Source organism: Diprion similis, chromosome 8, assembly GCF_021155765.1.
Source record: "Diprion similis isolate iyDipSimi1 chromosome 8, iyDipSimi1.1, whole genome shotgun sequence".
Taxonomy (NCBI): domain Eukaryota; kingdom Metazoa; phylum Arthropoda; class Insecta; order Hymenoptera; family Diprionidae; genus Diprion; species Diprion similis.
Genome location: NC_060112.1, coordinates 5,067,906 through 5,139,994, shown reverse-complemented (window position 1 = coordinate 5,139,994; position 72,089 = coordinate 5,067,906). Strand labels below are relative to the sequence as shown.

At 38.8% G+C, this 72,089-nt stretch overlaps 2 protein-coding genes across 2 annotated transcripts; one reads left to right on the top strand and one right to left on the bottom strand.

Moving 5' to 3' along the window:
- Positions 1 to 19,435: 19,435 nt before the first annotated feature.
- On the bottom strand, positions 19,436 to 21,351 carry LOC124409042. Its single transcript, XM_046886435.1, has 3 exons — positions 21,344 to 21,351; positions 20,944 to 21,174; positions 19,436 to 19,922 (listed from the first exon to the last, which is right to left on the bottom strand). The coding sequence occupies exons 1-3, from the start codon at positions 21,349 to 21,351 to the stop codon at positions 19,820 to 19,822; spliced, it is 342 nt and encodes a 113-aa protein (XP_046742391.1). The 3' UTR covers positions 19,436 to 19,819.
- A 24,048-nt stretch (positions 21,352 to 45,399) lies between these two features.
- LOC124409231 (homeotic protein empty spiracles-like) lies at positions 45,400 to 67,079 on the top strand. Its single transcript, XM_046886726.1, has 4 exons — positions 45,400 to 46,759; positions 55,838 to 56,010; positions 65,710 to 65,981; positions 66,018 to 67,079. The coding sequence occupies exons 1-3, from the start codon at positions 45,910 to 45,912 to the stop codon at positions 65,929 to 65,931; spliced, it is 1,245 nt and encodes a 414-aa protein (XP_046742682.1). The 5' UTR covers positions 45,400 to 45,909; the 3' UTR covers positions 65,932 to 65,981; positions 66,018 to 67,079.
- Positions 67,080 to 72,089: the final 5,010 nt, after the last annotated feature.

Genomic DNA, 72,089 nt, shown 5'->3' with positions numbered 1-72,089 from the left:
AATGTGTTTTTCGAGTTCCTGGCGTCCCAATTAGACAAGAAACGGTCATACAAATTGATTCGGAGATCAGAAATTTTTGGCTCCAAAAATCACAAAAAAAGTAAGGTTAACCCCTTTGGATTTTTGGTGAAAATTTCGACGACTTTGAAAAGTGCTGCAATTAATTCTTTAGGACACTATTCCGACGTAATTTTGCGAGAGAAATCGATTGAGCGCAGTCTCAATACGCTGCGAGCAACAAATAAAAAGTTACAGCCCAAAAACTGCAGATTTTTATCGTCATTTCTCTGCTGTTGGTCCTACGCTGTTTCGAATGTGTTTTTCGAGTTCCTGGGGTTCCAATTAGCCTAGAAACGGTCATACAAATCAATTCGGAGATCAGAAATTTTCGACTCCAAAAATCGCAAAAAAAGGAAGGTTAACCCCTTTGGATTTTTGGTGAAAATTTCGACGACTTTGAAAAGTGCTGCAATTAATTCTTTAGGACACTATTCTGACGTAATTTTGCGAGAGAAATCGATTGAGCGCAGTCGCAATACGCTGCGACCAACAGATAAAAAGTTACAGCCGAAAAACTGCGGATTTTCGGCGGCATTTCTCTGCTGTTGGTCCTACGCTGTTTCAAATGTGTTTTTCGAGTTCCTGGCGTCCCAATTAGACAAGCAACGGTCATACAAATTGATTCGGAGATCAGAAATTTTTGCCTCCAAAAATCACAAAAAAAGTAAGGTTAACCCCTTTGGATTTTTGGTGAAAATTTCGACGACTTTGAAAAGTGCTGCAATTGTTTCTTTAGGGCACTATTTCGACGTTATTTTGCGAGAGAAATCGATTGAGCGCAGTCTCAATACGCTGCGAGCAACTGATAAAAAGTTACAGCCGAAAAACTGCAGATTTTCGGCGGCATTTCTTTGCTGTTGGTCCTACGCTGTTTTGAATGTGTTTTTCGAGTTCCTGGCGTCCCAATCAGACAAGAAACGGTCATACAAATCAATTCGGAGATCAGAAATTTTCGACTCCAAAAATCGCAAAAAAAGTAAGGTTAACCACTTTTGATTTTTGGTGAAAATTTGGACGACTTTGAAAAGTGCTGCAATTGTTTCTTCAGGGCACTATTCCGACGTAATTTTGCGAGAGAAATCGATTGAGCGCAGTCTCAATACGCTGCGAATGACGGATCGAAAGTTACAGCCGAAAAACTGCAGATTTTCGGCGGCATTTCTTTGCTGTTGGTCCTACGCTGTTTCAAATGTGTTTTTCGAGTTTCTGGCGTCCCAATTAGACAAGAAACGGTCATACTAATCGATTCAAAGATCAGAAAGTTTTGGCTCCAAAAATCGCAAAAAAAGTAAGGTTAACCCCTTTGGATTTTTGGTGAAAATTTCGACGACTTTGAAAAGTGCTGCAATTGATTCTTTACGGCACTATTTCGACGTAATTTTGCGAGAGAAATCGATTGAGCGCAGTCCCAATACGCTGCGAATAACGGATCAAAAGTTACAGCCGAAAAACTGCAGATTTTTGGCGGCATTCCTCTGCTGTTGGTCCTACGCTGTTTTAAATGTGTTTTTCGAGTTCCTGGCGTCCCAATTAGACAAGAAACGGTCATACAAATTGATTCGGAGATCAGAAATTTTTGGCTCCAAAAATCACAAAAAAAGTAAGGTTAACCCCTTTGGATTTTTGGTGAAAATTTCGACGACTTTGAAAAGTGCTGCAATTAATTCTTTAGGACACTATTCCGACGTAATTTTGCGAGAGAAATCGATTGAGCGCAGTCTCAATACGCTGCGAGCAACAAATAAAAAGTTACAGCCCAAAAACTGCAGATTTTTATCGTCATTTCTCTGCTGTTGGTCCTACGCTGTTTCGAATGTGTTTTTCGAGTTCCTGGGGTTCCAATTAGCCTAGAAACGGTCATACAAATCAATTCGGAGATCAGAAATTTTCGACTCCAAAAATCGCAAAAAAAGGAAGGTTAACCCCTTTGGATTTTTGGTGAAAATTTCGACGACTTTGAAAAGTGCTGCAATTAATTCTTTAGGACACTATTCTGACGTAATTTTGCGAGAGAAATCGATTGAGCGCAGTCGCAATACGCTGCGACCAACAGATAAAAAGTTACAGCCGAAAAACTGCGGATTTTCGGCGGCATTTCTCTGCTGTTGGTCCTACGCTGTTTCAAATGTGTTTTTCGAGTTCCTGGCGTCCCAATTAGACAAGCAACGGTCATACAAATAGATTCGGAGATCAGAAATTTTTGCCTCCAAAAATCACAAAAAAAGTAAGGTTAACCCCTTTGGATTTTTGGTGAAAATTTCGACGACTTTGAAAAGTGCTGCAATTGTTTCTTTAGGGCACTATTTCGACGTTATTTTGCGAGAGAAATCGATTGAGCGCAGTCTCAATACGCTGCGAGCAACTGATAAAAAGTTACAGCCGAAAAACTGCAGATTTTCGGCGGCATTTCTTTGCTGTTGGTCCTACGCTGTTTTGAATGTGTTTTTCGAGTTCCTGGCGTCCCAATCAGACAAGAAACGGTCATACAAATCAATTCGGAGATCAGAAATTTTCGACTCCAAAAATCGCAAAAAAAGTAAGGTTAACCACTTTTGATTTTTGGTGAAAATTTGGACGACTTTGAAAAGTGCTGCAATTGTTTCTTCAGGGCACTATTCCGACGTAATTTTGCGAGAGAAATCGATTGAGCGCAGTCTCAATACGCTGCGAATGACGGATCGAAAGTTACAGCCGAAAAACTGCAGATTTTCGGCGGCATTTCTTTGCTGTTGGTCCTACGCTGTTTCAAATGTGTTTTTCGAGTTTCTGGCGTCCCAATTAGACAAGAAACGGTCATACTAATCGATTCAAAGATCAGAAAGTTTTGGCTCCAAAAATCGCAAAAAAAGTAAGGTTAACCCCTTTGGATTTTTGGTGAAAATTTCGACGACTTTGAAAAGTGCTGCAATTGTTTCTTTAGGGCACTATTCCGACGTAATTTTGCGAGAGAAATCGATTGAGCGCAGTCCCAATACGCTGCGAATAACGGATCAGAAGTTACAGCCGAAAAACTGCAGATTTTCGGCGGCAATTCTCTGCTGTTGGTCCTACGCTGTTTTAAATGTGTTTTTCGAGTTCCTGGCGTCCCAATTAGACGACAAACGAACATACAAATCGATTCGGAGATCAGAAATTTTTGGCTCGAAAAATCGCAAAAAAAGTAAGGTTAATCCCTTTGGATTTTTGGTGAAAATTTCGACGACTTCGAAAAGTGCTTCAAATAATTCTTTAGGACACTATTTCGACGTAATTTTGTGAGAGAAATCGATTGAGCGCAGTCTAAATACGCTGCGAGCAACAGATGAAAAGTTACAGCCCAAAAACTGCAGATTTTTATCGTCATTTCTCTGCTGTTGGTCCTACGCTGTTTTAAATGTGTTTTTCGAGTTCCTGGCGTCCCAATTAGACAAGAAACGGTCATACAAATCGATTCGGAGATCAGAAATTTTTAGCTTCAAAAATCGCAAAAAAAGTAAGGTTAACCCCTTTGGATTTTTGGTGAAAATTTCGACGACTCTGAAAAGTGCTGCAATTGTTTCTTTAGGGCACTATTCCGACGTAATTTTGCGAGAGAAATCGATTGAGCGCAGTCTCAACACGCTGCGAATAACGGATCAAAAGTTACAGCCGAAAAACTGCTGATTTTCGGCAGCATTTTTCTGCTGTTGGTCCTACGCTGTTTTAAATGTGTTTTTCGAGTTCCTGGCGTCCCAATTAGACGAAAAACGAACATACAAATCGATTCGGAGATCAGAAATTTTTGGCTCGAAAAATCGCAAAAAAAGTAAGGTTAACCCCTTTGGATTTTTGGTGAAAATTTCAACGACTTTGAAAAGTGCTGCAATTGATTCTTTACGGCACTATTTCGACGTAATTTTGCAAGAGAAATCGATTGAGCGCAGTCCCAATACGCTGCGAATAACGGATCAAAAGTTACAGCCGAAAAACTGCAGATTTTTGGCGGCATTCCTCTGCTGTTGGTCCTACGCTGTTTTAAATGTGTTTTTCGAGTTCCTGGCGTCCCAATTAGACAAGAAACGGTCATACAAATTGATTCGGAGATCAGAAATTTTTGGCTCCAAAAATCACAAAAAAAGTAAGGTTAACCCCTTTGGATTTTTGGTGAAAATTTCGACGACTTTGAAAAGTGCTGCAATTAATTCTTTAGGACACTATTCCGACGTAATTTTGCGAGAGAAATCGATTGAGCGCAGTCGCAATACGCTGCGACCAACAGATAAAAAGTTACAGCCGAAAAACTGCGGATTTTCGGCGGCATTTCTCTGCTGTTGGTCCTACGCTGTTTTAAATGTGTTTTTCGAGTTCCTGGCGTCCCAATTAGACAAGAAACGGTCATACAAATCGATTCGGAGATCAGAAATTTTTGGCTTCAAAAATCGCAAAAAAAGTAAGGTTAACCCCTTTGGATTTTTGGTGAAAATTTCGACGACTTTGAAAAGTGCTGCAATTGTTTCTTTAGGGCACTATTTCGACGTTATTTTGCGAGAGAAATCGATTGAGCGCAGTCTCAATACGCTGCGAGCAAGTGATAAAAAGTTACAGCCGAAAAACTGCAGATTTTTGGCGGCATTCCTCTGCTGTTGGTCCTACGCTGTTTTGAATGTGTTTTTCGAGTTCCTGGCGTCCCAATTAGACAAGAAACGGTCATACAAATCGATTCGGAGATCAGAAATTTTTGGCTCTAAAAATCGCAAAAAAAGTAAGGTTAACCCCTTTGGATTTTTGGTGAAAATTTCGACGACTTTGAAAAGTGCTGCAATTGTTTCTTTAGGGCACTATTCCGACGTAATTTTGCGAGAGAAATCGATTGAGCGCAGTCTCAATACGCTGCGAATGACGGATCAAAAGTTACAGCCGAAAAACTGCAGATTTTCGGCGGCATTTCTTTGCTGTTGGTCCTACGCTGTTTTAAATGTGTTTTTCGAGTTCCTGGCGTCCCAATTGGACAAGAAACGGTCATACTAATCGATTCAAAGATCAGAAAGTTTTGTCTCCAAAAATCGCAAAAAAAGTAAGGTTAACCCCTTTGGATTTTTGGTGAAAATTTCGACGACTTTGAAAAGTGCTGCAATTGTTACTTCAGGGCACTATTCCGACGTAATTTTGCGAGAGAAATCGATTGAGCGCAGTCCCAATACGCTGCGAATAACGGATCAGAAGTTACAGCCGAAAAACTGCAGATTTTCGGCGGCATTTCTCTGCTGTTGGTCCTACGCTGTTTTAAATGTGTTTTTCGAGTTCCTGGCGTCCCAATTAGACGACAAACGAACATACAAATCGATTCGGAGATCAGAAATTTTTGGCTCGAAAAATCGCAAAAAAAGTAAGGTTAACCCCTTTGGATTTTTGGTGAAAATTCCGACGACTTCGAAAAGTGCTTCAATTAATTCTTTAGGACACTATTTCGACGTAATTTTGCGAGAGAAATCGATTGAGCGCAGTCTCAATACGCTGCGAGCAACAGATAAAAAGTTACAGCCCGAAAACTGCAGATTTTTATCGTCATTTCTCTGCTGTTGGCCCTACGCTGTTTTAAATGTGTTTTTCGAGTTCCTGGCGTCCCAATCAGACAAGAAACGGTCATACAAATCGATTCGGAGATCAGAAATTTTTGGCTTCAAAAATCGCAAAAAAAGTAAGGTTAACCCCTTTGGATTTTTGGTGAAAATTTCGACGACTCTGAAAAGTGCTGCAATTGTTTCTTTAGGGCACTATTCCCACGTAATTTTGCGAGAGAAATCGATTGAGCGCAGTCTCAACACGCTGCGAATAACGGATCAAAAGTTACAGCCGAAAAACTGCAGATTTTCGGCGGCATTTCTCTGCTGTTGGTTCTACGCTGTTTTCAATGTGTTTTTCGAGTTCCTGGGGTTCCAATTAGCCTAGAAACGGTCATACAAATCGATTCGGAGTTCAGAAATTTTGGGCTCCAAAAATCGCAAAAAAAGTAATGTTAACCCCTTTGGATTTTTGGTGAAAATTTCGACGACTTTGAAAAGTGCTGCAATTGATTCTTCACGGCACCATTCCGACGTAATTTTGCGAGAGAAATCGATTGAGCGCAGTCCCAATACGCTGCGAATAACGGATCAAAAGTTACAGCCGAAAAACTGCAGATTTTCGGCGGCATTTCTCTGCTGTTGGTCCTACGCTGTTTTAAATGTGTTTTTCGAGTTCCTGGCGTCCCAATTAGACAAGAAACGGTCATACAAATTGATTCGGAGATCAGAAATTTTTGGCTCCAAAAATCACAAAAAAAGTAAGGTTAACCCCTTTGGATTTTTGGTGAAAATTTCGACGACTTTGAAAAGTGCTGCAATTAATTCTTTAGGACACTATTCCGACGTAATTTTGCGAGAGAAATCGATTGAGCGCAGTCTCAATACGCTGCGAGCAACAAATAAAAAGTTACAGCCCAAAAACTGCAGATTTTTATCGTCATTTCTCTGCTGTTGGTCCTACGCTGTTTCGAATGTGTTTTTCGAGTTCCTGGGGTTCCAATTAGCCTAGAAACGGTCATACAAATCAATTCGGAGATCAGAAATTTTCGACTCCAAAAATCGCAAAAAAAGGAAGGTTAACCCCTTTGGATTTTTGGTGAAAATTTCGACGACTTTGAAAAGTGCTGCAATTAATTCTTTAGGACACTATTCTGACGTAATTTTGCGAGAGAAATCGATTGAGCGCAGTCGCAATACGCTGCGACCAACAGATAAAAAGTTACAGCCGAAAAACTGCGGATTTTCGGCGGCATTTCTCTGCTGTTGGTCCTACGCTGTTTCAAATGTGTTTTTCGAGTTCCTGGCGTCCCAATTAGACAAGCAACGGTCATACAAATTGATTCGGAGATCAGAAATTTTTGCCTCCAAAAATCACAAAAAAAGTAAGGTTAACCCCTTTGGATTTTTGGTGAAAATTTCGACGACTTTGAAAAGTGCTGCAATTGTTTCTTTAGGGCACTATTTCGACGTTATTTTGCGAGAGAAATCGATTGAGCGCAGTCTCAATACGCTGCGAGCAACTGATAAAAAGTTACAGCCGAAAAACTGCAGATTTTCGGCGGCATTTCTTTGCTGTTGGTCCTACGCTGTTTTGAATGTGTTTTTCGAGTTCCTGGCGTCCCAATCAGACAAGAAACGGTCATACAAATCAATTCGGAGATCAGAAATTTTCGACTCCAAAAATCGCAAAAAAAGTAAGGTTAACCACTTTTGATTTTTGGTGAAAATTTGGACGACTTTGAAAAGTGCTGCAATTGTTTCTTTAGGGCACTATTCCGACGTAATTTTGCGAGAGAAATCGATTGAGCGCAGTCTCAATACGCTGCGAATGACGGATCGAAAGTTACAGCCGAAAAACTGCAGATTTTCGGCGGCATTTCTTTGCTGTTGGTCCTACGCTGTTTCAAATGTGTTTTTCGAGTTTCTGGCGTCCCAATTAGACAAGAAACGGTCATACTAATCGATTCAAAGATCAGAAAGTTTTGGCTCCGAAATCGCAAAAAAAGTAAGGTTAACCCCTTTGGATTTTTGGTGAAAATTTCGACGACTTTGAAAAGTGCTGCAATTGTTTCTTTAGGGCACTATTCCGACGTAATTTTGCGAGAGAAATCGATTGAGCGCAGTCCCAATACGCTGCGAATAACGGATCAGAAGTTACAGCCGAAAAACTGCAGATTTTCGGCGGCAATTCTCTGCTGTTGGTCCTACGCTGTTTTAAATGTGTTTTTCGAGTTCCTGGCGTCCCAATTAGACGACAAACGAACATACAAATCGATTCGGAGATCAGAAATTTTTGGCTCGAAAAATCGCAAAAAAAGTAAGGTTAATCCCTTTGGATTTTTGGTGAAAATTTCGACGACTTTGAAAAGTGCTGCAATTGATTCTTTACGGCACTATTTCGACGTAATTTTGCGAGAGAAATCGATTGAGCGCAGTCCCAATACGCTGCGAATAACGGATCAAAAGTTACAGCCGAAAAACTGCAGATTTTTGGCGGCATTCCTCTGCTGTTGGTCCTACGCTGTTTTAAATGTGTTTTTCGAGTTCCTGGCGTCCCAATTAGACAAGAAACGGTCATACAAATTGATTCGGAGATCAGAAATTTTTGGCTCCAAAAATCACAAAAAAAGTAAGGTTAACCCCTTTGGATTTTTGGTGAAAATTTCGACGACTTTGAAAAGTGCTGCAATTAATTCTTTAGGACACTATTCCGACGTAATTTTGCGAGAGAAATCGATTGAGCGCAGTCTCAATACGCTGCGAGCAACAAATAAAAAGTTACAGCCCAAAAACTGCAGAGTTTTATCGTCATTTCTCTGCTGTTGGTCCTACGCTGTTTTGAATGTGTTTTTCGAGTTCCTGGGGTTCCAATTAGCCTAGAAACGGTCATACAAATCGATTCGGAGTTCAGAAATTTTTGGCTCCAAAAATCGCAAAAAAAGTAAGGTTAAACCCTTTGGATTTTTGGTGAAAATTTCGACGACTTTGAAAAGTGCTGCAATTGATTCTTCACGGCACTATTCCGACGTAATTTCGCGAGAGAAATCGATTGAGCGCAGTCCCAATACGCTGCGAATAACGGATCAAAAGTTACAGCCGAAAAACTGCAGATTTTCGGCGGCATTTCTCTGCTGTTGGTCCTACGATGTTTTAAATGTGTTTTTCGAGTTCCTGGCGTCCCAATTAGACAAGAAACGGTCATACAAATCGATTCGGAGATCAGAAATTTTTGGCTCCAAACATCGCAAAAAAAGTAAGGTTAACCCCTTTGGATTTTTGGTGAAAATTTCGACGACTTCGAAAAGTGCTTCAATTAATTCTTTAGGACACTATTTCGACGTAATTTTGCGAGAGAAATCGATTAAGCGCAGTCTCAATACGCTGCGAATAACGGATCAAAAGTTACAGCCGAAAAACTGCAGATTTTCGGCGGCATTTCTGTGCTGTTGGTTCTACGCTGTTTTCAATGTGTTTTTCGAGTTCGTGGGGTTCCAATTAGCCTAGAAACGGTCATACAAATCGATTCGGAGTTCAGAAATTTTTGGCTCCAAAAATCGCAAAAAAAGTAAGGTTAACCCCTTTGGATTTTTGGTGAAAATTTCGACGACTTTGAAAAGTGCTGCAATTGATTCTTCACGGCACCATTCCGACGTAATTTTGCGAGAGAAATCGATTGAGCGCAGTCCCAATACGCTGCGAATAACGGATCAGAAGTTACAGCCGAAAAACTGCAGATTTTCGGCGGCAATTCTCTGCTGTTGGTCCTACGCTGTTTTAAATGTGTTTTTCGAGTTCCTGGCGTCCCAATTAGACGACAAACGAACATACAAATCGATTCGGAGATCAGAAATTTTTGGCTCGAAAAATCGCAAAAAAAGTAAGGTTAATCCCTTTGGATTTTTGGTGAAAATTTCGACGACTTTGAAAAGTGCTGCAATTGATTCTTTACGGCACTATTTCGACGTAATTTTGCGAGAGAAATCGATTGAGCGCAGTCCCAATACGCTGCGAATAACGGATCAAAAGTTACAGCCGAAAAACTGCAGATTTTTGGCGGCATTCCTCTGCTGTTGGTCCTACGCTGTTTTAAATGTGTTTTTCGAGTTCCTGGCGTCCCAATTAGACAAGAAACGGTCATACAAATTGATTCGGAGATCAGAAATTTTTGGCTCCAAAAATCACAAAAAAAGTAAGGTTAACCCCTTTGGATTTTTGGTGAAAATTTCGACGACTTTGAAAAGTGCTGCAATTAATTCTTTAGGACACTATTCCGACGTAATTTTGCGAGAGAAATCGATTGAGCGCAGTCTCAATACGCTGCGAGCAACAAATAAAAAGTTACAGCCCAAAAACTGCAGAGTTTTATCGTCATTTCTCTGCTGTTGGTCCTACGCTGTTTTGAATGTGTTTTTCGAGTTCCTGGGGTTCCAATTAGCCTAGAAACGGTCATACAAATCGATTCGGAGTTCAGAAATTTTTGGCTCCAAAAATCGCAAAAAAAGTAAGGTTAAACCCTTTGGATTTTTGGTGAAAATTTCGACGACTTTGAAAAGTGCTGCAATTGATTCTTCACGGCACTATTCCGACGTAATTTCGCGAGAGAAATCGATTGAGCGCAGTCCCAATACGCTGCGAATAACGGATCAAAAGTTACAGCCGAAAAACTGCAGATTTTCGGCGGCATTTCTCTGCTGTTGGTCCTACGATGTTTTAAATGTGTTTTTCGAGTTCCTGGCGTCCCAATTAGACAAGAAACGGTCATACAAATCGATTCGGAGATCAGAAATTTTTGGCTCCAAACATCGCAAAAAAAGTAAGGTTAACCCCTTTGGATTTTTGGTGAAAATTTCGACGACTTCGAAAAGTGCTTCAATTAATTCTTCAGGACACTATTTCGACGTAATTTTGCGAGAGAAATCGATTAAGCGCAGTCTCAATACGCTGCGAATAACGGATCAAAAGTTACAGCCGAAAAACTGCAGATTTTCGGCGGCATTTCTGTGCTGTTGGTTCTACGCTGTTTTCAATGTGTTTTTCGAGTTCGTGGGGTTCCAATTAGCCTAGAAACGGTCATACAAATCGATTCGGAGTTCAGAAATTTTTGGCTCCAAAAATCGCAAAAAAAGTAAGGTTAACCCCTTTGGATTTTTGGTGAAAATTTCGACGACTTTGAAAAGTGCTGCAATTGATTCTTCACGGCACCATTCCGACGTAATTTTGCGAGAGAAATCGATTGAGCGCAGTCCCAATACGCTGCGAATAACGGATCAAAAGTTACAGCCGAAAAACTGCAGATTTTCGGCGGCATTTCTCCGCTGTTGGTCCTACGCTGTTTTAAATGTGTTTTTCGAGTTCCTGGCGTCCCAATTAGACAAGAAACGGTCATACAAATCGATTCGGAGATCAGAAATTTTTGGCTCCAAAAATCGCAAAAAAAGTAAGGTTAACCCCTTTGGATTTTTGGTGAAAATTTCGACGACTCTGAAAAGTGCTGCAATTGTTTCTTTAGGGCACTATTCCGACGTAATTTTGCGAGAGAAATCGATTGAGCGCAGTCTCAATACGCTGCGAATAACGGATCAAAAGTTACAGCCGAAAAACTGCAGATTTTCGGCGGCATTTTTCTGCTGTTGGTTCTACGCTGTTTTCAATGTGTTTTTCGAGTTCCTGGGGTTCCAATTAGCCTAGAAACGGTCATACAAATCGATTCGGAGTTCAGAAATTTTTGGCTCCAAAAATCGCAAAAAAAGTAAGGTTAACCCCTTTGGATTTTTGGTGAAAATTTCGACGACTTTGAAAAGTGCTGCAATTGATTCTTTACGGCACTATTCCGATGTAATTTCGCGAGAGAAATCGATTGAGCGCAGTCCCAATACGCTGCGAATAACGGATCAAAAGTTACAGCCGAAAAACTGCAGATTTTCGGCGGCATTTCTCTGCTGTTGGTCCTACGATGTTTTAAATGTGTTTTTCGAGTTCCTGGCGTCCCAATTAGACAAGAAACGGTCATACAAATCGATTCGGAGATCAGAAATTTTTGGCTCCAAAAATCGCAAAAAAAGTAAGGTTAACCCCTTTGGATTTTTGGTGAAAATTTCGACGACTTCGAAAAGTGCTTCAATTAATTCTTTAGGACACTATTTCGACGTAATTTTGCGAGAGAAATCGATTAAGCGCAGTCTCAATACGCTGCGAGCGACAGATAAAAAGGTACAGCCCAAAAACTGCGGATTTTTGGCGGCATTTCTCTGCTGTTGGTCCTACGCTGTTTTAAATGTGTTTTTCGAGTTCCTGGCGTCCCAATTAGACAAGAAACGGTCATACAAATCGATTCGGAGATCAGAAATTTTTGGCTTCAAAAATCGCAAAAAAAGTAAGGTTAACCCCTTTGGATTTTTGGTGAAAATTTCGACGACTTTGAAAAGTGCTGCAATTAATTCTTTAGGACACTATTCCGACGTAATTTCGCGAGAGAAATCGATTGAGCGCAGTCGCAATACGCTGCGACCAACAGATAAAAAGTTACAGCCGAAAAACTGCGGATTTTCGGCGGCATTTCTCTGCTGTTGGTCCTACGCTGTTTTAAATGTGTTTTTCGAGTTCCTGGCGTCCCAATTAGACAAGAAACGGTCATTCAAATCGATTCGGAGATCAGAAATTTTTGGCTTCAAAAATCGCAAAAAAAGTAAGGTTAACCCCTTTGGATTTTTGGTGAAAATTTCGACGACTTCGAAAAGTGCTTCAATCAATTCTTTAGGACACTATTTCGACGTAATTTTGCGAGAGAAATCGATTGAGCGCAGTCTCAATACGCTGCGAGCAACAGATAAAAAGTTACAGCCCAAAAACTGCAGATTTTTATCGTCATTTCTCTGCTGTTGATCCTACGCTGTTTTAAATGTGTTTTTCGAGTTCCTGGCGTCCCAATGAGACAAGAAACGGTCATACAAATCGATTCGGAGATCAGAAATTTTTGGCTTCAAAAATCGCAAAAAAAGTAAGGTTAACCCCTTTGGATTTTTGGTGAAAATTTCGACGACTCTGAAAAGTGCTGCAATTGTTTCTTCAGGGCACTATTCCGACGTAATTTTGTGAGAGAAATCGATTGAGCGCAGTCTCAACACGCTGCGAATAACGGATCAAAAGTTACAGCCGAAAAACTGCAGATTTTCGGCGGCATTTCTCTGCTGTTGGTTCTACGCTGTTTTCAATGTGTTTTTCGAGTTCCTGGGGTTCCAATTAGCCTAGAAACGGTCATACAAATCGATTCGGAGTTCAGAAAATTTTGGCTCCAAAAATCGCAAAAAAAGTAAGGTTAACCCCTTTGGATTTTTGGTGAAAATTTCGACGACTTTGAAAAGTGCTGCAATTGATTCTTTACGGCACCATTCCGACGTAATTTTGCGAGAGAAATCCATTGAGCGCAGTCCCAATACGCTGCGAATAACGGATCAAAAGTTACAGCCGAAAAACTGCAGATTTTCGGCGGCATTTCTCTGCTGTTGGTCCTACGCTGTTTTAAATGTGTTTTTCGAGTTCCTGGCGTCCCAATTAGACAAGAAACGGTCATACAAATTGATTCGGAGATCAGAAATTTTTGGCTCCAAAAATCACAACAAAAGTAAGGTTAACCCCTTTGGATTTTTGGTGAAAATTTCGACGACTTTGAAAAGTGCTGCAATTAATTCTTTAGGACACTATTCCGACGTAATTTTGCGAGAGAAATCGATTGAGCGCAGTCTCAATACGCTGCGAGCAACAGATAAAAAGTTACAGCCCAAAAACTGCAGATTTTTATCGTCATTTCTCTGCTGTTGGTCCTACGCTGTTTCGAATGTGTTTTTCGAGTTCCTGGGGTTCCAATTAGCCTAGAAACGGTCATACAAATCAATTTGGAGATCAGAAATTTTCGACACCAAAAATCGCAAAAAAAAGTAAGGTTAACCCCTTTGGATTTTTGGTGAAAATCTCGACGACTTCGAAAAGTGCTGCAATTAATTCTTTAGGACACTATTCTGACGTAATTTTGCGAGAGAAATCGATTGAGCGCAGTCGCAATACGCTGCGACCAACAGATAAAAAGTTACAGCCGAAAAACTGCGGATTTTCGGCGGCATTTCTCTGCTGTTGGTCCTACGCTGTTTTAAATGTGTTTTTCGAGTTCCTGGCGTCCCAATTAGACAAGAAACGGTCATACAAATCGATTCGGAGATCAGAAATTTTTGGCTTCAATAATCGCAAAAAAAGTAAGGTTAACCCCTTTGGATTTTTGGTGAAAATTTCGACGACTTTGAAAAGTGCTGCAATTGTTCCTTTAGGGCACTATTCCGACGTTATTTTGCGAGAGAAATCGATTGAGCGCAGTCTCAATACGCTGCGAGCAACTGATAAAAAGTTACAGCCGAAAAACTGCAGATTTTCGGCGGCATTTCTTTGCTGTTGGTCCTACGCTGTTTTAAATGTGTTTTTTGAGTTCCTGGCGTCCCAATTAGACAAGAAACGGTCATACTAATCGATTCAAAGATCAGAAATTTTTGGCTCCAAAAATCGCAAAAAATATAAGGTTAACCCCTTTGGATTTTAGGTGAAAATTCCGACGACTTCGAAAAGTGCTGCAATTAATTCTTTAGGACACTATTCCGACGTAATTTTGCGAGAGAAATCGATTGAGCGCAGTCTCAATACGCTGCGAGCAACTGATAAAAAGTTACAGCCCAAAAACTGCAGATTTTTATCGTCATTTCTCTGCTGTTGGTCCTACGCTGTTTAGAATGTGTTTTTCGAGTTCCTGGGGTTCCAATCAGCCTAGAAACGATCATACAAATCGATTCAGAGATCAGAAATTTTTGGCCCCAAAAATCGCAAAAAAAGTAAGGTTAACCCCTTTGGATTTTTGGTGAAAATTTCGACGACTTTGAAAAGTGCTGCAATTAATCCTTTAGGACACTATTCCGACGTAATTTTGCGAGAGAAATCGATTGAGCGCAGTCACAATACGCTGCGAGCAACGGATAAAAAGTTACAGTCGAAAAACTGCAGATTTTCATCGTCATTTCTCTGCTGTTGGTCCCACGCTGTTTCAAATGTGTTTCTCGAGTTCCTGGGGTTTCAATTAGCCAAAAAACGGTGACACAAATCAATTCGGAGGTCAGAAATTCTTGGCTCCAGAAATCGCAAAAAAAGTAAGGTTAACCCCTTCGGATTTTTGGTGAAAATTTTGACGACTTTGAAAAGTGCTGCAATTAATTCTTTAGGGCACTATTCCGACGTAATTTTGCGAGAGAAATCGACTGAGCGCAGTCGCAATACGCCGCGAGCAACGGATCAAAAGTTACAGCCAAAAAACGAAAGACGTATTTTCTCAATTTTTTTGCTGCTGATGTTTGCGTCGTCATTTCTCTGCTGTTGGTCCTACGCCTTTTTTCTTGTGTTTTTCGAGTTCCTGGGCGTCCAATTAATCTAGAAAGGGTCATACAAATTGATTCCCATACGAAACATCCTCGGCTCCAAAAATAACCAAGAAAGTAAGGCTAACCCCTTTGCATTTTGTGCGAAAAATTCGACGACATTGAAAATTGCTGCAATTCTTCAGGGTACTATTCCCACGCAATTATGCTAGAAAAAACGATCAAGCGCAGTCCTGATACGTCGCGCGCATCGCATTTCAAGTTACACGCAAAAAACGAAAGATCTGTTCTGTCAGTTCTGCTGCAGCTAATCGCTCCTCCGTCATTTCTTTGCTGCTGCTTTCACGGGCTTTTTGTGGTGTTTTCTGAGTTTCCGCGGGTTGAACTAGTCCAAAAATCGTCATACAAATCGATTACCGGACAAAAAAATTTCCGATTAACAAAAAAGCAAGGTTAACCCATTTGCAGTTTTAGTCAAAATTCTGACTATTTTGAAATGAGCTAAAAACCATTTTTGGATGCACTTTCCTGACGCAATTTTGCAAGAGAAATTGATACAACGCAGCCTTGATTTGCTGCGAGCAACGGATCAAAAGTCAATACGGAAAATCATCAATTCTGTGCATGGTTTCCGAAATGATGGTGGAGGAAAATGCCGTCCATATCTCCAAGTTTTATGTTTGTACAGACTCATAGTTTTTTATTCAGGCCTTAAATCTAGTACAAGTGTTCGGGTGTCAGTGTATAGTATTTTCACAAGTTTTCAAATAGTTTCAAAGTTACAAAGATCATACTAGGACAGAGAAGCGCGATTCTCATCACCTCAAGCACTATAGAATAAATATCATATGAGATACTTTTTATCGAGTTTATATGTATTATTCAAGTTTCGTTCTGCACACAGGTGCAATGATTACCCTCAGAAAACGTTATGTATGATATCACACTGTCACACTTTCATGTTACCTGCATCAAGGCCAACATATGAATGAATTTACCCGCATACACTTTTTATTTTTGCACGTGTTATTTCGACGCTATTTCAAATGCCTTTCTATCAATCCTTGGTAATTTCTCCGCCGCTAGTCCACTGCTCTTTTCGATGTCTTCTTCGTCTTCCTGAGGGTTCAATCAGTCTTGAACGGGTCCGAGAAATCGTTCTCAAGACGACAAGTTTTTGCTTCGAAAATCACCATAAAATAAGACTGCCCATTCGTAGTTTCGTAGATACACCGACGATTTTTTAAAGCGCTTGATATAATTTTTACACAACTATATTAATGTATCGTTGCAAAAGGAATCGAATGCGTGCAGTCCAAATTAGTTGCGAGCAGCCGATCAAGAGTTACAGCCGTAAAACCAATGATATCGCTCCAACACAGCTAGTAAGAAACTTTACTATTGGGATTCCGTATATGAATGTTAGGATGCATGTTCATAATAAACCCTTTTAATACACCATTACTGCTCAGAAGAAAGTAGATCGTTATCCGTGTTGCAGGTGCCGCACGGTGACTTAGCAGCGAAGAACATACTACGTATGTACTTTCGGAAGATAACATTGTCCAAGTATCCAACTTTGGCTTGTTCAAACCCTTTCAGAAGCACGACGATCACAAGGACGCGGGGAATAACCCTCTTTCCGTCAAGTGGATGGACATTGAATCGCTGAAAGACGGCATGTTTTCAGTGAAATCGGACGTCCGGTCGTTCGGAGTCGTTCTATAGAAATAGTTCTCACCCTCCAAAATTCGTCACCCTTAAATAATAACAACATGTGTGAAACTCTTGTCCGTGGTTATTGCACAGAGCAGCCTAAGTACACACTCAAGAGTATGCTTTAACTCATTCGGCACTTCAAACAATCATTGCTGTTCTCACATTTTGAATCGTCCATTCTCGCTCTTATTACAGTTATCGGATGATGCTGAATTGCTGGGCAAATCCGTCGAATCTACCCTTCCATTGAGCTTGAACGCGATATCGGTAATTTGATGAAGGATGAAGTGAGGATGGTAAGCTAAAGATTTTTTTTTTTTTTGTTGATACATTCGTCATTTTATACCTACCTTCAAGTTTCACGTTTCACTGTCCGATACCCATGAAAAGTGACACATAGCCTGTTGCACGATTACATCAGGCCTCAATATGACTTTGAACACCTTAGCTGAAGTAATTCATAGATCATTATATGTTTCAGCATTACATCCAGTTTTATAATCGACTTCACAAAATGTACACCGAAATCACGGAACTTCGGTAGAAACGACCCTCCGAAAATCATGATCTGAGCATCCTTTACAGGATCCACGCAACCGTCCAACACTTGCCAAGGCAATTGCGTATTGCGTGCAATTTCTTTTCGTGTCTGTTGTAAATTCATCACGTGCTCTTCTTATCCGTATCGTACAATATCACGTAGCCTGAAATACTGAGTTCATGCACTCGAATGCAAAAAAAAGGGCTTGCCAAAACCTGATTGCTACAATATAATATGCTGGAATACATTTCTTATTACACAATCTATTCGTATATTTTATTTTCATTTATGACTTCCCTAGTATAGTTCTACTGGAGTACCAGTTTCGCATTCTGTGTGACTGACGTTTCGTTACTTAAGCGTAAGACGATGAATTGATTTGATCAAAACATATGATTTGTTACAAATTTCGAATAAACAACGTTTACTAAAATTTTATGGTCTTTTTTCTACCCTTCTTACGATGCTTTGACCTAATTGTATACGATTTTGTTCACCCTTAAGGATTTTTTTTTGCAAGCACTGCCTTGCGAGTGATTTAAAATGCAACGCCCGAGAAGGGATCCAAATGCGAATGCAGTTTAAACAGTTTCTTCGTCGCAGGTATTTAATCGGAATCGCATGAAACGAGTCAATGAAATAACATCTACCCAATGTCTTTCACAAGAAGAAGATGAAGAACTATAAAATCCAAACCTAAATAATACTGAAACAGTGAATAAAAAAAAAAGTAATTAATTTCGCTAAAAGTGCTCCAGTAACCACGATGTTCCAATTTTATTTATCAATAAGGCCATATAATCGCATTTGTTCGTCCTTGTATAACACTGTGGTAATTAGTTAATCCTTCGCATAAACCCAGATTCAACTATATCGAAGGAGATGTACTAGTAGGTGATAGTCAAGGTTTTGTATTAAATCTCGCGCTGATAAGGTTTATCAATGGTTTCTTCCCGCAGCAGTAATATCGTTTGTGAATGTGACGATTTGTTCAGTTTAAACCACTACAACGACACTTCGCTATGATAATTGCGCTCTGCATTATCGACTGCGTCAGTGGTCCTGAATGCCACAAGGTATCAGTTAGTTACCGACTTATTGAGTGACCATTGGTGACCATTGGTGACCATATTCGAGCCTTGCAGAATGCCTGCAGGTTGGCTTTCGAGAGGCCGTGAAGATGACGCCACCAATCGAATCATCAGTAACGCCACACGCATTCGTGATTCCTCAAGGCATCCTTAAGGCATCATCAGGCACCCTCTGGTCAAGAAATTGCCTATAACGAGGAGCAGCGTATCAATTTGTGGATTCCACTCACGGCAGATGTGTATTTGATTTTTCAATTTTAGTGAATATTCTGATAGAATTCCTAGATAAAGAACGGATCCAAGAGAGGAGATGACGTCTTCTTTCACTACCATATCTACGTACACATCCTGTATAATACTGGAGTCATTTTACTGGAATATAGTTAATCGCTGATCATTACTAAATAAAAACAAGCATGATCAAAACGGTTACATGGTAATTCCATTCACATATTCGAATTTCCTCGAGTGTCTGAAAAAGTAACTTCATCAGAAACTAATTACTACATGACTAAAATCTGTCTTCTATCCATTTATCACGTAGAACTCAATTGAAACCTGTCCTCTAATCGGCGGGTAGCGATGAAACTATCTGATAACGTTCAAGTATTTGGATAAATTATTCCACCTGAATCTTGAGTTACGCGTTTAATATTACTTGGCACCAAACACCTAATTGATCATCAATAATCCGATGATATCATAATAAATTACAGAACACTATTTCTTAATAAAATTTCCGATGATACTCAACGATAATATTGCCAGTATCTAGCATCGATATGTTTACTATTTGATTTATTGACATGGTGCCTCGCATTTTTTACTACAATATTTGAATTCTTTAATGATTCCAATTACTTTAAATAATCTAACTAATGACCGGTAGAAGATATAATTTTTCATACCCGAATTTTTTTCTTCTCGACACAGAATCCATAATTTCGTATGGAAGTGAAAAAAAGTATGGGTAGGAACTTTCTGATTTAACAAAGGCTACAAACATGTCAGACAGTTCTGTTTAGCTTGAAATTAATTAAATCACGTCAATTGTTATTGTGTACCTCGGGAATTATAATTAAATGGCTTTTATCGTAGGTATCGGCACGGCTCTGCACGCCTAAGTTGAAACTAACGCAGAGTCTGATTCGGCGATTAGCGCCAGTTCATTAAATATTCATAAATATAGCCAGGGCAGTATTGTAGTTTCGGTTACAACGGCACTTGCCGATAACAAGGCGTTACATTATTCAAACAAATTACAGCTCTCCCATGGCTGCAGTGTACGTTTCGACAAGCGGACATAATTCAACCGCCATTGGAATGCGTGAGCTTTTTTTACTCGTGAAAAATTGTTGTACAATTTACAACATGATTTGACAAAAGTCGGCAAATAATAATGATATCGATAATTAATGGGCAAAAAATTCAAGGTAATTGTCAAAAGCATACCTACCTGCGTTTTTGTCCCATTCCGTATCAACGAGACAATTGCATCATTATATTTTTATGTCCTTTGATGGTTAGAATTTTGTCTTCGCACTGCTGGGACCTAGAAATGTTATCGCTTTTGAAAATCGTTTCACAAAAATCAATAGCAACTTTTGAGAGTATAAATATTTACGTTTTTTTATTTATTTTTTTATTACAATTTTGTCTCTAAACACTGTTGAGAAATTATTTTTGCTGTCGAAAATCGTTTGCATAATATTAATAATTGGTAAGTGACTTTCAGTGACGCAAATCTCTGATATCAGTGACCTCAGAGCAAAAAATCTACTTCCGCACGGTGCGTGAGTAATTGAATCACATTTTTAATTCTTCCACAGAGTGATTAGAATTAATAACCAAGATTCTAATCCTGTCACACGGTATTTTGGAAACGTTGTAAATACTATGCATTCCCATGATCTAAAATCTTAGATTAATATACACAATAATTTTTCAATCGCCATACCGTATAACCACGCATAGATGATATAGAAGTTGCAAATGATTTTGTAAGACACGTTGCCACACTGTAGATACACATGTAGGCATAAAACCTACATCGGTTATTATTATTCGTTTTTTCACTCTCTCTTTCTCTCACTTCTTCACCGCCTCTCTCTTTCCATATCGAGACGGACAAAAGATAAATGATATAAGAAAGTATACACGCAGTATAAGCTTGTGAGAAATGTGAATATACGAGTTTGAGCCGAGTAGGTAAGCGAAGCCTGTATGCGTGTGTGTGCGTGCAACAATAATGGTGGTGTTATTTTACGCAGAATATATTTTGTACGAAGATGAGAATGAGGAAAATAAGGAGAAGAAGGATGGAAAGGAAGAATATATAAATTATAAAGAGATAGTCAATTATAATTGCGGACATTAAAAATCGACGCTTTCGGTAAGTGATTGATGAAGTATCGTTTAAGAATGTCCTAATCGTTGATCGAGTCCTACCAGACCTCATTATAAATAGCCACTCACTCAACCCGATCCGCCGGTTGGCCCGCCGCCGTCCCCCCGCCCGGCCAGGGCAGCATCGTCCTTTTTATCTAAAATCTAAAGGCTAACCTTGTTAGCAAGCTGAACTACGGACTATTACATTTATCTACCCTAATCCCGGGGCTCCGAGGCATACAGACGCACACACGATTCGCTGCTTGCTCAACTGTGATGGATTTTTTCTGGGGCTAATTCTGACGTCGCTCCACTTCTTCCACCTCCCCTGGTGACCAAGTGCGAAGCGGAGACCGACGAGAGGCACAAAACCTGAAAAATTGAACGTAAAATTAGTTCCATTAATTTCTCGAGAGAGAGCAAGAGGGAGAGAAACGTCTTGTATTCTGCTCGAGAATGAAACAATTGAATGGGAAAACGAGTTTTCTGTCTTTTCGTACGTAATATGTTATATGTTTAAATCAATTTAGTCAAATGTTTATGGCATCGGAAATTTTTATCTCGGCAGGTTTAAAATTTTTGTTAGAATGAAGGCAAAATATCTCTTGATCAAACGTCAGCATTTATTCGATAAAATTCAATCCACTTTTCAGTGAGTATAAATCACTCTTGAATATTTTATTTATAACGATGATTCTGACCTTTATGTCATTACATGCCGCAATTTCTAACAACGTCGACAAGACAAGATGGAAGCAAAGAATAAAAACAAAATTAGTAACAGAAGTTTTTGCCAATGACACGTCAAAGCATAACAATGAGAGTGACAAACGTCTGGTGTTAGCACAAAGCGAACGCCGCGAGCTAAGATCTGTAGGTTTACTACTAGCATTAGAATCGAGCCTGCGCATAAGGTATACGTTGATAGACACGCGTTATTAATTACCGAGTCAGCGGAGATATATTTGCTCACATTGCAGCCGATTCATACCCACAGAAGAGAGCTTACCCGTGACGCGTCACAGTTGTACTAGATCGTACGAAGCAGCTCAAATTACGCATAGAATGTACGTAACACAGTCTCAGGCAGAAATACGCGGTGAAAATCATTAGAGACAGGCTGTATGACAAAACAGAATAATGATCGGGCGTCATTCGGCTCTCTGGAGATAGGCGAGCGCGGAGAGCTGCGCGCGCTCGGCATGAGCGAGTTGCGTCGGGTCGTGCGCGGAGCGAGACCTTCCGTACCGACGGAGTACGCACAAGCGGGCAATAGACGCGTATACGAGCCCAGAGACGATCTGATAACCGTAACAAATGACATCGTCGAACTGCCATGCGGCTATCGCTTAATCTTCCCGCGTCTCTGCCCACGAGGCCTGAAAATAATTGTCCCATGTCTCCGCGGCACCAGCCGCCTTCCCTAGAACCAAACTTAAAAAGCCAGATATCGTTGCTCCCGGTTTCCCTTCCTCCCTGACCCCCCTTCAAGGAAAGACGGGAAAAAGAGCATGCGGCGTCGAAGTTGTCCTAGAAAATATGAAACCCACTTGAGTGTGCGTCTCGGTATCCATGATGCACCGCATCCTTGCCCCTTGGACATCTTTTTAACCGCAATTCTCGCAGTCGAGTGCTGTTTAAACGACCGCGGCGATTCCCGCGGACTCGTGCTGCACTCACGGTCTCCGGGGTAAAGAGATATGAAACTCTTTTGGTGTAACACGTGTTGTTACCGGTTCAACCTTAATTGTCTTGTGCGGCATTCTAATGCCAGCCCGTAACAAACTACCTGTCGTAACGGTGCGTTACGACTTGTAAAATTTTCATTATTTCCTGTTAGTTTTTTGATTGTTTTCTGCTTTATTTTATCTTCTTCTTTCTAATGTCATTTTTTACCGCCTATATTCATCCGTAATTTAACTGAATAGTTGAACATGCTTCTTAGAAAGTCAGGACAATAGTACATATAATTTATGCCATAGTATGTACTCTAAGGATAATGTTATTTAAATGTAGGTGATGAAGTATGATTATCCTGTTCAGCGATCGTTCGTGCGATGTTTTTATTTTTATTGAACGGAGTTTCTAATCTTGTATAAGACTTGTTGGGGACACATATGGACAATCGATTTCGTAAGCGAACAAATGATTATTATCGAATAAAATTGAATGTATCTCATTCCAGGAAATAAAGCAGATTCAGGTATTGTAATGACGTGATTAAATTTTTCAGATATTTTTCCGAATTTTCCAATATTCAATTCACGTTGCTAGAGTGAAAATGTGAAATTATTAGATTAACAATATTTTGCACTGCAGGTATTACGATTTCGTTAGATACGGCGACTGATCATGAATTGAGAAATAAGAATGAAATAATGCAAAGCAATGAGAATACTCGCGTAAAATTTCATAGAAAATTATTTCAGGGTATAATTGAGTTTATTGGCATGCCGATCAACCGTCGAATAGTTTAACATTATGCAATTATCTGTTAGGCAGCCACAGCTAGTGTATTAACAAAATGAAAAGATACATTCATGCGAGGGAATTGAAGTACACCGCAATGCGTACTTGTAAGTATTACAATTAAGTATGTGTGCGAGTGAGTTTCGTAAATACAACCCGGGTCAGATGGAAAAGAAACTTTCTCGCGGCTTACAGCGTTAGCGACACGAGTGAGCATTATAATATAGTAAGTAAGTGAGTAAGTGAGTATATATTTCAGGTTTCTTTTTCAAGGAAAAAAACCTGGCTGGCGTGCTCGTGTTGAATTATAATTGTCTCGACCTTACGAATGTAACGTATCTCGGTATAAGCATTATATTCTCTTTTTCAAGAACACTTTGATGGTTTCTTGTTATTTTTATCTCTTACCTCTTCCTCTTATTCACTCATTTTTATTCCCCTCTTTACGGCAGTTTAGGACTAGAAACCTTCACGAGGTTTATTATGCCTGCAGGTTTTATGGGTTCATTCGAAGTGGACCGAATCATCTTCGATGTCTATGATCATTGGGAATAATCGCCTTGTGCATTGGTATCTTGTACAAGGTTTTAAAAATTTCATGTCATGGGTTTTATAGTTACGGGTATACACTTACGGACAAAAGGATAAACGGCGTTACAGGAAATCGGATATTACAACAATTTACGATTAATTTGTCATATTTTTATCGCTGGAGCTCACTTGCAACGTATTCCAGAATTTTATGGTCGACTTATTACAATCTACATTTTTATTACATCTTCGGATCAATCTTTGCTCTTTATTGTACACGGAGTCTGTGAGTTTACCGTAAGCGTATATTCTTGACACGTTCTCGCTTAATCACGGTGTTATCATCACCGTTTCATTTTTTCTTTCGTTCAATTCTTAAATTGCACTGTCAAAAATCCGAACTATATTCAAGTGAAAATTCCTTAATCGAAAGACATTCAGGAATCAACTGATTTTGACATCCAAGTGATAACGTTTTGCAGATAATTTTGAAGCGAAATTTCTCTATCAACCCTGACAATTTTCTAAGCTCTATTTGACACAGATAAAATAACAATAAAAGACAAGTTGATAGTATAAAAATGGAAAAACATTGGAACGATGATACCGATTGATTTCTTTCCTGCAGTAAATCGATTAACCATCGTATTCATTCATTTATTTACAGTGATTATAATTCACTGATCAACCATCTTGAAAACATCGTGATTTCGTTACACCTACATAACAGCCCCTCGAAAGTACGTAGATTGGAACAATGCGTGTATTACAAAGTTTGTCTGTGAATATCAGATATAGCTGCATACTGTACAAATATTCCTTGATATGCAATAAACAAAAGACAGTAGTTGGTTAAACGGCATTGGGTGTGTATGAATATCTACATAGTTATATTACATGTATATCAGATGTATACATGTATTTGTATGTATATGTTTGTCAGGAATGGGGTTTGATGGTGGAGGTGGCTCGTGCACGATGTAAGTCTCAGCGGGATACCACTTTATAATTTTTGTTACTACGATATTGCCTACGAGATATTTCACCCCGACCTTTATACCCGGTGATACGAAAACCTCACGGCACTGGTCTAATCGAGACACTATTTATTTTATTTTCATTTTCGAATATAATTCTAATATAAAACCGTTGCACGTAAGAAACAGAAGATAACATATTTTACCCGAGATCTTTGTGCAACTGTTATGTCTGTAATGTCTACAGTTTTTCAGAACGATAGAAATTTTTTAAACGTGGAATTATCGTCAATATTGACAATAAACTGCGTGAAGAGAATCAGGATATTTCAGGAAATTTTATTCCAAACACAAAATTTCAAGAGAAATTTAAATCGTGAGAAATATCAAATAAATTTATTTCTGTAACCGATCTCAATAATTCTTAAATTGTTATACGGAAAGCTTTCTGGGTTGTTCGAAACACGTGAAATGCGACTAATGTTTATGATTTTTTTATCTCATAATTCATTCGGTATGTTACCAGAAGAATTGACTTAAGATTTGAATTGTTTTTAAATTGAAAAAAACTTATGATAATAATAATAATAACAGTAACAGTAATGAATAAATTACAACTTGGATAATTTTCTAATTTATGGTAATAATTAATTATATAATCAAAGAAAAAAAAGTATAAATAGATGCACTCACTCAGTGAGTGAACCATTCATTCGCATTCATCTCGCAATCAGGGCTTAACACTCATGGTATAACTGATTGAATTTTTTGCAGCTAGTAAAAATCACGTTGTTATTATCATATATAGAGGAGAGACTGTAGCTACGTTGTAATTTCTTCTTTCATCATTTAAAATATATACATAGCCGATTAATTATCCCGTTTATAATATTTTCGAAATCTCTAGGCTTAGGCGTGTATTTTTTAGTAAATACATTTCGGACACGGTGTATAGCTAAGCTCATTACTAAGATCCCGTGCGCAAGCGGGTGTCCGTTAATCAGCTTACCGGCTACCTAGGTAGTCGCGTTTGGATCGGTGTATATCCATGCTGCAGATAGGTTATTCTACAGCATAGATACTGCTGAGTTTCCTTATCTTTATCGTACTATTTTTACTCCCACGTGGTTATCTCACTTCTAATTTATACTTATACTGTATTTTAATTTGTCTTTTTTTCCAATTCGTTACCGCATTTTCCCTACATTTTTTCCTCAAACCCTGCAAGCTTTGAATAACAGCATAATCGTTTCGTTTCAGACCTAATTATGTTTAAATTAATATTTTTACCCCCACGTAGTCATCTTATTTTTAATTTACAGTTATAATTGTATTTCATTTTGTTATTTTTTTCAATTTATTTACACATTTTTATACATTTTCCCTTAAACCCTGCAAGCTTTAATCAAAACAGCACAAATGTTCGGTTTGAGACCGTAATACTACAAAATTAAAGTAGTTAAAGTATTAGTAAAGTGAAGTAAAAGACAAACAGAGAAGCAAATGAAAAAATTTTATGAATGAATAAACTTAGCTATAAACTACATACATATTATACTGGAAATTTCTTCTTCTCTCATATTTTGTATTGTAACGTATAAGTGTAAAAATATACATAATTCTAGCGTTTATTTTCCTTTGGCGTGCGATCAGACAACCAGATGTAATTGAGATATACATTATTCATTGAAGCCTTGTGATTCAGAGATGGCTGTAATAAGATTCGAGAATTGAGATTGGGGCTTATGTGTTTGTTCTCTCTCTCTCTATATATATATAGTGTGAATTATAAATACACATATGTATAATGTAGGCAGATATATATCACGCAGATTTCAACAGAAGTAAATTAATAATTGTTTTTATCTTGCTATCTGTGTAACACTGTGCCTGCATGTACGAATATCTCGAAAAAAGAAGTTTTTGTGTTTGCGTTTTAAATCTGTATACTATAATTATAAACTTTCCCTTGAATAATTCATACCTGTATTATGTACAACCAATTTAAGAAGTCAGCGATGATAAGTGGCGTCTTACTTACATAATGCGCACTACCGAGTATCAATAGGATGAATAATTTCTGCGTTACTTGAAATATAAGCGACGAAAAATGATTCTACGATGTTAGAGTATCCACTAATGTTTACTTGCAATAAGAAGTAACAAATTTATTTCAGTCGCGAAACAAGTTTGCTTAATTTTCTATTGCAAATTAGATATGTGAAAATTATTGAAATTTTTTTAATAATTATTCACATAGCTATACGAACGAATATCGTCTTTCAACAATCTATAATAATCTGCAGTCAAGAATATACGTTATCGTTTTTGAATTACATTGAATTAATTCAAAGCAATAACAAATTTTGACTGAAAACTGTCCCAACTACTAAATTGATTAACTATTTAGACGCTAATTTTATCAATTTCCTTCACAATTAATGAATCTCAAAAATTATTTTTACAATGCAAAATCAATTCAACTGAACTAATCGTAGATTAACAGAAATCTGCTGTGAACAATTATTACGGGTATTTCGTCCTATATAATGTTCGAAATAAACGGTTTACATGTATGTGTTTATACACAAATATATTACATTTGTCAGTGAATTATAATTCCCGTTTAAATTTTTCTCTTTTTTTGGAATTTTGTTTTTTTATTATGTTTATCCTCAATTAATTAAACGAGCAGGTGAGACGACGCCAATTCGTTTATGGGTATAATATATTGTCGTCGAATACCATTATACGAAATTGATGATAATTTGAATCATATATTACGCACATGAAATCGCTATATTCGAAACTGAGCGAAGGATGATCACTTGTATTATACTATAAATGTGTGCGCTACATGCATGCAGTTCGAGTCGAAACCTCGGAAAGGCCGTGGCGAACCGCCGAACAGCCTCACGGAAACTAAACCTACAATTTAGCTGATAATTAACGATAATTAAAGGTATAACAATTAACAAATCGCTTAAAATTCATAATCCACGCCCCCTCATTTAACCCAGTCGGCTAAGCTGTGGAGACCCTCGCCAAGTGTTTTGCTCCTTCCTTCCTTCCTTTTGCTTTTTTGCTTTTATGCCTTTCTAGATTCTCTCGCTGTTCTACGAGGAATATGTACAGGCTATTCCATGCCAAATCAACCAACTTTCATTAATTCATCAATGATCCTTCACATCGTTGACTCAAGACTGAGAGTCACTCAGAGCGTGATTAGAATTATTCCTAAGAGTAATAATTTCGAGCGACTCTTTCGTTTCACTCAACCATCAAAGGTTAATTTTATTTTGTAAATATTCGTCATTGTAGGATTATAATATTTTATGTTATTCGATTTCTTTATTTTATCGATTGACTCAAAATTGTTGCTTATATAGTCGAATTCTCACAAGTTTCAAAACAGTATTCAACACAGGCATTGAGAAATTTATGAATAATTGAGCCCAAAACATGTGTGCAATAAATCCAAGAATACAGTAATAGAAAATGTGGGAAAAACCACGAGATTCGTTTAAAAAAGTGTGTTAAATACGATTAAACGGCAATCGAGTTGGCACGGAATGCCTCATACGACGCGTGCGTGTAATGTATTTAATTCTTTGTCTTCTCCTAAACGGATTGGAAGATCGGATCAGGTATAAAGAAGTTAAAGGTGTGCGTTTCGATGAGGCACGGGTTCGAGAGATGCGGGCAGGCAGGCAGGCAAGCAGTCAGCCAGGCAGGCAGCTCTATTCTACTAATATATTACACTTAACGACCGCTTCAACTTCAGAAACTATTTTGACAAGTTGATTATACGTCGTTTAAACGCCGAGCGCTCGACGAAGCGGCCCGAGAGCCGAGCTGCGTTATTCCTGGGTTCTTGGGCTATTTTCGAAAAACGGCAACAAAACTTGAAATTTCAAACTCTTCAGATTACCCATAATTTTCCATCGTTGAATATATATATATATATATATAGATTGCAAAGCGTCCTGACGTGCGGCAAACATTTAGTCTCGGCGCGTTTTTCTTCTATTTTTTCCTTTTCCTTTTTTTTCACTTGACGAAAAAGGAAGAAAAGCATACATACAACTGTTATGCATCTACTTCTATTTCTTTTTTTTTTTTTCTTCTTTCTACTTCATCTCGTTCGTATCACGTGTTATAATAGTCCTCGTAATATGTTATAGAGTTAATGTTTATAATAGAGCTAAGCGGCCGCGTCGTTTAGACACATAACGCGATTTTAATATGCCCCATACATCATACACTCGGAGCTTGTCGTTTTTAAAAGCCACCCCTATAATCACGAACAACTTTGAATCCGTATTTTTGACACGTCGCATCACCACGCGGCTTGCGATGCTGTTTCAGATATCTAAATACTCGTGATGCAATTAAAAGGCCCGAAAACAAATTTTGATATTTCATTTGCTCCTCCAAGTCCGATACTGTAATATAATCAAATATTTTAATCTAACATATAATTTTTCCAAAAAGCTCACGATGTACAACTTGGCCGAAGTGATTCTGGAACGACTAATGTTTTCGGTAAGTTTCGTAGCACGTTCTCAATTCAGATTAGAATTTGGATCAGGCTCAATTTTTGTAAACATAACGTAACCCATGACCGTCGGATCTAACCTAAAAATACAAAATTCGACGGTTTCGAAACAGGCTCAAACTTCGTGAACGTAACATGACTCATATAATCGTCGAAGCTAATTCAAAGATACTAAATTCGACGGTCGTGGGTCATGGGTTATGCTATGTTTGAAAAGATTGCACCTGTTTCGGGGCCGGCCGGCGATGGCGCTGCGGGCCGATTCGGCACTGCCAACGTAACTGACTCGTCGGGAAAATTAGCCGTCTCAGAATCACTGCAGCCAAGTGTACTCGGTTGTGTGCAGTTTACACATCACTACTCAAACGCTTTACATATCATTTGTCAAGTTCGATCTGTTACAAATAAACACAAGCACAGGCTAAGTGTGCGCAAGAAGGACGGAGATAAAAGTGGTCAGGTAAATTGGTAAGCGATCGTAAAGAGTGACTTGCAATCGAAGAGGCAGCAGCGAGTAGCCAGGAATATGTCATTGATTACACAGTTGATACCGACGTCGAGGTGCATGCCTGCCTGCCTACCAGCTACGCGACATTCGTTATCAATTACCAACTGCAGCCCACACTCCTCGTCACAACTGTGCAGGTTCTAACCATCAATATGTCCGCTTCGGTATGAGAGGATCGTGCATGAGTTTGCATAGCTAGACTATTTCGCCTGATATATTATTACCGTAAATTTAAAAAAGTGTGATCATGTCTACTATTGCAGTAACAATGATAATAACGAACATGTAGCTATAAAATACATTTTTACAGTCATGAATATGGTTGTACTGAACTCGAAATAACATCGACTAAGAAGGGTGAATATATGTTAGCACTATAAAACATTGAAACTAATTTAAGCGTGAGCTCAATGTTTAAACTGTGCAACCGAAGACGATCGGCTAGTTGAAATATTTATACATAAAGTATAATTTCAGGCGAACGTCACTTGGAGATCAGTTAAAACATGCTACGAAAGTTGGTAGTTTGGAAATTTACACGGAATCTTTTCAAATGTCCTGAATTTCAAATGAATCGTTAACTCAAAGTGAATAGTTTCAATGTCGGTATGCTAGTATAATTTTTATGAATATAAACTGAAGTTTCTACTCACCTGAGTTGTAATAATACGTAGTATCTCTAATTAGAACAACGAAATTTGAAAAACGATTAGTAACTATTGCACTTGACCAGTTTTTATAATTGTATAATAAATAGTAATAATTTGAAGTATTGTATCCTTCATACAGTATCCCGACTGTTGGAAAGCGTAGGTTTTGTTTGACAACTACTAGAATATTAATTCTTCAAATGGCAACAAAAACTATAGAAAATTGACTAGTAATAAATAAACAACTCTATATAATCAATAACCCTAATTAGAAATCAACTTTTTGTTACAATTGGAAGGCATGATGCTTGATCAGCAACTATCACCCAAATCCATACATACCTCGAAAATTTTCTGAAGTCCAAGTTTTCCCGATACTTTTTCCTATTCGAGTCCAAATTTCGACAATGAACATTTCTCTCCCAAGTCCGTCCTCCGGTTTCCAATCGAACGTGGAGCCCCGCAGCCTCCAATGGTGGTGATTTTTAATGAAATTTCCTCCGGTCTCTCTCGCCCTCGAGCTTCTTGGGCATCAGTAAAATAGGTTCGACCGCCCTTCGGGGTTAAACTGTTAGTAGATAGCCGCGGTTTGTTTGGAAGTCGTTCTAATGCGCGAGTAACCCGTAATCAGTGGCCAATGGGAGGAGTCGAATACATCACGCCGGGCTGGCTGTCGGTCCCGGGGGGTTCTTCCCGGCCTCTCTTACCTGCCTACGTCTGTACGTGTGGATACAACCCGCAGGAGAGCCTCTCCTCTCCCTCTCCTCTCCACCCTTCGCCACGACTCCGCAAGGGCCGCAAGGAGATGTTCTTTGGAGATAATTTAGCACTCGGTTAAACGCTACTTTGTGGCTTCTCTCCGGCTCTTCACCGCTCCGCGGGGCATCCAGGCAGGCTCCTCCAGCATCTCTCGCCAGCTATATCTCGATAACGAGACGAAAGGACGCCTCGTCTTCGCATTTCGTTTCTTTTTTTTTTTTTTTTTTTTCACTGTACTCTGCATTTCGTTGTCGTTGGATATATATCTGCGCAGAGCCAAAAGCTTACACATGTCTCAATTTTCAGAAGTGTGTGGTTTTTCCTGTTTCAATCTATTTTTCTTCGTACCATATTCCTCGTGATGATTTTTGGTTTGAATTACTCGTACAAACTGCCAAGAGAGCAAAAAATTTGGTACCACTGTTAATATTATCATAGTTTTTACGATTTTTTTTTTTTTTTTTTGGACTTCGTATATATAACTATTTGTGTACAGTTAATAACACTATTATTTAAAGTAACTATATAAAACTACATATATATTATTCCACAAGTGGTTTTTTCTTTCGAGATCAAGGATTACATTTGTGTCTTGAAACTTGACACAGCAATATTTCTCGTGTAATCGAATTGCCCTGCATACGCACAGAAGCGCAAATCTCACAGATGGAGCATATCGACCGACGGAAGGTTATATTATTTGATTACAGGCTGCCAACTAGCGTGCTGTGTTTGGTTTGTGCGAATGGTTTTACGAGCCGGACTCCGAAATCGCCAAACGAGAGGCAGAACATATATATGTATACATTATACACGCAGCGGCGATCGACCGATCGATTGATATCAGTTCGAAATTAGGTTGTGATTTATTGGACCTGTAGCTGCAGGGCCCGCGGGTATAATATGTTATACGTAAGAGACCGGAAAGAAGCCTGTGAAATCGAATAAGTACGACTATTATAGGTCTGTACGCATTATACTTGTGTAATAAGCGTTAACAACTTACGAACCGGAACTGTAATTGCATGAACATTAAAGTGAAAATGTAAATAATTGAAATAAAAAAAGTTTTTTCGCAAGCGGACAACTATCGAAACGACTTATCCTTGAACGACGAAAAGTAGTTTCTTAATTTTCGAAGGCGCTTAAACGGAAACGGCGAATTTTTACAGTTTTCATGACGCGGCAGTTCGAAGATGGCTGCGAACTGGAAGAAGAAGAAGAGTGGGAAAGAAAAGGAAGAAAATGATAGTCGATAAAAAAAAGGTAAAAATCAGTTTGAACGGGGTCCACCATTATCAGGTTATTACTTAAGTAATTCCAGCCTGGCGCAGGGTCGCAGTATCATTTTCTTCTTCCTCTTCATCTTCTTCTTTTTTTAATTATTATTTTCTCTCTACCGCAGTTTTTTCCTCTTTTCATCCTCCTCTCTTCCTTTCTTCAACCCGAATGAAACGGCTGATGCATGTATGTACATAATGTATATTTATGGCCATCCGAGCTCAATTTTCGCCTCAATGTCTGAACGACCGAGGCATCAGGTATATAATGCACTGCAGCTTATACACCCTGGCGTCGTTATAGCTTCAGGTATACATTGAATATATTTACCGTATATACAGACATCGCGTATAAGAGCTTGCAACGATTGCATCCCCCATCGATCCCCGGAATTCTCGTATCCTTTTCACTAGTTTCTATAATTCTTCATAAATTTTTCATTCATTTCACCCAGTTTATATCATATATAATTGTCTTGATGGACAGAGTCGCATAATTAACTTGATTATTTATTGCACATCAAACAGCATAATATCCCTGATTATATGCCTATGCAGAGTGTAAATCAACGAAACTCGTAACGGGAAAACCAGTGTATAAGGTACTTGATCACGCGAAGGAATTGCGCATTACATCTAGTGGTACAAACCACACGAGCTGCAGCAGGTAGTAAGTCAACAGGTGTTTTTGCTCGTCTGTGCATAATGCGAAACGCAAATCAACGTCAAGGTATTTTTCGATCTGCGCAAGTATATTCGAAGGAAAGAAAAGAATCTAACTAGGAGAAAAAGGAAATAACTGTTCAACTCCCTCCCATGAGTGTGTTGTAACTGCATGCGTGCGCGATTCCTACTAATTGTAATACAATACCAAATAAATGTGTGTATCTATTTAAAAGTTGGAGAAATTGCTATATTGGTCAAGAATTTATTATGTAATAATAATAATGATACGCAGTAACTATATAAATAAACTTTTTTAGTACCTGCTGCTGCTGCTGCTGCTGCTGCTGCAGGTCTCAATTGCAAGCCTAGAGTGATAAAGATGGCTGTCTCGCAACACGTGTAACTAACCAAAATCGAAGAGCCGATAGGTGAATACACAGAGAAATATATGTATAAGCTCATCGTAAGGGGTGTTGGTTTGTGGCGAGGTGAACGGTAGTTAACACTCCATTACACTCGCTTACCTATCATCAGGATCCTTGGTGCATGCAACGTTGACTTGCATCATACACCTTTATGCACTCCGGGCGTGCGTGCACAGCAGTACAGCTGTGTGTATCCACAAGAATAATTGCAGGTATAAGGATGTGTGCAAGTCCAGAGTATAATGCATGCAGGACTCACACAGGCTGAACGTGAAGTGGATAATTGGGCATCGTGGATCCGACACACGAGCAGCTACCCCGAACGCATGATATCACGATCACACAACGTGCATCGATGCAGGGTATAACTGCTGTTTACACGGCGATGCATGCGAAATAAGATGAGCGAAGATTTGGAAAAAAATCGACGGGATGAATTAAGATTAGACGTAATTAACCGTCCAATCGTTGTGTATAAGGTATCACGAAAACTTTAGGTACCGCGTAAGTATAATAGATATCTATATGTGTATGAAATCGTCGCGATCAGAGATCATCGTCGTGTTGGTAATTACAGGCTGTTATTTTACCCTAAAAAATTTCACGTCGAATTAAACATTGTTATTAACTGTGTACTTAGTGCTGCAGATTGACGAGAGATCGAGCTGTGTAGACGAATGCGGGTGAATTCATATTAGCTGAATGAAAATGAAGTGAAAAAAATACGGAGATATATTTACTTCTTAAATTCTCTCATCAAGTATTATAGATCATTATAACTCAAAAGTTCGCCATATGACTGAATAACTGAATGATTTGAATATGAAAGCTGTAGTGGAGTCGTAAAACGACACTTTGAATGCATGATTTTCAATAATTATGCTGGTTTATAAGGTTACTATTTTGTTTGACTAATAGGTCATTGTTTCATAGTGAAGCCAACTACACATTTTTATATTGTGCTGTACACTATGATAGTTGCGCTATTTCAAATATGTAATATTATTCAGAGACGTGATGTTGGAAATTCTATTCAAATGCAGCAGAAATATTACTTTTTACTATTTATGTAGTGCATTTTACCATTCGCATACTTGATTCAAGCATTTCACACAGTTGAGTTGACTTTACCTACGCATGAACTTTATACTATCGATATAGTTGATTCAACTACGTTAGACAGTTATCATCATTGAATCACTCTCACTAAATTATCTACTTGGATAATATTTCTCTTTACTAGACATTTATTTCTGTACACGATTTTCAATAATCGTCTGACTTTTATAAAGTAACTATTTTTAATAATAGTTACTTAGTAGTTCAGAGAACTATACATTCTTAGTATTTCAGACTATTATAGTTTAAATAATTGAGCAACTTTCTACTATATTTTGAATTTGTGATGCCAAAATTAGGTATGTTTAATACGTTTTTATTAATCATAAAGAATTATTAATGCTTATCTATACCCACGCACTTACTGCAAAATATTAGTTTCAAATTACTAATTGTATTATACACGTCATAGTTGCTCATAATCGAAAACTAGTAAGAAAAGTCTGCAGCTTCGATGAATTTTCAACTATACTCTCGTGCTCCGTACATTAGTGTTTTTCTACGAGGTCCCAACCAATAAATTTAGTAGTGGATTCATGGCATAGTTGGCCATGAAAATGAGTTTGATGTTAGATACCATGCCGGAGTTGAAAACCCCGATCGTTAAATACGTGTATATAATTCAACGAAAATATGATCGGGAGATTGAGGCGGGATATGCGGAGAAATTGCCCCCGCACGTCGGATGGTATAACACGTAATACACACAAGCATCACGCGGTATGTACACACGTCGTGTTTGAGGTAAATTATTTTCGTAAGAACCCGTACGCTCTCAGCCCTGTAATAAAGTGGATCAGGCCCCGGTAATAAGCCATAATGGGCCCCAAGTATGGGTAATCAGCGATCCCCAGACTTCCTCTGCCGCCGCGGTTGCACCACCGCACGTCATCTTTGGATACTGCCGGAGAACGACGACGAAGACGAAGACTAAGACGAAGGCAAAGAAGAAGAAGAAGAAGAAGAAACAGGGCGTCGCGCCCGAAGGCCGATAGGGATCCGACGACGCGGAGGTACTGATGGTTCAGACGAATATGCCGAGAGGAACAGTGAAATTTGGCGGACTGAACGATGGACTGCGCATGCGCGGAATAATCGAGTCCTATTGGTCGGCGAGATCGCGCGGCGTCGGCAAGGCAGGGAAGCCAATTGACTCTCGAAACGGGGCTTGAGTGATCCAACTCTTCCGTATCTAGTGACGAATGACGAATTGGAATCATGTAATTGTTATTATGATTACTTAATTGCGAATTAGGCGCTTTGATTGAATAATTATGATGCATATATCACGTTTCGGACTTCCTCGGAACCAAGCCAAATATCTCACAGATCACGACGATCCTAAATAATACGGAAAAAGAATGACTTGACGGATAATTTAAAAAGACATTTAATATTCTAGAGACATAGTTGAGGTTATTTTACAGAATGAGAACTTAGTGGGAGTTTTCAGGAAATTCAAAGAAATTACACTATTCTAAGCAATCAAAATGGCATTCAAACTGATTGTTACTGCACAGATAATGAGATCAACACAGCAAAATAAAAAGATATGACACCTCACCAAAGAACCCGTAAAAAAAATTACGGAGCTTAACGATTGTAAAAAATCAACAAGCTCTCCCGAATCACTACATCATTTACTCAAGATCTACTGCTTAACCTAAAAAAAGTTTGCATTACCGATACTTCCGCTAGTCGAGTTAGACAGCAGCGAGACTTGAGGTGGCCAGCCTGTGTGAAAAGACGCAGGCTCTCGCGCATGCGCAGTCGGATGCTCAATCTGCTCAGTCTCACCATTTCTTCTCGGTATAGTAGGTGTATACATTCAAGCCCACGGGATGATCGCAGCGATCTCGGCCCTTTTTGATCCTCGGCTATTTATTTATGGGTTTTATTATACACATGCGTATAATCTATTTGCTCATAGGGCGTATATCATGATCCATCCACTTACAGTGTGGCTTAAATTTTACTATATTATGCAGGTTGTGCGTGCACTCTGGCTCACCTACACGCAACTATTACGACACACCTCCGGCCGAAGGGCTCGAAGAGACGAGAGGAGAGAGCCGGTCCTCCTATACCAATTGCGAATCAATTTAATCACCTCTTATTCCCAGAAAATGATAGGTCGTGGCACCCGGTTATTTGAGGTGTATATGTGCAAGATACCTTATTCCTGGGGTCCGTTGCATCAAAGTATTAACAGCGGTTCTCATATGATGGGAATATTAATCGATTGTGCATTGTGTAAGAATTAGTAATTAGTGTTGGGATAAAATTTCTCAATTATTCAAAATTAAGTCGGTTACCAAAAACGTGCTATTTATACCTAATATATATACAGATTTAATAGTCTAATATAATATTTAAAAGTTGTAGATATGGTCGAAGTATACAAATATTATCATTATCACACAGATTATTACAATCTGATTGTGAGATTCTGATGTCATAGTATTTTTGCATTGTCATGAACGATATGTAAAACTATACAACAAATGATCGTCTTACGTCCCCGCGTTAGGATAACCGTAATTGAATCCGTTCATGTATAACAAAATACAATGATTTTGAAATATGTGCATGAACGTAAATACTCGGATGTCACAATGACGATCTGTGCAGTGATTGCGAGAAGAGAAAAGTATAATAAATTACCTGTATAATTGTACACCGAGCTGGATAGGTAAAACCGTGCGTGTAATGCGCGAATAAAGTCTCGCAGGAGTTAATTACGAGCCTCTGACTAAGTAGTTCATGCGGGTTAATAAATAAATCAGATATAATTCGTCATTGCATGATAGAACAAAGATTGCTGTACGAAGTACAAGGCACGACATGCACTATATATTAGCTGCAATTAGTATACTAAAATACAGCCGCTGCAGATAAATAATATAGCCAAGTATTAAAGTCGGAGATCCGCAGTGCATGAATGTATCATAATTAATATGTTCCAACGTAATATAATTTACGTTTGAACGCTCGGCTAAGTTTGATCAACGGCACCGGTTATACTAAGCATCGTATCATTATATTATATATGAGCGTGGTCCTTATTTAGGGTGATGACGAATTTTTTTGCGGACCGCCCCCCAAATTAGCGTCAAATAATTCGAAAACAATTCCCAAATGTTTTCACACTTAAAAGGTACTAAAATAGAAAAAACTATTTAAAAAAAAAACAGAAAAAAAGACGTTGTCCAATTCCGAATCTTGCGTGAAAATTTTTTATTTTGGAAACAAAATGTTTGTTTTTCTTGTTTCATGAAAATCAATTTGAGCGGTTTTAAGATGGGTTTAAAAAATCATAGGGTAAAGACGAGTGATTAAAAAAGTTTGAAATTTTTTTTTAAAGCTTTTCAGGGGTCGCAATACCGTAGGAAGAATTCGTGGTAAAATTAAAAATTTCATGGTCAACCGTTTACCGAGTTGGCGTGCAGGAATGCTCCATAGATATAGTTTGATGCTGGTGAAACAATAAATTGATGTTATCAGACTTTATTGATGGGAAAAAATTAGCTAGACAAACAGATTTAATGTTGAATCAACCAGAAAATTTAGTATCGACAACTGTGACCACTGTACTATACTGATTATCTAATTATACTACATTTTCTTGCGATTCGGATGATATTTAAACAAATATTATAACGACAGCCATTTTAGTAGAATTTAGTAGCGACCATACCAAATGTAATTTATATCAATCTATAAGTTGATTACACGTGATTATGACTTCCTGATTGAGTTTCGAATCCAAGGCGCATTTAGCGAATTGGAGATTTCGTTATTTAAGCCTTCACGAGTATTGTAAGAATACGAATTTCATGCTTATAGATAAAGATCACGGATTATATTATGCCAAGATATTATATTCGAAAATTACACGAGCGTTGATAAAGTGATTTTACTATTTATACCGATGTGATATGCGATTTGTTTTCTTTGATTCTATTACAGGCTATTTCACAGCTCACATTGATAATCGGATAAGCAACAAGCATAAACCGGATTTATAGGCTTCGATAAATGCAGCAGCAGCTTTTTGAACGCGTAATATAAAACGAGGGCTGTGCAGGAGAATGGAAATAGATGAATCAAGAGCGGATAAAAGAACAATTAAAGATCACGTTCGCTATTTTGTTCCACATTGAAGTCAATTCGACTGTACCAATGATCAATGGGGCAATTATAAGCAATAATTCATTTCTTTGGTTGTATTTTTTTCCCTTTTTTTTAAAGATTCATCGAAGCTAAAGCCCCCGAATATCGAAAAAATTAACTCATTTCATCAAACATGGCGACTGGATATGGCGAATGAAAAATTTTGTTTATCCAAATAAACGTGGTTTTACTTTTTGGCACAGATTATTGGACTCGCTACTTTAGATTTTTGATACAAAACACATTAATTTCACCATATTTTATCGCGATATTTAGGTACACCTAAAAATTCGAAATACATTTTTCGGGAAAATGAAGCTAATTAAAATAAAAAAATTGATGCTAACCAAATGACCAAGTATGAACAACTATCTTGAGTTCAGTAGGAGTAATGAGGTATAATTTATTCGATTTTGAAAAATAAACGTTTGTTTAATTTCAGTGTAGATCCCTGGTTGTTGCAACTGACTTCATTCGCTTTGTATATTATAGCAATCCGTAGTTACTACACTTAGGTGGTGCAAATTTGCACTGGTTTGGTCACCATACGAGTTAATGCACTAAATTATTGCGTAAACTGATTGAATTATATTATCCTTTGATAATTTTCAAGGAGAGGCTCTACAACAACAACAGCATTCCGAACATCTCCATTTTATTTCCGATCAATTCAATCTTATTTCCCAAATCAAGAACGGCAGCGAACCATACGTCGATCCTATAATCTGGCGAACGTGATATAGAGGGGATGTAACACGCATGTAGGCGGATATATTAGAGCCACTTACCCCCGCTTACATAACCGACATCATGTACATCACGTGTATTATACAAATGGTCGCTATGCATTTGGCCGAGGCCGAAGAAGCCCCCGAGTTATAAGTCGAGACTTATATTCAAGAAGATTAGGTTACACAAAATGGCGGGCTTAATCAGCCCTCTTTATGCCTGGACAAAGCCTCGACACAAAAGAGGATAAAAAATTGGAAATAAAAGAAACCAGATCTTTCCTATCCGTTTGCTCCGCCATGTTTCCTACCTGCATATATGTACTGTATATATACAACCATATGTAGTACCATGCAGATATAATTGTGTCCCATGCGCAAGGCGTGATTCAAACACGTCGTGTATATGTATTAGTTTGGGTATATCCGATATACACGCATGTAACTACATGAGCTTTGTCGAGAGGGTCCTGCAATGGTGTAATACATATACCATGCACGTATCAATTGCCTGCTGTTCAATTATAATAAGTCCATAAAGCAACGTCGTAGTAATAAATTTACTTTCATTGTCCACTTATATGTGTTAGGGAGGTACATAGCTGCAGAGTTCTCCTTTTTGCATATCCGTGTTCAATTGTAGACGTGCATGAATTCAAGGATGTATGGGACGCTGTAGTCGCAGGTCAAAAATGCGTTATACCCAAGCAAAACTTGTCCAGAAGCTTAACGAATTAACGACTCAATAGTCAACATCGTTTTATAATTTAAAAAAAGTCTCAGCTATGATTTGAAATGATGAATTTCGACTTTGAAAATCGAATATAAAATCGCGTATTATTGTAATATAAAATTTTCATCCTCCGCATGAAACAGACATAATTTTTCTGATTTTAATTTTATTCAATTAATATTAATTAATTATTAAACAAGCAACATGGATGCATCGGTGAAGAAATTCGTAGAACAATGTGATTCTGCTGACACTAATAATATATAGAATAATAATAATAGCATGTCTTCATTTAAAATACAGTGTTCTAAAAAAATTTACATGATTCACATGATATCTTTTTTTATTTGAATTTAACCAGATTAGCTTCAAAATTGACAATTTTTAAACATTTTTGACATAACCGTACTTCCCGTCATTGCTTAAATTTCTCTACAGTGATTCCTGGACATAATACCTATATATTGTAAATGTCCGAGTATATTATACACTATGTAGATATTCAAATAATTCTATCAAAGCTGCAGGTAAACGACGATAAAAAGTTTGCCTCCAACTTATAGAATATCAGATACATACATCCGCAATATTCTCCAGGTACCCACATAAGATCCCTTGAATATATCCACTAATTGAACTCACCTGCGCAGCTGCAACGCTAGAAACGATCCACGGTGTCGGTTGTCCAAGATATCTTTGATTTTTTTCATTCATTCCTTACATACACCTTATATATATATATATATATATATAATGTATTGTCATATGATCCAATTCTTACGGGCACAATGCTCTTAAATTGATTTTGCAGGTATTGAATAATGGAGTCACAATGGGTTAAACAGATCACATGCGTACACAGATACACACATTCTTGCACAAAAACCCTTCCTCGCCACAGGAAACGATCAAGGAGTGAAAATCGTCACGCAGAAATAAGACACTGGACTGGTTTCTGTAAAAAAATTCTAAACCGTGAAAATTCAAACGGTTGACTGAAATATATAGGTATATAATGTAAAGGTTCTATAATCTGTAAACTGCATGCTTGATCCGTTATCCTGTTTCAGCTATTGTGAAGAATTTCGCGACTACAATGGTTCGCCTACTTTAAGTACAATAGCGATTTTTCACATAGTTATCGTCGCTATTGTTTGCTGTGTATCGATTCCGTAAGAGAACGTCTTTTCTCACACTTTAAGCTCCGACACTTTCAACCTACTCGTCATATACACATATTGTATATTTTATATTATAGAATACATGCGTTATATTTTTTACTGGAAAAATTTTGTAATTCGAGATATCGAGCTAGAGAGAAGTTACCTCCAACAACCCAAAGAATAAGGAGGTGGGAAGAAAAATGAATAAAGAAATCAGTAGAGGAAGAGAAAAAAATCACGCGCTACAATATTAAATTATAGTATACATATGATCTCAACCGATTTTAACGGAATTTCAAATCCGGATAACGTATATCCTGCAACTGACGCTCGAAACTTTTTTTTCAGTCCGTTTTTTTCTTAAAAAACGAACCGTTTCATGTATCAACGTTACACCTATGTACACATAGATTATACGAAAATCTTGTAACGGATTCTTTTGTTTGGCTAAAATTTTACCCTAGCAGACGCGTAGGTACACGTGTATAATATAACATAGAAAAACCCTGAGCACATAAATGATAATCATGGCTGTCCAAATTAATTATGAAATCTGATTAGGTATCATTGTAGATATTGTTTATATAATCACGCGGGAGAAATCGAAAATTTGAAGCTCGAATATGATGTTTTTTTTTAAATATATTTCCTATCCCAATGGAACGTGATTGTGGATCAACTGAAGCTAGGATCAGAACCGTTCAGACATTAACGTTAAATTAAATTAAAACTAAAAATGTAGCGACTGAATACAGGATTAATTTCTAATTGTAAGTTTGAAAAAGAAAAACTTTTCATGTCTGATAAATAGGATACATAATTAATAATTTTGTGAATAAAACATCGAAATTCGTGAAAATGAAAGAAAACTTCATCGATCCGAGTGAACAGTATCATATCACACGGTAACAACAAATGAATTTTCAATTATCACGTGTCATATACACTAATTTCTGCGATCAAACTTTAATTTTGTCTCGAAATAAGTTCACTACAATTTTCTGGATATGTAACATAAAAAATTGTATATATGATGAAAAATATATATGCTTCATACGTATGTGCGTAACGACAGTTTCAGAGTATAAAATCACTATCATTCGTAGATAAAAATTATTGTCCATTAACTCCTGCAGCGACAAAGTAGACTTTATAAATATAGTACAAATATAATATAGATGATTGGTGAATTAAGGACGAATTGAGTTTAAATTTGGTCCGTCGAGAAAATACGAGTATCTACGTTATCCGAGGGTGGCGGTGTGACAAAAGAATAAAAAAATACTGTAAATATGAATAGAAGATGGAAGAAAAAATTAAGTACAAAAAAAGGGAACAAGAACCGAGAAGTCTTCTCGGGATGAGAGACTTGAGTGGCGAACAGGCGGACTGGCATAGGCTGCAGCCGATTGTAGGGCAGCCTTAGAGCGTTCGCGCATTGGTTACTTTGCCGAGGCGATGTGTGCTCAGTCGCCATGTTGAATCCCCACTCCGAGGCGTAAAAACACCTACACATGTCACGTGACGGTGTCGCCCTCGCTGATAACCTAATAGTTGAACAAAACATCCTGCAACCAAAGTGCGAACCATGCCATTCGCCCACGTAAGGCCTTATTAATTATGTAATTCTGTGTTATTTCTTATTTTTTTACTTTCTGCAGTCAATTAAATTTATATTGACTTGAAAGGGATTTTTTTTTTTTAGTAAGTAGATTAATCGGACATTGATAATACTGTAACTGTTATAGATTGAGACGAAGTGCGAACGAAATTTTCGAATTTTTATTACAGTCCGTTGAATAGTTTTTTAGATTACTTAATGATTTAGGTACTCCATTTCGTTCGTATTTCTCTGCCGTTTTATCCTTCTGTATTATAAGAGACAAAAATTTTATCAAAAAATTTTTATGCTACCTGATTTCATTATTCTGCAATGAAAATAATAAAACGGTCTCTCTAGATGAGCCTTTTTCTATATCTCATTATTTGGCGAATGAAGCTTTGTAAAATTCACCACATCATGAGATCAATTGTATGAAATTTGATAGTTGTGAACATATATACAGTATTACTATCGCAAAATACTAGGTATATTCTTTGTACAATGACATGTCGAAAATCTATTCTCAAAATAAAAGAATGGAATATAAGTCTGGTAGTTACTTATACCTATACTGCATGGGATGGATTCTGATTGTTACCTATATTTTATAAAAACCTTTGTGCATCAGCTTTACGTAAAACGGAGTTTCTTGATGCCCACTAGTATGACAATTCGATTACACGCTCTATACTGACAATTGCTTGGATTACAGGAAAACTGCATTTTTCCGGCACGAATTTTACCAGATATATTCCGTTTCCAAAGTACGAAGAAGTCTCTTGCACGTAAACGACGTGTTTCAATATCTGATGCAGGCCAGCTGTATAAGGCTAAATTTTAGGTTGCATCGCGGTGTCCATAACGAGTTACATTACACAAGATAATTTTCGCCAGCTTACCGCATGCCGACAATCATAATATCATAAACACATTGTAAGCTGCAAGATGCACTCAAGTAAATACAGCCGTATCGTGAAATCCAAACGTATTATATTTTATAAAATGCAGAGAGAATCTGCAAAAAATTATAACTTCTAAAAAAAAAAAAACACACTTACTGCGAAAGAGTGAATAATCTTATGGTGATTCGCGGTCTTTTTATGATTACCTATACGTAGATAGCTAGAACGGCGGTAATCAGTTGCGAAAAAGGGAAACCAGGATTCTTCGGAGATCGAAGTACAAGCTGAGCCAATTCGATTCCCGCCGGCTCATGCACAGCTCAGCGCTTACTCTCGAGTCACTTTCTTGGCTGTGGGTCTGAACGCATTGGACAGAGAAGAAAAGGCATCAATTTCAGGGTTACAGATCCTAACGTCTTTTGAACCTGATCTCAAGACGACCGACGCGACGGTTCTTTGAAGCGTCAATTTCAAGAAGATTTTCTCGTGCATATCACGAGATGAGAGGGTTGGACAACGAGAACTTAATTGATATAAAATATCTAACGACAATTTTGTTGGATTGAATCACGATTCGTGATTAGAGAATAAAAGATATTATAGAATGTCCCATTGTCTGAGAGTAATGAACAGTGGAAATGGGCACAAGTGCAGGTGGTGGAGTTCGCGCTGACTTTGAAGTGTAAGGACTTGATTCAAGCTTGATGAAGAGTCTGTTTGACGAAGATTTGCGTGATACATTAGTCGACCATATTAAGCTGAGACAATGAAATGAGAGGAAACTTATAATTGGTAGAACCTAAAGACGAGTTAACGAATGAATCGTGATCCATGACCAGAAAGTAAAAGCTATTATAAAACCTCCCGTCGTTGGAAAATAATAATGCTAAAATTTAGAGTTCAGGACAATACCAGGTCCGTAGATTCCGAAGTACCTATGCAGAAGACTCCATTGTCAAAAGAAGAATCGTGACCCTTACCGAGTAGCCATACGCATCGAGTGTAAAATACGCGGCAAAAATGAGTGGGAAAGGTATCGACCCCCACCCTTGAACATCGTGTCGAATCTCCCCGCCTCCGCGTCAGTAAAGAAACAGTACACTCCGCGGGCCAGACGTATTAATTAAACGGCTCATTTTCATGCTGGGGCAAAAAGCGCCCGCGCCTCGTCCAACGCCCATCGCGAACTAATGCGACCCCCACCACCCTGCGACGAGGGTTTGTCCGGGTGGCAGGGTGGGGGCAGAGTGGGCGTGGCTCGGGGACTTTAGCCAATGACGTTACCGGCCGAGCAGACGAGTCCGGGAGATTGTTTTGGCCCCGCCCCCGCCTCCCCCTGCCGGCGGTAGGTGGACGTAGAACGGACCCCCCACCACCGGGGGCAGTGGCGTTTAGTCGGTAATTTTCTCTCAAACACCATCAAGACCTGACGCCAGAAGCATCCGAGACACCGCCGCTCCTCGCGCAGCTGCAGCAGACTGCAGGTTCGAAACTACGCAGGGTGATCGGGCGATTTGACAGTGATGGAAAAACGTATAGTGGTTGGATAAATTTGTTTTGTGCACGTTTGAGCCAGTGACAGTGCGCGATAGCTTTTCTCGCGGGTCTAGAGACCTCTGGATTTAAACGACTGATTGTGAGTCGCCTAAACTCTCTGGACGTAACACGATTGTGAGGCCCCGACGGGAAGTGAAACTGGCCCCGAATCACAACCGGCATGGCTACAGTGTGCGTAATCAAAGTGTGACAGTGTGCGGATAGAGAGGATATTTATTTTGCATTGAGTGGTTTGCAAGGTGGTTAAAGGACGAATGACCCTCGTAACGGTAACGCCAAGGGTCTAGGAGATGAGGCCCCGTCAGGACACTCGCTGAGCACAGGATAAAGGGTCTCTGCAGGAGCAAAGCTGCCGAGTTAACCTGGCCGCGACACGTACAATGATGCCACTCGCGCCGACGCCGATAGTCGCGGTGCCCTCGAAGCCGAAGATCGGTTTCAGCATCGACTCGATAGTCGGCGGGGGCCGCGAGGACCGGCTGAACAGGGTGGCGGATCACCTCGAACGAGATGGGAGTCCGATGGAGGTCGAGGGGTCCTCGTCGCCGGGCCCAATGCGCGGTCGCCAGGCCTCGCTGCAGTCCCCCGGGGGACACTCGGAGGGTTCGGACAGGCCGGGGTCCAGGAGTTCGTCGGTCGAATCATACCCCACGGCGAGGCACACGCCCGCGCACAACGGGCACCCTTTGGGCCTGACCCACCACCTCCAGGAGTTCAACCGCACCACGTCCCACAGCCACAGTGGCGGCTCGACACCGAACAACAGCCCCAGCCCCCCGCACCGGATATCCCGCGACTCCCCCGTCGGCGGGCACCCCCAGCCACCCCCCGGAGTCGTAAGGCCCAGTCCCAACTACCTCGCACCGCCCCCAAGCGCTGCCGCCGCCGCCGTCGCCGCCGCCGAGCAGCTCAAAACCCTCTACGGCCTCCCTGGACATCCCCCGGGGGCCACGCAGCCCGGGCAAACCGAGTACCACTCCCAGCAACTCGCCCTCGCTGCCAACCTCGCCGCCGCCCAGCATTTCCAGGCCGCAAACCTCGCCGTTGCCCTCCAGGCCCACCACGGCGCTTCACCCCACGGACCCCCACATGGGCCTTATCCGCACCCCGGGCCCCCTGGTGGGCCCCACCCGCCGCCGCATCCCCATCAGCCGCCTAGAGACAGCTACCCCCTTTATCCCTGGCTACTATCCAGGCACGGAAGGATCTTCCCTCACAGGTTTCCCGGCGGTAAGTCAGTCAGACCCTCTTTATCGATACACGTGCGACAATAGGTGCAGGAGTGCCCGAAGTTTCTGTAGATCAAGCTTGATCGAAGTCTTGTAGAGTCACCAAACTTCGGTTTTAATAAGCAGTTTGTGTCGGATCTTTGAAATCTGCAGGTTAGCATGATATTCTGAACTTGAGCCTCATCACATACTCCTTCATTATGGATACTTAGTACCTATTAGTGACTGTTGAGTCGTCGATCAAACTTAATCGGTTGCAATATTCATGTTAATAATCGGTGGACATTTACTGGCGTGACGTTCAGCGAGTCGTTAATTACTCCATGGAGTTAGAAATTGTATACTTGTTCTGTAAATGTCAGCTATTACGCTCATATAGTCGTGGGAACCAGCCGTAACTGTTCACTGATATCAGCAATCTTTACTCGTTTATGTTCAGGTAGTAAGTATAAGTATAATTGTGATCATGACAATGCCTGTATACATGGTCGAAATACATCAGAATGTTACGATTTTACTGAAACGGGTGCAATCGTCTATTATAGGTAGATCATACAGTTGAGTGCAGGAGTTCTTCTGACAATGGATTCTTCATCCAGAATACTTACACAACTTAGTAATGTAATGTGAAGGAAGTTAGTGATCGAAACGCACACTGATAAAAGATTTCTGATCAAGACTTCTCATCAAATGTTCCGTCAAGAATGAAATTGTCACTACATAGTTATACGAGTGTAATAATATTAGTTTTTGAACCAAAGTGGCTGTACATACTTAGAAACTATCGTTATTCGCCGGGAAAAAATTGTCACGTGGGTCTGGTTGAGAAGCAAGTTTTTAAATTTGAAAGAAATGTATTGTTTAGAATAAAAGTTCTTGCACAGTATAGAAAATTTCGATCCGTATAATGGATACCAAAGTAAAATTGCTGCTTTCCATAAATTGCCAAAATTTTATTACCAAACAACAAACACGATGAAGTTTGAATTGAGCCAAATTCGTATAGCTCATCTAACTAAAATGGGCATTAAATACGTAATTTAACCGTGAGACTAGTAAATCAGTACAATCGTATTGAAGTGTCAATATTCACAGACGTTAGGGAAACTGTTTGCTGAAGTTCGATCGGAATACAAGCAACGCACGAGTCGAATGACTTACCCAAATGCATGACGGAAGTTTACAAGAGTCTAACTAGTATGTTGATAATATATATATATATAATGACGTAGAAAATTGTTTACGAAGATAAGATTATAATTGTGACTACGTAGGTTGCTCAATGCTGCAAGTGTAGTGAACCAAACGAGAGAGAAAGAGAGAGCGAGAGAGAGACAGTGACAGAGGGGGGGGGGGGGGGGGGGGAGGTAGAGGAATATAGAAGAGCGATAAGGACGCGCTTCAGTTTATCAAACGTTCAAAGTCATTTGTTGTTCTTTATACTCTCATTATATCCGAAGTGTCAGTGATCTACTTTTGAACAAATTTTACGAGTGAGCTAATGAGGTAACAGAGATTGTAGGCCGAGAAGTTACTAATTGTAATAACGCGTTAGCGTTTGTATGCGCTGCATTTTCCCATATTTAAGACAAACCCATAGAAGAAACTGTACCTACTAGGGCTGATCATTAGTACCTTGCAATTAGAGTGAAATTGACCATTCTTGGACTCCTGTATACTGTTTGGTACGTACCACGAGGTACAAACGTGGTAAATTTCACTCTGAAACCATTGATTAACATGATCAGTCCGCAGGTTAATGTTATTGAAGTAGGTATAAGGTATACACAAGATGCTATAAAATGGCAAGGCTGTATGGGTGTGAGTTTGCTTCTGCCATACTTTACCACCACGTAGGTACATATTCATACCCACAAACGGGCCCATCGCATCGCGCAAGGATCGCCGACTGGTTGCAGCCCAATTATCAAACAACAGATTGTAACTTGCCGGGGACTTTCGCGCCGGCTGTATAAAGGCGTTCAAACGAGGTCGGGCATTGACGGAATACCTTAGTCGAGGCTCGAGGTGTGCGGACCATGCACTGTAGGTATACCGCGGGCTCAGGCTCTGCGCGAAAGACAATTATCATAAATTTGCGGCAATCAGTAGCCAGATAGGCTAACAGGCATAAGCTGGAAGCACGCACGTGACCAGGTTGGACCGAGGCAACGCTCTCGCCCACTTACTGCCCCCCTGCAACAGAAAAATCGCAACATCGACGCCATCTTTGTTCTGTAATGACGTCACGCTCACTCCCTCCCCCTTGTACCGGTCGTCATTGCCGAGGAATGACTCTCTGTGTTGGTACCAAACTGTCTGTTTTCTCACTTACGCTTGATACATAATATATATATATATATATATAAATCGTACCAGAACTAGAACTTCAATTATCTTCATCATAGTTTTCGATCGTCACTTTGTTTTTTGTTTTGTGTTTCCAATCGCTCTTACGAGTTCTCACCCCCGATCAGTCATTCAATATTTCTTTCCAGTGACCTAATTCTTATACGTTGGAGGTTGAGAAATATATATTGAGGCAGTTGTTGGAAATTAAATACCTACTACTCAACGGATACAGTATTTTCGATATAGACTTTGATTTTCACTGGGCAAGACACGGAATGATTTCAGTTTGTTGAATGGAGAAGCTCTATACTGGCTGATCGACGGAAGTGCATTCTTCTTCTACGGATTACACCCAATTTCCTGATCAACCTCAGTTTTCCCCGCCCGTCGCATGCACCCGGAAACTGATCAGTGTTCAACGTGGATACGTCAGCTGTCGAAAGCTATGCTATGAACATTTGCATGTTAACAATATAACGGGTTTTGAAAATGTTTGAGATTACTCATAAATGGTGCTTAATTATTTTCGACAAAATTAACTTCGAATTAGCGACGTATTAGGATATTCAGGAAATTACTACCCTCGGCACGAAGTAACGTCACCTCTGGGATTGCAGCAAACCATCATTGTCTTCGACATAAGTTTCTTTTATCGTTAACTACAGTGGAGCTTAGTTAATAAAAATTCAGGGGTTGATGTCAAGTGAATGAGTTTTGTTCCTTAACCCTCACTGTCAAATCATGCTGCTTAATTTATCATTTTCATTACCTTGGTCGATTTAATGGCGTCAACGTTGTTTGACATCACGATTTCGTTATTCAATAAAATTATCGACTCACTTTGGGATATCTAACTTACGCATAATATCTCTTTCGAGTATATATAAATGACAATTAAGCTCATCTGCACTTATAAAATGTCGATCACCGTTCTTTTATACTGCACATTACGTAAAGTGAGCTATACAGTATTATACTCGTGTGGTTATTCAAGAACGGGCATAACTCATAACGACATGTGTTCGCATTATACGAGAGTGAAAAGAGAGAGAAGGAAATAGAAAAAGGGAGATACTGGAGTCGTTACACAGTCTTTACTGATACCCGCTAATTGCCAGATAACGGACAAAGCTGCAGTTAAGCAGGCTCGATATTGCTTCAGCCTTTCGAAAATATAACAGCGCCATTAATTAAGAGACTAATTACTTGTGAGGGTCAGTCTATACAGGAATTACTACGGCTCGTTTTCACGCTGTACAGTCGAAATGCATGAATTTTCATTCGCGTGATTTACGCTTTGAGCAATTTAGCCCCGATTTCTCTGCTGCACGTCGGCTCGCTGCATGGCTTAAGTGTCCTTTTGTTCGGACCCCGTTAACCCCCATATATCCTGTGATTAATTGATCAGTTTGTTCGCCGTTCTTAAGTATATAATCAAATTGGTCGTAATTCATGGGGTAATGCATGAATCGAATCGCGTTGAACCATGCTTCCTGCACCCGGCTAAATCCCTGGACTACATCGATAGGTATGTAACACTGAACGGCTAACCCTTCTACAATCGTCTGAAAATAAACCGCGTTTCCGCTGATTTAAACCCTCTGGCGCATTCGCCGCGACTTATTTTTCGTCAACCGATTTTCAATTAAATAGGAAAAAACGTGCTTTAGTCAAATCCTTGACAAAAATCATATGTAGGTGGATACAGTAGTTATTGATAGGGTAAAGAAGCCAGGAAATCTCAACACTGGATACTTGGATTCGGATACTTTTCATACCTGATGACGAAAGAGCGAGATGAAATCTCAAACAAAGTATTCACATTTTGATGGTTGTAACAGATACGTTGTGGGCATAAAAATGAGAATCTAGCTCGAAACGGTTCAGCCTGTGGCTCGTTTGATATTTCACCGTGGGTAAAGTGCCCAAGAGAAGTTAATCACAGTTGTATTATGTCTAACCGGGTAGAATCCCGCCCTCCGACATGACGTTGAAGCCCGACGGGGGGTAGGTAGGTAGCTAGGCTTCCATTTTGACAGGGGAGTGTAGAATCGCGCAATAGAAATAGGAAAGGTAATAACAAAGCGAGATGGGAAAAAGGTACACTTTTGTATAGAAAATAAAAAGACTTCGTAAAAAGCACAGCAACGCGATCATTCCATTCTTCCGTTAATATGATAGGCATTATATACCTTATTCCACCCTGATTGTCAACCTTTTGCTGAATATACTGTTGTCACTCGTGTCTATTTTGTACGATGTCATTTTTTTCCTGTAGTGTGTCAGAGGCACAAAGTATTACGTCATACACATGCAGTCTATACACATCCAGGGTAACATACTCCATGGAACACCTTTTTTCGGGATTATGTTTTATCCCCCGAGTCAATTGACGCGTCTTCGGCAAATACACGATTGAATGAATTTCTGATCAGTTGAGTGAAGCGTAAATTCGCTACGCACAAATGTATTGTATGGACGAGAGTTCACTTTGGTAGTGAGAAAAATCCGCCACCTGGCGGTGCGGGGCTAAAACTTTACGGCCAGAGGGCTGAACGCGAGTTCGATCGAATGATTCTTCGTTATATATAAGTTGACGTCACGCTCGGTTGCCTTTCTTGACATCGGAACGGAGGCTTAACCAAGGGTATAACCTAACAATAAGTGTTACTACGACTTTGTTACGCGTTGCGGTTATTGCCAGGGCAAACCCCAGTCGCACACGAACCGGTCATACATTAGGTATTAATAAATTGCCATTACCATAATTGCCCGTTACACGTATACGGTATTGGTTGTACAGTGAACGTCGCGACGCACGAGTGTTGTCCTAACAAATTTGTTGTCTCATATTTCAGCAATTCAAAACCCACCTTTGAATTTCTTGTACAAACACACAAGCTAGCTGAGCCTGTTCGTGCGCACACAAACATCACCGTCATCGTCGCACACAATGTTATTCCAGCCAGTGTTTAATGAACAGTGTTAAATGAATTGTGAGATACAGCATTATCCTGACTGGATATACATAACCCACCCAGGTTGGCTGGTTCCTGCAGCGGTGTGCACGTATTCATATTGAAATCTCGGTAGCTGTCAAACGTTTACACTATACCCGGCTGGTAATTAAGTTTCGGCAATCTGCTCGCTTGGCAGACCGACTAATGGTCCTCGTTTAACATCTTACCTACACCTAGCATTGGCCGTTCTATATATCGTTTCACCAAACAATCTGGGTATTCATTATTATTATTATCAATCTTTTCTCTCGAGTTTTGGATTTGTGCACGTTCAGTTTTTTCCTCCTCTTATCAGACTTTTGTCAACTTTGTTAAAAACCCACCACACATGTATAAAATACTCCGTTGGTGAAAAAACTATATTTAAAAAACGGAAACGAAATACCTACATATATATATATATCAGTATGTCACGTGTTTTCGGTATATGCATACTAAATTTAATGTGTGCGCAGAGTTCGGCGCATAGGTATATGGCAAGATATTTACCTACACGTATATATATATTGCAATCCTGTGTATGCTGCAGGCCTAATAATCAATATTAGCAATTTCAATTACGTTTTAAATAGGCTACCTCGTAAAATGGCCGCTTAACGAGGCGCTATTTTATACTTCGAACGTGCCTCTCGAGCCACAGTAGCTTTCGCGTTTATAAGAGCCCCCGCTGCAACCGGCAGCCTGGACGTACATATCGCATGTATAATTTCAATTTAATTGACTCCAGGTAAGGAAAAATCAATCGACGCACTGGGAGTTGAAAAAAAAGGTTCTACTTCTGTGTACCTACAGCTGAAAAAAGCAAATCACAATATCGATCTACTGAAACGAATTAATCGCAGGCGGTTTTTGTACCAATAAATTTGGATGAATGTTTATTGCTGTCGTGGAATTCATGGAATTATATGTTGAACCTGACTAATTTTATAGATTTGTTGAATCGCCAAATCAAATTCACGGGTTCAATTTTCCTGCGAAAATAACTCAGAGATCTGATCGGTGATAATAATTATTCACTAATCAGAATAATGTAAATAACAATTACTGCTCTTTTTTAAATTTCGTTGAAAAAGCTAATTCGTATTTAAACCTTGGAGCCTGAACTGAATTAATTCTCGGTATCCTGACTACAGTACGGTATATACATATACCGACTACATAAAACTGGATATAATTAAAATGAATAATATGCCTTTTTCCCGGTTATAAAAGTATAGCTATGCAGCGGCGAGGCATATTACACGAATAACGCGCGGCTTTACTCCACTGTATCGTGTGTATCTACATAACCGTGTAGATATAACGGGCGTACCCGTGCAATTATCGCCTGAATAACAAACGAGTTTTAAACGTTATACGCACGGGTTACGTGTAAAAGAAGTTTTGAGGTTAGGCTGGATGCGCGCGCATTCAAAATGGCGGGACTCGACGGCTCGTGCACGCGTACCAACCGCCCAGCGTTGCGTAACAATTAAAAAGGCGCCCCCTCGCCTCGCACGCACAGCTTATACCTATTTGATACGTTGTGAGGATCTGGTCTCGTTGCCGTTGTTTTTTCCTTTTCCTTTTCTCTTTCCTCTTCGTCTTCCGCTTCATTTTTTATTTCAAAAAGTATAATTTCAAATCGCTCAGGGCGCCTCAGCTGCGCGGCCAGCCTGATCAGTGCAGCGGGTAGGATTCGAATATACCTACGCGGTGAACTCGCTCTGCAGGTAATTGCCGGTAATTACTGGGTCGCGCTCAAACTCGACTCAAGTTCCTCCACTCGTGTGTTACATTCATCAGTGTGTGCGCTCTATGCGCTGAGAAGCCCGCGAGGCAAAATCTAGGAAGTTTAACTCGGCTATACGCCACGCTCAAACGCTTATATGCGCAGATCAGCGCTGATTCGATTCGCATATATGCCAACGCGATGCTTATCGGATATGGGATGAAGGAAAACGAGAAAATTAGTCACACAAAAGCGCCTGTTAAATGCCTCCTTTATTCGGTCTTTAAAGCGATGTTGAATTACAGAGCAATTTTAAGATTAGTTTGCGTTGAATATTTAACGGATTATTGTATTCGTGAGCTACGATGCTTTCCTCGGAAACGCGAAAGGAAAGTGAGTAAATTATAAACAAGAGGTTAGGCTCTAGAGGTTGATTATCTCAAATTACTCCAACATGATTGTAAAAAAAGTCAGTTCGTTTAATTCTGTAACGATGGAGAAAATCTGGATACATAAATGTATAGGTACTTGAAATCTCGATGCGAGATTTCAGAGATCTTTCAACCAAGTAACTAAGGTTTTTTTTTTGTTCTATCAAATCGAGAGTAAAAAATTTATACAAACTGATTGGAATTGTCGTAAGTTATTTGTGTACGCAAATTTTAAAAAATTCTAGCCCACGTTGAATCAGGTTAATCTGAATTCAGTGAGGAATGTCAGATAAACTTTAAAGTACAATTTCCTCAGTGTAAATCAATACAGAAAATGATTCGATCAATGCCCGAGATAAAAGTACAGGAAACTGGAGTTCATACAATCGCTATACTTCCGCAAAATTGTTGGATCTCTGATATATAAAAAAAAGAGACACATGCCTAAGTGTACAAAATTTATTTCGAATACCTGTGTTGTGTTTCAATGGAAAATATATTTATATAAACTACATATTCATCAGACCAATTTGCGTAGCAATCTGCAGTTGAACAATTATCACATTGTATTGAGCTCCTGATACTCACAAGGCTTGTATGAGGCGTTCGCATGTATTACACTGAAGAAATAGCGAGCCCGCAGCGATTTCGGTCACGGAAAGACCGCGTGGTTCGTATTTTGCACAAGTATAATAATGACGCAAGTATACCTACATACGTACAAAACGATTGTTAGAAACAAAAATGTAATTGCAGTGTAAACGGGGGGAAAAATCTCTGCCGCGTGCATGTTCACAAAGAACGCGATGTGTATCCCTGTACGCATATTATCCTACAATATATCCTGCAGGATACAAATTCTTCCCCTGTGCAGTGCGCATATTAGCACAGGAAATATACTGCATGCGTCAACCCGTTCGAAGGGTGGAAAAGGCAATATTTGATCAATGCGTTTACAACTAGAATCGTGCAGAGCAATAATTGTTAAGCCTACAAGGCTGACCGGAAACGGTCACGATATACCAAAATAATTGAATAGATTGCAGGCGAATTCAGTTTGGTTTGCGAATATATTATGTTGTTTACGGGGAAACAAAGGAAAAATCAATCGAGATTCTAGAGGATGAAGCGGAAATTTATGCACGGAATTTTTGCAGTAAATGAATTAGTGTCTAAAGGTCAAATTTCGCTGTTATTCCGTATAGTCTCTAACACAGTTGTTTGTAAGATTCTTCTAACGTTCGCGGATCGTCGTTGAGTTTTCCAAGTGCAGCAAATAAGTAAGTTTAACAATAAACTTACATCCGCCGGATCTGTATGGTATAATTATGACGGTGTGTGATAATTAATAAGAATTTTGTTGACAGAGGTCAAGATATAATTATACTATCACATTTCACCGACATGTTATTCAATATTATTCTTATCGTACACGTATGTTCATATATATATACTCATATATGTTTTATAGTACGTCGTTTAAAACATTTTTTCTCATCAGCTGTAATTGGCAAGAGCGGTTTGATTAATTGCGGTTTCCGCTTTCGTTCAACTTTTTTATCCAGGTCCAGATATCCCCGGATTCCTTCTACAACCGTTCAGAAAACCGAAAAGAATCAGGACGGCGTTCAGTCCCAGTCAACTTCTGAAGCTCGAACACGCTTTTGAGAAAAATCACTACGTCGTTGGGGCGGAGAGAAAACAATTGGCGCAGGCTCTTTCGTTGACGGAAACACAGGTGAGAGAATTTTTTTTCCATTTATGTACTACGTCTAGGTGTAAACAATTTATGATCAACATTCGAACTGGAATCGTATAATTTGTATTCATTTGATATAATTCAAACACTTAGGTATGCAAAATCTTAGGAAGATTTGTATACTTGTTCGAAAGTTTCCACACTTCAATAATTATCCGGGTGACTTTTATTCCCAGAAATCCTAACGAGGTAGAAAATTAATAAAAAATTTGCGAGAAGATTTTCCAGCCTATCATGAACGTGATGTACTAGAAAAAATGTCCGTTAATTTAATGATGAATCTAGTCTGAGAAGATATTTAAAAATCTTGTATTATAGCAATTTATTAGCGAGAATCGAGACTTGAATATTTTCAAAATCACGCATCCGAATTATCGTTTCACGCGGTCAAATGATACCTACAACCAGTGTTCCAATATGGCCGACTGCGCACAGCGTAAGCACACGAGCCCCTCCTCCTAGATCTAACGAGGGAATTGATATGATAATTTGACACGGGGGACACTTAACGGTTCCACGTATGAGCTGTATGAGAATTAAGCTTTGCAGAGTGTGTATAATGTAACACACTCTACATGTATAAAGGATGGTAAAAGTTTTTTATTCCATTTAATTTTTCTTTCTCTCTTTCTTTATATATATATATATATACACATACAGACACACGTTATGGAAAAAGAGGGGATTGGAGTGATAATTAAATTCAGGGCGAGATTCAGGGGTAGAAAATGTCCAGGCGTGTTACAACGTGAATACATACCCACTGTACTGTGTTTAATATATGCGCGCGCATTTGGGCGATGGGCAACCATTTTGCAGGACGGGGTTGTTACAATTAATTCGTTATGGAACGCATGATGTATAACGCCCGAAATATTCTCACAATTTCTCGTTTTTTTTTTTTTTAATTTTTTTTTTTTTATAAATTCTACAATTTATTTATTCAGACAGAATTAATGCCGGAAATCAATAGCTAGATTTGAAACAATTATCGACTGATTTCACGTGAATGTAATTAAATTCTATTTGAGGTAGGTACTTGAAAAATGTTATTCGAAATAAGAAAAAAAAATTTCTCACTATTACTTTCACAAATTAAAAGTAAATTATTTTACAAAATTTTTTAATAGGTATGCAATGGTGTTGTGAATAATTTGATTTTTTTATCGGTTTCATTGAATAATTGAATATTCTCTACAGTTAATACAAAATTATTATCTCAATTATCGCATCAATTCATTTACTGCTTCGTAAATGTTACGGAACTATAGATTGAAATTAAATTGTTCTGAGAATTCAAAGAATCGTTATTACATAATAAATATTTATTTCAATAAAACAATTCAAAAAATAATTCTTTATTAGTCTAAAAATTCTTGAAACTCAAAATGGAAAATCGCATAATCCAGTAATAATTGTACGAAGATTTTATAATCATCTGCAGATTATTGTCACGTGATTTCAAATAAGTCGCTAATTTTCTGGAGGAATGGAAACGCCTGCGATGCATAGACGGATAGACGGATCACGAATCGAGGCACCTAAATTTGGGTCTGGGCCGTAGCTTTGGGCCTCGTCGTCGGAGGTGGTGGAAGCCCGCGGTGCAGCGAGCTCGAGAAATATAAATTAAGAGTCGGCCGGGAGCCGTTCGCGTCGAGTTTAATGGCGGCGTTGAATAATTAACGATTCCCCAGCCCCAACGTATATGGACAGCAGCCCGGCTCAGGTATGCGCGAGAATCGATCAGGCGGCGAAGGTAATTGCGTCAAGTAATTAAACCGCCCGGAATTGACCACTTACCAAACAAAAGATGCAAATTGAAAGATAATCGGGCCCGCGGCTGATTATTACTCGGCAAGCTTTTCACGTATGCTTGCACATTTCTTGCGGAATAAAAGTACGATGGATGTAAGCAGAAGATCGGTTAAACTCGAGCAAAATTTGGTCTGACATTTTTTTTTTTTTTTTGGGGGGGGGGGGGGATGAATTTTATTCGTATGAATAGATGGTAGATTATTCATTTGTAAAGTGAAATATTCACTTTTTGTTTCGAACAAGTAGATTTCAACTACTTTGTTTGAACTAACTTGTCGTTTTTTTTGTTTTTTTTTTGGAATTTCTGTACTTGAAGCTTGACGAGAAAAAACACTAGAGAATTTCAATTCTGGAAGAAAATAAACACCGAAAATCACACGGAGTAAAAGATTTATATGCAGGTAACCACGAAAATAATAAGTAATGTAAATTCGTTCGATTTCATGAAATTTTACATTTTTATACATTCTAAAGCCGTATTTTATCGCTTATGAAATCGGTTCTTATAACTGTGGAATAACACAGAATTTATATCAGTCGATAAAATTTTTATTGATCTTTAGGAATGAATTAATAAAATTGCAAGTTGGCAACGAATTCATGTACCTAATTTGCAGTAGTAAAATCGTTGATTTCGCCGAGCAGAAAGAGATGTAGGTATCTATTTAAAAATCAATCAATATTCATTGAACTCCAATCAGAATCATATACAATCAGCATAACCAGACAGATATTATAATTACGTACCTTCGAATACTGCAACGATGTGATTTTGCAAGTCAGCAGCAGCTTCATCTCATCCAGTACATTATGCTAGTCCACTTTTTGAAACTCTCAATCATATGAGTTGAATTACAACTACAGGAACGAAACTGACACGTCCGAATCACACGGCACAAACTCACAAACTGGAAATATAAACAGCCACAGAGCGAGTGCGGATTTAGGTACTAAACTCTCTTAGTTTGAAGTCGGTAAACATTGGCAACCGTTAGATACTGTTATCACTGCCAATTAGGTATTATGCCGATATTTGAAATTTAATGCTTGACTCACAGTCGAATAAAATTTCACCTATTCGAGTGAATTAATTGCACTTTTATTTTGAATGTACGTCGATGTATTTGAATGTAATTTATTTTAGAGTGTCATTTATATTACAGTGTATTTGTATTATTTTTCAAAAGCTGTGGTGGTCGTCGCCATCTTGCGATTGATTCGTGACACAGTTTCTAATAGTTTACGGGCGATGAAGGAGATGAAATCGAAACTCGAAATTAACTAGACCGTGAAAACAAATTCATAATATCACGATTTAAATTGTTTTAAAAATAATCTCCATAGGAAAATCAATTTAGAATCTAAACAAGCAATAACCTAGGTATCTGTATATATTAGACTAATTCGAAATGATTGAAATTTTTGCTGACACAAGTAGATGCGCGTTATTTGAGTTTCTTCATATTTTTAAATTAATCCGATTAAATCGAATTTTATTTTATTTTACGAATTTAGAGAGTATTAAGATGAAAGAAATTATCACGAAGAGTTCATTCACACCAGAATATTTATGTTTGTTAAATTATTTTTAATCTCGGCAAGAATTTTCACGTGATCATATTATACGCGTATTTTCGGTATAATGTTATTTATTTAAGGATGTAATAAAAAATTTGATACGTAGCCAAGCCGTGTTTATTGAAGAATAATACCATACAGATGATTTATTTAATTTCGTTTAGGATCGATTAATAAAACGTTTGTCACTCGGGCGAAGATCGAACGATTTAATGAGAATGTGTCCATCGCGTCTGGATATTATTCTGTGGGTAGTATATGTTTTGAATTTATGAATATCAAGTGATTCATATCGTGGCGACGATCAAATAATATTATCATACCCAGTTATAACGAACTGTCTCGTAAACTAGGAATAATTTACTTCTTTCTCTTTTTTTCCTTTCCTCATCGTCTTCATCTTTTTTTTCTCTTCTCAACGATTTTATACCGTCCGCGACCCACGTATTAAATTTTTGTCACATAAATTCATTCGCTCGCATTAAATATAATAATAATTGGCGGTAAAAGGAATGAAGTATATGTATAATAAGAGTTGCGAGAGTAAAATATGAAAAAGCAAAGAAAAAAAAAATTTCTACTCCAAATCTGGAAAATCTTGTCGTTTGAAATACGTCAGAGCAATTTTCTTTTTAAATAAAATTATGAAATGAAATTTAAAAGGTTGTAATTGCATGGCTTGAAAAAATCATTTTCTTTTCTTCTTCTTGTATTCCAAATAGTTTTTTGCAATCGAGCAATTTCTTTACATTGTGTTCCTCTAATTTTTCAAAGAATGCAAATTAAACGAGATCCGTAGTGATTATACGGTGCGATTTGTGAACTGTTATAACTGATCTCACTTCTAGATTCTGTAATTCAGGATTGAGCTAGTTTTCCGAGTTTTCCTCCAGTAGCGTTGAATTACGCAACTCAATGCAGCGATACAGCTATGTAATCGCGTTAGGGTCTTATCATTGATCTTGAGAATTAGTGCTGCTACACCCTCGTAAATGAGTACAACATGTGCACGCGAATCGGAAGCCGTAAAAGTTGCTGGCGAATATTACATCGGATTACTCACGATTGCTCGCCTATTTTAGAGCTGTTTATACAATAGCGAAGTATTGTTATACAAGAATGTGTATCACAGGATTCGCGATGTGATACGAAAGATGCGTGTGAGTTTATTTTTTATACAGACGTGAAAATAGCTGCTCTGTAACGTGATGAAAGTGTGCGTTCTTAATTACATTGATCACGTAACGTACATAGTTTATTAAATTAATGAAATAGAAATTATTACAAGGATAAGAAGTAAATTTGATTATACAAAGCCATTTTTCTTCTTCCTTATTTTGCTTTAATATTTGAGTCACAAAGATTTTTATAGTCTGAATTGATTAGCCAATCGATCGATCTACACTTCACAGTTGAATCAGACTTGCGATTTATATCAGAAATTGAAGAAAATTTTATTCAAATAAAAAATTGTGTCAAATTTAAAGGTAAATAAAATACATCTGTTACGAATAACTCGGGATATACAGAACAATTTGATTACAGGATAACGTTTTGGGCATTCGGATTGAATGAATCCTTTTAGTTCTTGTTATCTACATACATATATACATATGCATGTATAGAGAAGCTATGTATACCTATATAGGTATGCCTATGCAAGTGCCTCACGTTGATACGCTGAGGATTTATTTTCATTTGTTTCTTTTTCATCTTCCAGACATGATTATACGCACATAGGTGTAGTAGGTATTATTTAAGATTCTTAATGCGTAAACGGCATGTCACTGTCACTCCATACCGCGCATACAGATCGGATGGTGCACGTATTAATAGAACCGGTAGTGCATTTCATACCTATCCATCCTCTCGGATTTATACGCCTGAAAACCGTACCTAGACGTCTGAAATTTTCACTCGAGTTTTGGGATCCAGATACTTAGAACTTTCGGTTCTGATATTTCGCACATTAACTTTAAAACTTTCCTAATCTCAAAATTTCATCAACACCGGCATTGTCAATTATGTCAATCGCATTTGCTGCAATTTCTTCTTTGCAATAATGCTGTTTGTATAAAACGTCAATGAACATTTCATCGTCCGTAGTTTTTTTTTTTATGAAATATCCTATTTTCGCGATGAAAAATTTCTCTCGAACGGTTACATCGGTTTAACCGTATATAAAATGAAATTCCTCTCCGTCAATTTTTACCCAGGTAGATACATAATTTTCAGTATAACGTATACAGCATACGTGATATAGGATGAGATGTATAACTCCGTGCCTCACATATGTACCCTGGATTATATACGTGCGAAGGTGTCGAAATGAAAACGTAATTCAGAGAGAAATTGAGGAGGGAACGTAGGCTCAATTTCGTCCTAAAAAAACATCGTCCCTCCGCAAGGTTTCCCCGGGAAAAAGTCTAATACGGTGTCGTTTCATATTTCGGAATAACATCGGAGCGTATAGAGCTCCGGACCGTCGGCGAGCAGATACCCAGATAACGAGCGTCGCGTGTTGGGTGAACACTCGGTGTTTGCCCTGGCAATATCGCCTCGACACGATCAAAAAATAATATCGTTCGTTTATTTAACGGACGATCGTTTCGCGCTACTACCGAAGGGCTCCGCCATGCAGGGGATTAAAAATAGGTTTACTGAGCGTGACACCGGTGCTATACCCGGATTATCACGATCCGGGATCATCGCGATCACTCGCACCTTGCCGACTCCCGTCCATTTTCAATCAGCCAGCTAGATTTTCGCTTTTTAAATTGAATTCGTATAACTGCGAAAAGGGGTAAACCGAATAAAAAACAGTCAAATTTGTAGCCGCGCGATCGGTGATTCTATATTTTTCCGAAAAATATAGGCCGACCTCTGTTTTTTTTTTTTTTTTTTTTTTTTTTTTATGGTACAATTTCGTATACAAACATGAATTCGGGATAAGAATCGCTGATATCTTTAGAATTTTTTTAGTAAAATATTCTTTCTTTCAAGGGTAAACTCGTACCTTCAACTTTTATGAGAATTGAGCATTATATTTGAGTTGCGAGTATAAATTCACACCGAAATTGAGATTTTTTTCGTAACGGGTTAGGACTTGACAAATAATTATAAATTTCATTAAAAAAAATATGTGTGATTTTCTTGTCCATTGTTCGATTTTACGCTATGAGTACAAAAACGTGATTTGTTACACATCGACGATGTTTGATCAGATTTCGCATCCAAACCTGCGAAACACGATCAGCGTATCTAAATCACGCAGCACCTGTGGCTGGAGCCTCTGACTTGTTGCGATAAAAGACGTTAATCGTTGTTAGAGAATTCGATTTAAACAGCATGCCTAATTTCTGATCCGTCTAAAATACCGATAAAATCTCATATTCCACGGTTTTAACCGGACATTTAAATTTCCGCCTTACTCTCCGGGCGTCGTAATAAGTATATAATTATAGGGAATTATTATAGATAAATTGCTCTGATACAAGTATAATAATAATAATAATAATAATAATAGTAATATTAATATTAATAATAACAGTAATAACAATAATCGAAGGATGGATCGCGATCGATCTATAATATTGCGGTTGGGCAAGATAAATAAAATTTCATGTATTACCGTATGAATTTTCGTTAGCGAATATCCAATTTCCTTTCGCCGCAGTTAAATCTGCACGGACGTGCGCGGCTCTCGTACCGCAGAGCAATAAACGTAATTGTATTGAACAGTGGGTACAAAGCAGTTGATAGATTAAGCATATGCCTCCGTATCCCGCGCGCATTATTATTAGCCTGAGCGAAGGCCTGCAGCATTCATTCCTTAACCGGGCTACCAACCAACCGCTCCTTGCGTAATTAGAATATTAATTAATAATCCGGATTAATTAATTCCCGCACGATCGACGACGCATACCGCAAGCCTCGACTCCGCCCAGCTCGACTAACCTATCGTGTTATTATTAAACATGCGCACCGCGGTGTAACTCACTGCTGACGTATATTGTAGGCACTCACTGTCACCGCGGTTGTTTAATTACATACACGGAGTTCGTTATTTCATCCGTGAGAACACGTGTCTTTCATGATTGTTTCTATTGATAAATTTATATTTATTAGCGTTATAGATACAGGTATACCTATACAGTGTGCGGGAAGAAATTTATATCCGAAATTGCAACATTTTAAGATACAAAGGCGAATTTTAAAGGCCATGATGAAACCTCATTGAATCCCTATGAGCAGAAACAATTTTTCAAATACTTCCTATCCTTAACTGACAATGAATTGTTCGGTCCGATTGAATTATTGACTGATTCTCGATTAAATTACTATGCATATTTTAGGTATAATTAGTTTTTTTTATCCGCGCGAACACGCGAGTATGAATGTTTGTATTGACTATAAATTTATGCAATTTAGTTTCGTTATTCAGCAGTAACTGACCGAGAAGAAATTCAGATCTGTATAGAATCGCAAGATTTTATAGTATACAGTTGAATTTATGAGGCTCTGAGCAGGCAGTTTCGTCAAATTCCGAGTATACGATTAAAAGGCCCCGATAAATCCCTAGTAAATCCATATAAAAAAAAAAAAAAACGATATTTTCAACAATATCTTACGATTGTCCAAATCATTCCAGGCGAATGAATTATCGCCTGACCGGGCCCTAGTTGGGAATTAGTGGGGAAACAATATCGTGGAAGCCATGATAAGGCCCGACTAATCGAAAAAGTTTTCGATTCCTCCCGGAAGAAGTTTGGCCGAAGTTCAGAAATACTACGACGACACGTTTCTCGTGATCGAAGCTCACCGAATCTCCGTCAGCAAAATTTGTGGGGTGTGTTGGGACGGGGCCGCTCGCCACTTACCGAACAATTACCGTGGCAAATAGGAGATCCCGTCCCTCACGCTCGTAGTATCTGATCCCATCGGAACTCACCCTGCGATTCGCTAACGGTTTAATCGTTTAATCCGGTTCCGCGGGAGCTGCTCCCCATTTGGTAATCACCCTCCGCGGCATCGGTAGCCATGACGACGCCGCATCCCCGACTTCTGATTCGTCGAAATCTCCGCAGGAGGGTAGTCCCCGTTCCCGATTCAACCGTTCGTCTCTAATACCCCCGAGATGATGGAATAGCTCGCCCGGGGGCTGCTTTATCGTCCGCCGGGGATTACCCACCGGATTTATCCCTGCCCTCAACCACCCCTCTTCCTTCGACAACCTTTCGCCGATTCTATGGCTGAAAACTTTTCCTCACCGTCTATATAGCTCACGTTGTTACATTGTGTGCGCTCGCATCAGTGACACACGCCTGCCTGTGATAATACAATGATAATAAGGATTCAACGCTTGTGGAAAATCCACGACACCCTTTCGCCATCAATTTTCAACGGATTTTAGTATAATTCTTCACGCCGCGGGGAAGGAAAGCAATCTCTCGCGTTCAACTCGAAAATTCTTAATTTCTCATTAATCCGTTGTGTTTTGTAACGCGGACGATTATTTTCAAGGGGTAAGTTAGGTGGAGGAATGTATGCTTTTTTCGAAACTTAGTGCAGGCAAAACTCATGATTGGGAAATTATTTTCCCTAAGTAGTAAGTCGCGCCTCTCGCAATCAGCCAATATCGGGAAATTTAATGATAAAAAAAACTCACTTGGGTAAATAATTGATAGCTTGAAAATGAATTGAAATTTCTCGATAGTCAATTTTCTCGAGACTGACTGAGAAGCGTGCTTCACGTACTACAATTAATTGAAAAAAACAAAAACATAACTTTCACCACCCGACTCATCCCTCAATAGCCGGAGTTTTCCTTTATTTTCATTATCCTTCCATAATGTACAAATTGATGGTCTTTTTTCCAACACCGTGGGAGGAACGACTTTCCGAGTCTATAAACGTTGAATAGAAGGGACCTTGTGGGTAATTCAACGGGGTTAAAATCGATTTAACGAATGGCTTGAGTCAGCCATATACGCCACAGCATCGAACCCTTTGAATAATCGTCGATGCGCTAAAAGATGGTACAATGCTGATTTTCCGGACCGATAGAGATCGGAGGGGCGGACCCTCGACGGAACACTGCCTCGGAGTCAATTCGAGGACAATGATGCAGGGGGGGGGGGGGGGAGGGTTTCACGGATCTTAGGGCGCATTGTGACCGGAAACCCTCGTTCAGGTCAGGCCTCGGCCGGAGGGTTGCCGCGCTGTTGTTGTGCCGATTAATTCGGTGCGGGGACAATTCTGACCTCCTCTTCTCCCGTGTTCCAGGTGAAGGTCTGGTTCCAGAACCGGCGGACGAAGCACAAGCGGATGCAGCAGGAGGAGGAGGCCAAGGCGCAGCAGCAGTCCGGGGGCAACGGCAACAACGGAGCGAACAAGAACACCCATCACGTCAGCAAGTGGCAGCAGGAGACGGGCGACTACCACCAGGACGAGGACGAGCACATCGATCCGGAAAACGACGAGTGCTCCAGCGGCTCCGAAGCGTAGCTAGACGTGCTGTGCCTGGACTAAATCGAGGCCTCAGAGACCCACCGAGTCTCGCGCATGCGCGTCGTCCGCACCCTAGCGAGTCCCCTTAACTTTGGCTAATGGACGCGTGCACGCGCTCGACTAATTTTCCCGGAGAAAAACTGCGGGGCGGAGATTCGACTGCGGTACGACGAGGACGATTGTATAATGCTCAACGAGCGTGCTTCCTCCGGATATTGTCTTTTCGGTGGAGTGAAATTCGATGACCCGAGTCTATCGAGGAAAGGGCTGTCAGAGTTTCTTACGATCAGCCGAACGAGCTTCGTCGATTAAGGGGATGCGGTGTCGCAGAGCGCCAAAAACGATTCCAAGTTTTCGCCTTTGGATTTTCCACTTTTTTTTTCTGCTTACTTAGACCGAAGCGATTAGTTTGAGGTTGCCTTCGCGAGTCGAGGAAAAACGCTCTTCTTACCTACCTAAACAATTATCTCTTGCCATGTCGTATTCACCATATTATTACGAGAAATCGAATAAACTATACGATGCGTGACCTAAACTTGAATATGCAAATCGATCCCTTTTCGCGGTTGTAAATATATATTGAGAAGATGAAGTTACGTTCTGCGCAATTGATCCGTGTGCGTGTGTCGTGTGACCGTTTATCATTATACACTCGATTAAATTTTTAGTACCTAAATATATACACCTATATGTATATATATATATATTGAACTAAACGACTTAAAACAAAAGAGGAAGTAATGAAAAATAAGCGATAATAAGAAACTGTGAGTGCCAAACATAATATTTTAACGATAAACACAAACAAATAGAAAAGAAACCCAGTGTGTACCGATGTATTTATAAGTTAAGTTGTTACTATTATATATATATTATATATATATATTGTATGTATTATATATATATATATAATTGACAGTATTCTTTATTATTCGATGTCCGAGATGTACTAAATTATAAATTATTATTATTAACTATTGTTCACCCCGAGAAATTGATCGAAAATTTCTGTGCAACGATACAAAAATAAGAATCTCGCCTACTTCTGTACAACTCAGGCCTAATTTAGATCCTTTCCCAGCTTTTCTTCTCGTGTAATATTTCTGAGAGATAAGTGGCAAAAAACGTGAATGAATAAATGATTGGCAAACGAGAAATATTGCAAGAGAAAAGGATATATTAATTGTCAAGCTCGCGCTCTAAGTTAGGCCTAAGTCACAATATAATCGAGTGAAAAGATATTTCACCACACGTTGTTATACATACTTGAGGAAGGTTGAGGGTATAAATTACATGCCTACTCGTATGTAATATCCTTCGTGAGTGAACCGGACCGAGAATCATACCATGTATGAATAAACGATAACTTTGTACTACAAATAAGAATTTCTCAACGAAATCATACAAATCGAGACACAGATTTATTCTTTTTCTGATCCATTATATTACATATACTCATGTAAAATATGAAACGGGGTGAACGAATATAATTTATTGTACATATTATATTAACGATATTATATACTTGTAAATAATAAATGTGATTTTACTTGACGTACGAATTATTAGTGTCTGTATAATGAGTAAAAATTAACAAACCAACAGAAGCAACGCGAATGAATAAGATTTTCAAAAATAAAATTATCAAGTCGTGTTCTACAACGATACAAACAAAATAATAAATGATATGACAACCTGTATCGTAAAAAAATATCTTACCTACACGATGCGCATTAATGATTTACGTATATGTTGGCGATATCGTTTTTACACGCGTTTAATTCCGAAGCAACAATTACAGTCCACGTTTAAATCTTCTTTCCTTTATTTCCACGTTAAACACGAACTGAAGACGATAAGATTAAAAACGAGTCTCTAATCGCTGGTGTCCGTTTTCTCCCATAAAGTAATTTTTCCCTCACTCTTTTTTCTTAGCACGATATCAAGTTACATCATGCTCAGGATATGTTCAGGTATACATTTCTACTCCATTTTTCCTTCTTTCATTCTCCTCCACCAGGTGCCCCATTTTTTATTCATTCTTTTATTTTACATAATATTCTCCCGTTACACCTTAGCGGTAGAAAAAAAAGCAAGTACAAAAAAGATAAACGTCGATACAATATATTATACACATTTTTTCATCTTCTTCAAGTTTTTGTATAATATGTAATTAATAATGCAGAATACGTGTGATGCATGGGTGTTCGGTTATTTTTTACTGCTGTTCTCTTCGTTTTGAATATTTGAATTTTTTTTTTTTTTTTTTACTTTTCTTTTTAATTTCAATTTGTATTTAACATTTGTTATTCTGCAAAACGTACGAAATAGACGATACGTAGCGTCGTTAACCTTGCGTTCATCGGTGTCTCGTTGCAACCGGCTACCACATATTATACACCGCAAACCCGTGTACGGGTAATTACTTTATAATAGCTGCAACCAGCCTGCGTAATTACCACTTTCAAATACTCTTTACAAGTTCTTTCCCCTAATTGCTTTACTGACTTTCCGGCTGCCGGAAGGCATACCGCCGCTTCATGCTCGCGATGCTCATCTACATGCCGTTGCTGCTATTGTTATTATTATTATTGTCGTTGTTGTTGTTGTTTTTAGTTGTTACGCGCCAAAATTGCAACAGTTTGCGATAATTTTCATACATAATGATGAACACGGTTATACTAAATTTTCCATTTTATTCTAGTGCGATTATCAATTTGATTCTTAGCCTTCTTCTCTTCGCTCATATTCTTTTCAGCTGCATCTATTTCATTTCCACCGGTCTTTCCATACGCAGACATGTGATACGATTTTCTTTTAATACCCGGCTTACAAAGTTGAATAAAATTTGCTAACAGCTGGACTGCCCGACGTGTTACATTACAGCGGAGTCCAGGGTACATGAAAATGCAGGCGGCACCTTGAGGCACTCTAATTATTATGTCGAGCTGAATCTGCAGCCATCTTCGACAACTGCGCTGCTGCAGCACATCCTGCCGCGGTGCAAGTGTAGTGCAATATTGCATTTCTTAATGGGCGAGATGTTTTGCACTTAAATCGCTAAGAGCCGAGAGCGAATCGAGAAACTTGGAGGAAAAACCGACTCGACTGCAACTTGTTTTGCATTATTTTTTTTTCGGGTACCGCAAGTTTCACATTAAATTGCACAGGCTTGATCGCGTTGCAGGATGTGCCGAGAAATCTTCGTCCCGATGATCGAGGTATTATGTAAGGATGCAGCCGATTCAAGACCAAAACACTCATACTCACTTAGCGAACTGCAGAATGCATTAGGAGGCCATCAGCATCCATGGGAAATGGGGACTAATCGCATAGCAGGCAGTGTCGCAAGGCTGTTTTTCGCATCCTTTTTTTCAACAAAGACCTCATGGGATTCGCGGATATTCAGCAAGTTTCTGCGATCCATCGACAGAACAGAATGTTGTTGATACTGATTTAGAAACCAAAGATAAGAAATTTCTAATTGAAATTTATCGATCAGAGATAACCGGTGAGTCAATGTTCGTAAAATGAAACGAATCCATCAGATGTTTAACCATTTTGAGGTGATTTGAAGGGAAAAGTCAATACCTAGGATCTAGTTTCCAATTTTATGGTAATTTTTATTCTTGTTTATTAGAATATTTTCGAAGTAAATCATCGATGCGTAGCTACGTTGTATAAAAGCAAGCGAAAATGTATCGATTCTTTCCTCGCCTATCTCCCAAACTAATATCTACGCATAATTATTATATTGTAGGAAGATGCGAATGACCATTGCATGGGAATAGACGGGATGATTTTGGCGTAGGAAATTCTTTTGCGAGATATATATTACGGTGAAAATCTTTCTTCCCTTTATTCAGAGCAAACGCGTCGTCGTTAAATCCTTGGAGATTATATTTACCTTGAGCACTTCCCGTGCCAGTTTACGAGTATAGCTGCCATGGTTCATATAATAAGGCGATGCTGCTGCAGCAATACAGCCGCGCATTGGTAATTTGGTGGTAACTCATTGCAGGCGAGTATTTTAGCCTTAAAGAGTGTTGAACAGCTGAATTGTAGAGATGGGCATGCAGCCTGACTCGAGGGCCGTAAAAGAATGCGAATTTTTCTCCTTTTTCAGAAGGATATACTTTTCTTTTCTTTTCGTTTCATTTTTTTTTTTTTTTCTTTTTCTCTTTTTACCCCTTACCGTTTTTTCTCCTTACTTTGTTCCTCCTCTTTACGACCGTGGAGAAAAATGCACTTCGGCAAATTACATAACTCGTCGCCTCGACCGACGATGCAGCAGGTTGAAACGTATTTGCGCAGCTCGCTTCGGTTTAACCACGCCGCTACGTTGGTAGGTAATTGAGGGCGCGTAAAACTCGTTTAAGAGCTTTTTAATTTTTGAAACCCTCGCGCGTGTATACACGTATACTCTGCATTGCATTCAGCTTCATTACGGATTCACTGTTTACATTAGGTATCCGCAGCTAATTATCCGTAAGCGTACCGCAACTCTGAAAAATATCGGTAAACTTCCAGTGTACACATATTACCGCAATTTCCTGTGTATTTTTGTATTATTCTTTATTAAACGTATATTTTTTGCGTTCGCCCCACTACGTAGGCAGACAATTTATACAGAGGAAATCGCTAACGACTGAATGCTAAAATTTAATGCGCACGCGCTACAATCGACGAGCCGCAGTTTGCCAGGGCGACCAATCGTCACGGGTACACGTGACCTCAAAAATTTTGACAATTGAGCTCAACGCCGACAGTCGTTAAAATTTTTGAGGTTTCGTACAAGGCGGCGACCTGTCTTTTAAATTTATGACGGTTGGTCACCCTGGCAAACAATTGTAGCGCATGCGCATTAAACTGTAGCAGATGACGTACCATTCAGTGGTTGGGAATTTGTTTTGTATATATACGTACAAAAGTTACTGCGGCATCCTATAGAGCTACTTTAGCAAACGTACGAGGCGATGATTATAGAGTGTTACATATTAATTTGAACAAGTCTATATTTTATTTTGTCAATAATCCCTGAATATATTATAATATGCAAAACTTATACTTTGTTTATACACACAGCTTTTTCCGTAGTTATAATTACATATTCATTTATACAATTTCAAATGTTTGTAGAGGAATGGAAAAAAATGAAAATAATCTAAACACGTGATATAATATGTAACGTGCTAGAAAGCGGTGTAATTATAGACCGCGAACTTATGATAGTACAGCTCATCGGCAAATTGGTTAATTTGCACAAATCGCATATATCACGCCCGATACGTGCAATCAATGTAAGTCGATCTACCGCGTTTTACACATACAGATTTAATATACGTGTAATAAAAGACTGTGGATACAACGTGACGTCAAAGGTGTGCCGGAGACGTAAGCAGCGACTAATCGTTTGCACAATTAAATGATCATTAATAAATAATATTTCATTGTTCTTCGTCGATTGGGTGGATCGCCAAACGCGGTTTGACGTAACCTGCGGCTTGCCTTGCAGGGACTCGCGTTGATCTGTTCTGCACTTATAAATTCTTCAAGGCAGCAATTAATATTCTAGGATTTTATATTCGCTAATTACACGATCGTCGTTCAGCCTCTTATGGAACTGCTAAATACTATACATAATTAAAATTACGCTTATGTTTCGAGTACTCGTTGCAAGGTGTTGCAAATAGTGTTCAAGTGAAGTTCATACAGAAGGTGGTGGATTTTTTATCTGTTATAATTTGAAATTTGACAAGTTTTACACATTTGACTCTAAAACGTAAGCTCAGTAATATATTTCGTTTTCAAATTCTGTGGTTTTCAATTTTTTCAATGCTTCAGGTAAATTTTTCAGACGAAATCCCCCCACTCGATTGATTTAAATCAATGAAGCCTTGGAATTTTTTTTCCACAACATTTTGTTCAATAGATTTTTGATACAAACTGAACATCCGGAGTAAAATATTATATAATATAAGTCAAAGAAGAAGAAAAAAGGAGAATATTTCCCGCTATGCCGCGTAATTTTTTTAATCATTTCGGATTAGTTTCTAACAGTTTAATACCGCAGGCCTATAGGTACGTATAATGAATGCGTTAATTTCGAGCGACGCGCGATGCGATAAAAGTTATTAATGCGTAAGAATTTATGA

Bases quoted from the DNA above. Each gene is read 5' to 3' on its own strand.
- LOC124409042 (XM_046886435.1), bottom strand. The intron at 19,923-20,943 runs GTAGATAAATGT...TGATTTTTGTGA, and splicing joins CTCGGAGCCCCGGGATTAGG to AACGATTTTCAAAAGCGATA.
- LOC124409231 (XM_046886726.1), top strand. From the start codon at position 45,910: ATGATGCCACTCGCGCCGACGCCGATAGTCGCGGTGCCCTCGAAGCCG. The intron at 46,760-55,837 runs GTAAGTCAGTCA...TTTTTTATCCAG, and splicing joins CCCTCACAGGTTTCCCGGCG to GTCCAGATATCCCCGGATTC. The intron at 56,011-65,709 runs GTGAGAGAATTT...CCCGTGTTCCAG, and splicing joins TTTCGTTGACGGAAACACAG to GTGAAGGTCTGGTTCCAGAA.